General features: G+C 36.0%; 3 protein-coding genes and 1 pseudogene across 3 annotated transcripts; all 4 read right to left on the bottom strand.

Annotated features, from left to right (window-relative positions):
- Positions 1-22,312: 22,312 nt before the first annotated feature.
- Positions 22,313-23,257, bottom strand: LOC143391709 (olfactory receptor 4C15-like). Its single transcript, XM_076844467.2, has one exon. The coding sequence runs from the start codon at positions 23,246-23,248 to the stop codon at positions 22,313-22,315; it is 936 nt and encodes a 311-aa protein (XP_076700582.1). The 5' UTR covers positions 23,249-23,257.
- A 12,889-nt stretch (positions 23,258-36,146) lies between these two features.
- LOC143390440 (olfactory receptor 4C15-like) lies at positions 36,147-37,099 on the bottom strand (annotated as a pseudogene).
- A 17,863-nt stretch (positions 37,100-54,962) lies between these two features.
- Positions 54,963-55,898, bottom strand: LOC143391708 (olfactory receptor 4C15-like). Its single transcript, XM_076844466.1, has one exon. It carries the CDS (start codon positions 55,896-55,898, stop codon positions 54,963-54,965), a length of 936 nt encoding a protein of 311 aa, XP_076700581.1.
- Positions 55,899-70,393: 14,495 nt separating this feature from the next.
- Positions 70,394-71,332, bottom strand: LOC143391707 (olfactory receptor 4C15-like). The gene has a single exon (XM_076844465.2). It carries the CDS (start codon positions 71,330-71,332, stop codon positions 70,394-70,396), a length of 939 nt encoding a protein of 312 aa, XP_076700580.2.
- Positions 71,333-72,089: the final 757 nt, after the last annotated feature.

Here is a 72,089-nt window from a genome sequence, read left to right as displayed (position 1 = left end):
TTGCATCCTACCTAATTTTATGTGTTTTCAAACACCACAAAAAGTGCAATTTAAGTGATTTTTGTGAAATGTTGAGAAATTAAAATCCCATCAGTTATAGTCTATGAATTTAATAACTGAATTCCATAATGTGATATTTGTTGACTGTGTCCATAGTTCCACAGCCACACACTGTAATCAATGAAACAAGAGAGAGGTCAGACAATTTAAAAGCATGAAAACTTCAATTTTGATAATCAGATTCTCCTCCACTAGATTCTGAAACACACAGATGTAACCAGACTGTGGAGTGTGTTATCTCAGTGATCAGCATAGAGTCTGAAGCCACACTGCCTCCTGGCAAACAAGACCCCACTGCCCAACAGGGTTCTGTCATTCAACCAGTCCCTTGATTGTCCCCTCTAGTACATAAATGATTCTAAAAATGAATTTTAAGGGATGCTAGAATGGCTAGATAATTCAATAGGTGCAAAGCATACAGAAGATTGGCTGTGTGCTGTGTGCAATTGAGGTAATTACATTCATTATGATCATTAGCACTGGCTTTGAAAGAGGTAATTTTTATTATTCAAAATATTGACTTCAATTGTTCATGTACTTATAATAGAGATGTCTGTACAACAACTTTAAAACATGAAGTTCCTTAGTTGAATGACGTATTGGTACCATAGAGCAACCTACATTTTTCACAATGATTAGAAGGTCTGAAGTACAGATCAAAATAACTTTAGTAAATATAAAAAAATAAATTTAAAGTGTATGGAATCTTGAATATTGATATAGATAAAAATAACCTTGTTCATGGATAGGCAGAATTAATATCATTAAAATGGCCATACTACCAAAAGTACTCTATAGGTTTAATGCAATGCCAATCAAAATCCCAATGGCATTCCTCACAGAATTAGAAAAAGCAGCCATGTAATTCATCTGGAGAAATAAAAGCCCAGAATAGCTAAAGCAATCCTAAGCAGGAAGAGTGAAACAGGTGGTATAGTGATACCAGATTTCAAACTATACTATAGAGCAATAGTAACAAAAACAGCATGGTACTGGTACCAAAACAGGCGAGTAGACCAATGGTACAGAATAGAGGACACAGAGACCAATCGACAAAATTATAACTACCTTATATTAGACAAAGGTGCTAAAAGCATGCAATGGAGAAAGGATAGCATCTTCAACAAATGGTGCTGGGAAAATTGGAAATCCATATGCAACAAAATGAAATTGAATCCCTTTCTCTCGCCATGCACAAAAGTTAACTCAAAATGGATCAAATAGCTATGAAGCAAACCAGAGACTCTTCATATAATAGAAGAAAAAGTTGGCCCTAATCTCCATCTTGTGGGATTGGCTTCAAATTCCTTAATAGGACACCTATAGCACAAGAGTTAAAACCAAAAATCAACAAATGGGACATATTCAAACCAAAAAGTTTTTTCTCAGCAAGAGAAATAATAAGTGAGGTAAATAGGGAGCCTGCATCCTGGGAACAAAATTTTACCCCTCACACTTCAGATAGAGCACTAATCTCCAGAGTATACAAAGAACTCAACAAGTTAAACAACAAAAAAACAAATAACCCAATCAACAAATGGGCTAAAGATCTAAACAGACACTTCACAGAGGAGTATATACAATCAATCAACAAGTACACAAAAAAATGCTCACCATCTCTAACTATCAGAGAAAAAATGCTAATTAAAACCACTCCAAGATAGCACCTCACTCCAGTAAGAAAGGCAGCCATTATGAAGTCAAACAATAACAAGTGCTGGCAAGGATGTGGAGAAAAAGGTACACTTGTACATTGCTGGTGGGACTGCAAACTGGTCCAGCCAATTTGGAAAGCAGTATGGAGAATCCTTAGAAAGCTGGGAATGGAACCACCGTTTGACTCAGCTATTCCTCTTCTTGGACTATATCCAAAAGACCTAAAAAGAGCATACTACAGGGACACAGCTACATTAGTGTTCATAGCAGCAAAATTCACAATAGCTAGACTGTGGAACCAATCCAGATGCCCTTCAACAGATGAATGGATTTAAAAAAATGTGGCATTTATACACAATGGAATATTACTCAGCATTAAAAAAAATCATGGCATTTTCAGGGAAATGGATGGTACTAGAGCAAATTATGCTAAGCAAAGTTAGCCAATCCCTAAAAAACAAATGCCGAATGTCTTCTCTGATATAAGGGAGGTGACTCAAAACAGAGTAGGAAGGAAGAGCATGAGAAGAAGATTACCAAGAAATAAGGAAAAGAGGAGGGAGGGAAAGGGAGTGAGAAGGGGAAATGCACGGAAGACAGAAGGAGACCCTCATGGGTTCACAAAATACATATACAATGGTGTGAGAGGGAAGGGAAGGGGGAAAAAGAGAGAGAGAGTTAAGTGTCACAGTAGAATGAGTAGACAATAGGGATTGGAGAGGAGGGGAGGGGAGGGGGGATAGGGAGGGCAGCAGAATAAAACTGACACTAAGATTCCTGTATGTATAAACATGGATGTATAGCAATGTGATCCTGCAATCTGTACACGTGGAAAAATGAGAATTCATACCCTATTTGAATCAAATGTATGATATGTCAAGATCATTGTATTGTCTTGAACAACTAATAAAAAAAAATAAAATAAATTTTAAAAAGATGTGAATGGTGTGGAATACTTTGTGTATAACCAGTGTCTTTAAAAATTGTGCTCTAATATGTAATATGAAATGAATTGCATTCTGCCATCGTATGTATAACAAATCAGAATAAATAAAGTAATATCTTGAATAAAATAAAATAAAATAAAATAGGTCTTTGGTTGTAGAAAATTCAGGTATCTAGAGATATAAAAATCTGAGGAGTGAGGACATTTGGGATGAGATAAATGAAACCAAGCTATAAAGAAAATGAGAAGAAAAACTCTTTTGGGGGGGCAAAAGGTTCAACGTGAAATTTTCAGCTAGCCAGATTCCAATGTCACAGTCAAAAAAACATAAAAACAAAAAATAACAAAACCTGGAAAAAAGTTGTCCCAGTAGTCAATGAAAGCAAGATTATGCATAAATTTTCATTAAGCAAGTATAAAATTTGGAGCCATAATACATGACAACAAATTTTTAAGATCAAGTTAGCACCAAAGAACAAATGCCACTCAGAATTATTTAATTGAATTTTAACTTTTTTTACAACTCTTTTTTAAAATATACAATTGGACCTAGAAATCATCATAATGAAGACTCTATCCCTTTTCAGATATTAGACACCCACTGAAGACATCCATCTTTCTGCTCCCTGCATTGAGTAACTCAATCCAAAATATTTAAGCTGACTCATTGTGGTCCCCATAAAATAAAGACTGGCATGCAGAACTTCTCAAGTACCATCAATCAGGGGTTTGGGACTTGCCAATTTGTTTCTCATTGAAGGCTCAGAACAGCTTACTCTCAAATATCACCTGTGGGTATATAAAAACAAACAACAACAAAAACCTAAACATCTTTACCCCGGTTTAAGAGGATCATTTTATATTATCAAACATAGCAAACACATTTTGCACAGTATTTGTTACTCATAATTTCTATATAAAATATTGCACATAATTTAATGGCAGAGAAAAATCTCTCTCCCTTTGGGTGACATACTCTTGATTTTCATTATGAAAATATTTGGTACTTACAGACCAAATATTCAGGCTGACATTTCATAAGACCCAGTATGATAATGGTCAATCCTAGAATCCTTGAAATAAATCTTCACAAGTTTTATTGAGATGCTTGTTTCATTTCTTTAAAGAAGGAAAACATTCAGGTATTAACAATTCTCCTCACTGATTCCAACCACTCCCAGCTTTTGACTTCCTTTCTGTCACTTGAAAAGTAAAAGAGGGTAATTGAAGTATGATTCATAAACACAATGAAATAATCACTGCAGTTTTCAGATGCACTGGTTGAAATGCTCAGCATGGCTTACAAAGATGCATGTAACCAAATCTTCCTTTCCACTTGTCCTCCTAGGCTTGATCTCATCCATGTTCCAGGCTAACAACTGATGTCCCTCTGGAATACATTCCCTGATCACTGCCCAGATCACACTGTCAACCTTTCCTCTGTTCTCACCTCCACTGTCCATTTATTCTGTGGACACAGCACCACTTTAACTACCAGTTCTTCAGAGAAGCCTTCCCAGATTGCACCAGGCAAGTAACATATTTGATAAAGTTTTCCACTATCAAAATGTGTGTGTATGAAATGAGTCATATAATCTCTAAAGGCATCATTCATTCATTTTTGCTATAATAACTTTTATTAATAAAATTTTATAATATATTATAACTGCCTGCCCAGCTCAAGCTAAAATGGGTGATATAGTTCTGTAGAGAAATATCAGAGATCCAGGATGAGAACCTGAGAATTCAAACTCCATGAAATGACTCTCTAACACACCACCCTACATGCCACACAAAGCCCCACACTCCAACCAACCAGGTAGAGCCAACATAAATCCAAGAAACCATTGACAATTGAGATAGGAAACTGCTAACATGTTCACAAAATTTTTTGACTAATAAATATGGATGCAACCTTCAGGATGACTCAAAGTGAATCTCAGTTTGTATGCATGTTTGAGAAGTGATAGTGAGGAAAATATTTAAATGTTTAGCGCATAAGGAAAGAAGTCAGAGCCAGAGAGAAAATAATGGCATTTTAACTAAGAACCACAGAAGAAAGATAATCTGGGAATCAGTCCCATAGTACAAGAGTGAGCAATGATTCATGGGTAGTTTGGGAAGGAGAAAAATTGCAAGATGTTGAACAACGTGTCTGACTTATGATTTCAAAAGATGTCATTTCTGAATAATTTTAAAATTAAAATCTTGTTCTTTGTTTTCTTCTTTCAGATAGTCAGACACATTTTTCTAATATTCAGACTTTTTACATTAACAAATTGTATTTCTGAAAACTGTTTAAGTAACTACAGAAAGTGTTATAAGTAGAATATGAAATTAATAAATCCCCAAGACACTATGTGACCTGGGAGGAGGAAGGAAGAGAGAAAACAAAACATTTTTGGGGGGGTGGGGATTAATGAGTTACTGAACTCAGAGGCATTCAACCACTGGGCCACATCCCCAGCTCTATTTTGTATTTTATTTAAAGACAGAATCTCATCAAGTTGCTTAGCACCTTGCTATTGCTGAGACTAGCTTTGAACTCGTAATCTTCCTGCCTCAGCCTCCCAAACTGCTGAGATTACAGGCACCAGGCCTAGCTGAAAAGACAAAACTTTGATTCTTCCCATCAATTATCTCCCAGTAACAGAACAAGCCTTGGAAGGGAAACAACTATCAATCCAAGAGAGTCCCTGGGAGGAGGGCTCCTTTCCCAAATAAATTTACTCCCAGTAACAGTGAAACTTCACATGGGTCTTGTCCCCATGTAAATACAGTGACCCTGAGAGGTCAGATGAGCACTGGGCTCTGGACCCTGAACCCTTGATCTCTTCCCTGCAAAAACACTGTCTAATTGATATATTTAGTGAAAACCATGCACAATAATAACCTGTTCCAGATATTTGCAGCCTTTTGCCCACATCTTGTTAAAGTTTTCAAGGACTAAGGCACTCCCAAAGTAACATATATAAACCCGTACCTCCCCTGCAATCAGGGCCATTTACCACCCAGAAAGAGAGCCATCCTATGCCTGACTCTGAGGCTGAATAAAAGTTTGCTGAATTTGTGAGTTCTGCTCCCATCCTGGTTTGTACTTTCATTATGGTGCCAAAACTATTTTGGTTATTTTTGCTTACAAGGTAAAATTACTATTACAGCAACAGTTACATTGCCTAAAAGCTAAAAACATTGAAATGTGCTTCATCATGCCTAAGCTAATCTGCAGAGAAAACAAAATAGAAAGTTAAAACCATAGTCATTTTTAAGAGAATTTTTATTTATTCTGTTCATCGACCAGTGGGAACCACAGCTGCTGGGTAGATGCCTTTCACACTTGTTTATTCCTCTGCTGAATGCTGGTGGATTTTTTCCTTGTATATAACTACAGAGTCTGCAGTGGAATGTTGGGCATTAAAATAATAAAACATGTTTGAATTTGAGTGTATGATGCAGCAGTCATGAATTGGTGTTGGTTAGTGCAATCTGGCCAGAATAGTGTTTTACTTTATAGCTTCATTTCAAAACTTGGCTTCTCAGGTTCATAAAGCAATGGAGCCAATCTATCAGATCCACACTTCTTGAGCTAGTTCTTAGGGATAAATGAACTGAAATACCGAAATAAGAGGACCTTGGAAGGCAGAGGACATGAAGACCCTATCCCTGTTTTGAGGATAGGAAGATATTGAGGAAAGGAAAACACATGTCTGAGCCTTGTCACAATCTTTATCTGCTGTTTACACACATAGTCCAGCTGATACTGTAGACTCACAATTTAATCTTCCATGGACCTTATCAGGGGTGATTCATGAAGTTTCATGTATCTTTTGCATGTGTGTTGTGAGAAAGAAAACTAATATCATATACTCTTCCACTTTGGATGTATCCTAAGATTAAAAAGAGGGGAAAACATTTGCCCCAAATACTCAACTGGATGTCATCAGCGTTGATTTGCCAAGGGAAACATTCATAATTTTATTGTAAATAAATTGATTCCCCATGACATTTTACAACCTGAGACTAACAAAACATAAAAATGACCATCAAATATGTTTCTAAATTTGAATGATCTCTTTATTTGCACTTAGGTACTAGAAGACAGGAAAATGAAAATCACCAAGTAAGCTGTAATTAATGCTCTTCAGAAAATCTGCCATTGCGTCAATCTTCTGGATTCTGTTGCCTGTGTGGGAGCATGGGAAAAGTGTGCTAACAACACCTGAAGTTTTGACTTGGGTTTGCTACTAGTGTGTTGTCTCAGGAGCTGCCTTTGTTTGTCCTTGAATAAGAGATTCTCATTAGTGATTTCTCTGTGGAATCGCCCCACCTACTCTCCCATAGCTGATTGATATAAGGTGGACACTTGACCCCAGGGGAGCGCTCCATAGGCAGAATTGGACCATTCAGGTTCTCTCTCTCAAAATTCAAGAAATAACTCAGATTATAATAGACCCTAATGAACCCACCTTTAAGATGAAGTGGAAAGATACAGGGAACTTGAAAGCTCTTCTCTTTGCTATTCCTAAGTCTTGATGTTTTACATCAAAATCAATGATACTAGTATTAGAAAATTGTATCTTCTCACATCAAATCTTATGTTCCTTTTCCTGATTTCTAGTATTTTCTTTAACAAGAGCTTTCTTTTTTTCAAAGCTTTATATGAATGAAAGTCATTTTTTAATTTTCATTTTTTTTTAGTTATAGATGGACACAATACCTTTATTTATTTATTTTATGTGATGCTGAGGATCAAACCCAGTGCTTCACATGTGCAAGGCAAGTACTCTAGCACTGAGCCACAAACCAGACCCTGGAAGTCATTCTTATGGGTTAAATCCATTCTATTTTTTAAAATAAATTTCAGGAAGTAAAAAATTGAACTATCTTTACATGTCACAATAGTGAGGTGTCAGCTCTGAGGAAAGGGGTGATCTCACATTGAAAAGAGAAACTCTAACTTCCCCGCACATTAATATCTTCTCCTTAGAATTATTATATCTCTTTCTATGGATAAATGTTTATCTAAATAAATGCTAACTTTTTTTACTCCTTACATTATACATTTGATTCTATAATATTTTATTATCCCTTAAAACCACCACCAATCTCTTTGACACTTTCCTCATGGAATTTCTCACTTCTTTATTCCTCAAAATATAAATCAAAAAATTAAGCAAGGGGGTTAGCATGGTGTAAAATATTTCAGCTTCTTTGTCAAAGAGAAAGGAAAGATGAAAAAGGTTGTGCATATATAATATTCACGGGACAAATAACAAAACCAAAACAGTAATGTGAGATCCACAGGTGGACAGAGCTTTCCTTTGCCCTTCAGCACTGTGTATTCTCAGGGAGAACAAGATGACCCGATAGGAGACCAGAAACAAGCAGAAGTTGCTGATGCAGATTAACCCACTGTTGGCGATCACCAGAGATCACCAGAAGGCCAATGATGTGAGTGTCAGTGCAGGGCAGCTTCATTAATGGATGCATCTCATACATGAAATGATCAATGACATTTGGCCCACAGAAGGGCAGCTGGAAAGTAAAGAACTTGTATGATGGAATGCAAGAAACCCCATGTCCAGGACACCCCCACCAGAATGGCACAGAGCCTCCAATTCATGATGGCAGAGTAGTGCAAGGGCTTGGAAATGGCCACATAGTGGTCATACACCATGGCTATGAGGATAATCATCTCTGTTCCACCGAGGAAGTGTCCAGCAAAATTGAATCATGCATCTTTTAAAAGAGATGGCTTTCCTCTCACACAGGGAGTCTGCAATCATTTTTGATGTAATGACAGAGTAGGTGCAGGCATCCACAGATGATAAGACTGCCAAGAAGAAGTACCTGGGGGAAGTCCAGCAATGCAGGGCTACAGAGGATGGTCACTACAATCCATATGTTGCCTACAATAGTTGCAATATAGACCAACAAAAACACAACAAATACTATTTTCTCACCAGTAGGAGTCTGTGAAAGTCCCACAAAGACAAATTCAGTTCTGAAGCTCTAGTTTTGAATGATTTCCAAGGAAAAGGATGAAAGTACAGCAGTGATCATATAAATCTTCTCATATGATAAAAAGCTATTTGCTTCAGATCAGTTCATAATATTGCAATCACCAACAAGTTGATGGCTCCAATGAAAGTTGTATTGTTTACTATGAGTGCTACTTATGCAGTTATTTATTTAAAAACACAACATTAGACATGTTTGAAAGTAGTAGTCAGAGTTTTTAAAAATAAAGATTGGAATGAGCTAGTGAATACTTCAAAATGTCAGCATTTTAATAAGGGAAAGAAAAGCATTCACGGGTATTAAACAAGAGTAGTTTTTATAACAAGTGCCATCTTAATCATTTCAGAGTGACGTCCAGATGAGTTATTGAGAACCATTCTGAAACTGAAGCCAAGATATGAGAGAAGGAGGACTGTGATTTATTAACTATTCTTGTCCTTGTCATACAACAGTGGTTACTACCAGGTCATCCATTATCTGGAAACACTCTCATCTATAAAAAGAAGTGAAAAACATGCATTTAAAGAAACTTCAAAAATAATGACTACTTCTCCAATTTTTCTTAAAAAATCTGAAGTGAATTTTCCTTTCAATAAATTTCATTCTTTTATTTTTTTTTTTTGAGAGGAGGATTCATGGGAAAGTAATCACTTCCATAATAACCATGGAACAAGTATAGGTTTTGTTGAATTTTTTTAATTCATCATTTAAAAATAAGAATAGAAGTTCATGCAAATAATGATGCCTACCACTGGGCATCATCAATGTCCCTAAATGATATATTCAAGGCCAGTCATGGCTTAGGGTTCAATATCTAGGTTCAAGTCTTTTTTAGGTGTCATCATCCCTAATTTACTAATGGGAAACCCAAGCTTAACAACCTATTTTCAAGCAAATAACACATGCTTAATAGGGAATGTGACACACAGCACTCTGTCCCCACACCCAAGTCCAACAGGACAAGGATGGGGATTTTTCTTTTCCATCAAGGACTTCAGTACAGGTTAACCTTCCCAGAATTTCTGTTTCCATGTAAAGTGTAAAGCCTCTGATTCTTTGTTCATGTTTGAATGAGGCATCATGATGAAGGAAATCCAACAAATGAGAATCTATGGCCAATTCCCTCAACATGCATCTCAGCAACAACCACATAGATAAGGAAGAGAACATGTTAGTTGAGAGGCTTAATCATTTGTTAATCTTACTAAGACATGATTCACTCTGATCTGATAAAACTCAAGATAAATATTTCAAATCGGTGAAACTTTCTTATCAGGCAAAAATATTCATTTATAGCTTACCTGCTCATCTCCCAGGTTTATAATGAGGGTCAAATATGAAAGTGTGGAAATGTTGGTTATGATGATGAACCTTACCAATGATAATTATCATATGCTCACTTAACAAAATCAGCAGCCTTGCCTGCAGAAAACTCCTCCACAAAGCAGCCAGAAAAATTACTTGAAATCTTGACATCACAATTCACAGTCACACACAGCTTCAAGAGAATGATGTGTCTTCACCTGTATGTTAAATCAAATGATTAGTGAAACAGCATATGTGTGTGTCCATATAAATTTTATGACATATATGTGTTTATATATACATATATATGCAATTTTATTGGTTCTTTTTACTGATACATGATAGTAAAATTCATTTTGCTAGAATTACACAAGCATAGAATATGTCTTATACTAATTATGACCCCATTCTTATGAGAGTACATGATGGTAGAATTCATTATGATGTATTCATATAAGAATATAGGAAAATTAATTAGGTTTCATTCCACTCTGTGTGTATGTATGTGTATGAACTGAAAAATCACTAAATAACGGGTTTCATGTGGGTATAAAAATATACTGAGTTTCATGACTTCCATTTACAATAAGCAGAAACAACTTAAAACTTTTATTATTAAGTAATATATATTTCTGTAAATTAATATTTATTTGTTCACCTACCTTGAAATAATCATTTATAATTTGTTCACAGGTTATTTCTGGCCAATGTCTGTACTTTGAACTCCAAAGCCATTTACAAGAAAACACATTAATATTAAAGAAACTCTGAAAGCTCATTGGATCAGTTGGAAACTGCTGATTACAGAATAAAAAGTAGCAATACATCATCCAGCAGTGTTCACCATAGCCTAGGACCAAAGCAGGAAATAAAAACAAAGGAAATGAGTGAGAACATAAACACCAGACTTGTGTAGAACTGGGTTCAAATCCTCATCTCTCTATTTGTTCTGTAAAAAGGATTGGGTTACTTAAAATCCTTAAAATTCTGTAAACCTCAGGTTATATTTCTGCTGAATGTTAAATAAGAATGTCTATCAATAGGTTTCTCATGGAAATCCTATGGGTCATAAACATAAATATACTGATGATCATCACCAGTGAATAAATAGTACTTTTAAATGTACTTCAGTTTTGAATGTTCTAGCAACTCCTGAATAAGTATCATGGACTCAGACCCACCTGCACCAGTGCCTTCACTAGATTGCTTCATTGTGAATCAAATGGAGTGGGAAGTTGAAGACGGGGTCCTAAATTAATCTAATAATTACATAAATATTATCTCTCCACTTCCTTTTTCTGGGTGATCTAAAAGCAATATTATTGCATAATTATAATGTTGTTGGATATAAACAATATGGATTCCTTCTTTTCCTGAGGACAGTAATTCCAAAAAGTAGTATTAAAACTGACAAAGGAGACTATGTTGTGCCCCATGAATTATGATCACAATGTTTAGAATTTTAAAACATTTAACTCATGTTATCTTAAATAAGAGTTGTCATGGATTGAATCCTACTACATCAAAGGGAAAATAGTAGCAAAAGTAGTGAAATATGAATAAAATCTGGTGTTTACTTAGAATAATATAGCTGTGTTCATTTTATGCATTGACAAATGTGCCCATAATAAGGTAAGGTTCTAATATCAAGGGAAATTGACTATTCTCCATGTATTTTCTATATTTATGCCACTTTTTGGTTAAACTAAAATTACTCCAAATAAATATTTAAACAGAAAGAAAAATAATGATCAATCTCTGCTACCAGAGATCTACAATTCTAGGCTCATTGTGTGATACTGATGAACCAATAAACATAGCCCTGTGCTGTGCCAACCTGCCTGACCATAGAGTCAAACAGAAGGCAATATTTCATGCTGTGCACAGTGGGGTTAAAATGAAATATAAGAAATTTTGATGCCACTGTTTATAAGGAGCAGGTACAGACACAAGGTGAAGTTAAAGTTTGCGTCACAAGAATGTCTTTTGAAGTTATGCTATTTTTTTTAAAGTTCTAGCCCTACTAAAATTGTAATAAAACAACTTCATTAATGCCATCATTTTAAAAACATATTGGTAGATACATCCAGAATCATAACTATGTTTATATCCTTTCTACTAATTATGCAACATCTAAAAATGTATTATGAAGGTGAAATGACATGGGGACATTTTATAATGGAAAATGTTGCAGTATCAGATGAAACAGAAACCTACCTAAAATTTTCAATGAGAAATACTACTCTGTAAATCAGAACATTGCACTTATATCCTATGATATAATGGATGAAACAATACTCAATGATATAAGGAAATTGGTAGTGAAACATTTTGCAATAAGTCAAGGGTGAAACAGGAAATGTTTACTAGTACCTCCCCCCATTTATGTTGACATTTAAAATATATTTTTACCCTCCAGAAGAGAAAATTTTTAAAAGACTTTAATTTATAAAATAAATATCTGCTTACTATTGTGAGGATATTTATAATTGAACATAATTTACAAACAGCTCAATACACTCCATAAACTGAACAATTCAGAGAGAGGATATAAGAATTAAGGAACATTCATTTGCAAAGGTGGACACAAAACACTAGCATAATAGGAATCTTAAATTAAAATTGTGACCCACTGTAACAATTTCATTAATGCCCCTACTATAGGCCAACCCTCCCCACCCTTTATTCATTTACTGATATCAGTTTTATATTAACATTCTCCTACAGGTAAGTTTAATGTGTCTGTATTTGTCCTAGAACATTCTGTGTCCTTCCCTTTGTAGTTACCATATCCTCAAATATGATAAAGCTGTAACTGAGATTGTTCAGGCCCACTCACAGCATGAATTGGGAGCATGGGACCATGTCCTGGGATGGTGACCTTGAGGAATTTGCTTCCCTTTAAGCAACTATGCACACTGACCTCTTTATACTTCCTATTAATTTTGTTGCATAATTTTAGCACCATTGTAAAAAGATATAGTTTCTTGGTTAACTTTCAAACATAAACAAAAATTTCAAACCTAAATAAGGGCTTAGAAGTAGGCTCTCAGTATTTTATGATCATATCTCAGGCAGTAACATTCAGATATATTTGTATGCACCTATATGTGCATATCAGTCACATCAATTATATTTGCGTACATTGTTTCTAAATATTGTTATTGCAAATTAAAACAATAAAGTTCTATTTAATTTACTTTCTCTGTACTTATTTAAATTAACTATTTTTGATTCAGACCAATTTTCAGCAATAAATTCCCTCAGATTTCATATATTTTTTGAAACCTTGATATTTCTCTGATGCTTTTGCTAAATGTCTAATTTTACATATGTATAAAATATATTTCAGAAAGATATCTACATATACAAATATGTGTGTATACACACACACACACACACACACACAATATGCTTCTAGAATTTAAGAAAATATTTTCTGAGTTTTCACTGGTGTGCTCCTAATGAATACCTGAGACTTCTTTTCTATTGTATTAATGGTTTAGCTCAATTTAAGGTACAAAGCCTACAACAGCAAATATTAAAGCAGTTCAAAGCTTAGCCACTTATATTTTTCTGAACAAATATGAGACAAGAAGCTTATGCTATTTATGATATCAAATGCACATAGGAACAATTAAACAGAGATAAAATACAAAGACTCAATTCTGTGGCTTAGTCATTCTTTTTTTAGCTTTAATGCTTTTCCCTGTGCTTTTTAGTAATGTGTTTTTGTGGAAATAGTGCATGGTATATTCTATATCAATGAATCTGTGAATGGTCCTGCAAAACTTAGACATTTACCACATTAATATATTGGTATTATTTCTAAAGCATTTGATAAAACCACTTTAATCTAAAACATTAGAGTGGTGCAAACATTAGCAAGCAAATGATAAGTGAGAATAATCTTAGAAAAACATACTGTCTGAGAGTTAATATAATAATATGCACTTGAAATAAGTCACATAGAAAGATGTCAATTACACACAGAAGCTAATAAAGTAGGTCTCAAAGAAACAGTGTAAAATTGTGGTTCTTAGAGGTTGGGGAAAGTGGAGTGGGAAGACAGATAGGGCATGGTTAATTGGTAGAGTGGTGCCTGTGTCACTGGATAGGAAGAGAAACTATTGCATTATAACTATTTTTATGATTAATTACACTCCACAAAATGTGTAAAATTTAAGTGATTCATGAGAAAAGCTGAGTCCCTAGAGGACCATCACTTCCATAGTCTATGGACTTAAGAGAAGGTTATTTTCTCTTAATTAAAAATTTACATGTGTTGTCTGACAGAAGAATCACCTGACATTCAGCAATTAAACTCTATCAGTATGTTCTGCAATCCTGGTTCTCATTTAATACCATTCTTAGCAACTTCTTACCCTCCATCCTGATTTGTTTAATCTTTCATTATTATTTATTTGCTTCTGTTAGAGAAAATGTGCAATAACATGTAAGTAATATTGTGCAGATGAAGTAGAACCTTTAAAATAACTAAACTGTTATTTTGCAAATGTGAAAACAAGGCAGTGATTTCCCATCAAATATGAATCAGGAATTAGAAAAAGAGAGACAGAGGGAGTCTTAGCCAAGGAGATGTAAGGTACTGGGAGAGGAACTAGCAATTTAGCTTTCCAGAATTTTACCAACAATGTACAAGTTCCCACTGGTCAAAAATCCCATCTTCATCATTGTTAAATCTCAGAACTTCTGGCAAGTTTCCAAAGAGATAGTATTATGGTTTAGGTATGAGTTGTACCTCAAAAGTTCATTGGTGAGACAACGCAAGAATTTTCAGACATAAAGTCATTAGATCATGAGAGATGAAAACTAACCAGCAGATTAGTTCTCTGATAGATTAACCTGGTGGAAACTATAGGTGTGATTGGAGGAAATAGGTCACTGGAAATGACTTGGGGTTTGTAATTTATCTCTGTTGAGTTCTTCTTCCTGGTTGCCATGTCCTGAGTGAGCTGCTTTCCTCTGCCATGTTCCTACACCATGATATTCTGCTTCATCTCAGGCTTATAGAATAAACCTCTGTAACCATGAGCCAGAACAAACGTCTTCTCTTCTAAGTTGTCCTGTTAGGTCTTTTGGTCACAGTGACAGAATCAAACTAAACATGTGACCTCCTGGGCAATTTCTTTCTATATTCTGAATACCCTATTACTTTATTCAGTTTATAGTAAAACTTCATAAACCAAATTTTTATGTAGGTTTTGATACAAGAGATCTAGACCTCTATTTGTATTCACACATGTTTTAATAAGGCTGCTATTTAAATAGAGGCTAATATCTAAAGGTTGGAGATGGCTTATCAATCTTTGTGAACACTTGATTCTATTTGTAGGAGAAATACTGAAATATTAATTCATCAAAAATTATCTTTCAAATCAGTGGCTCATCTATAGCCAGTCAGTCACAGGTAGCCTGTTTATACAGTCAGGTTGTTTGAAAGACTCCATACCAGGGGCAGGAGTCATCTTTTGCTCTTCTTTTTAGAGTTTTTTCATGTTGACGGGATGTCTCTAATAAGGCAGGATCTATTTTCCTATGATCCGACATTATTTTTCTAGCTGCCTATGTTCACTGACTTCTGATGACTCTCTCAAAAATACTTAAAAATTGTTACAGACACAAACAAATCTGATGACTAAAGAATACAAGAAAATGTAAACAATGATTTCTTTCAGCATTATGTTAAATTGTCTGGAGTTTTATAGCACAAATAGAGAGGAATGCATCTTCTAACTGTGTCTTCCATCGAAATTGGCCATAATTACTGCACTCGTGAAATGTGAAGTCCTTTGACATTGTCCACTTCCCTGCTCTCCAAACACTGCTAACATCAGGGAGGATAGATGGTCCAATGAAGGACATAAGTGATGTAAATCAATGAAATATAATGAAAGAGATTCATATTCCAATCTTCATTCTTCGAAATGTAAAAGAATCCAGAGTTAGACCCTTGTGAGAGACCAGTGCATAGTGGGAGGCCACACTGCCTAGTCTCAAACCCCACGCACTGTCCAACAGTGGTAAGAAATTAACATATCCCTTGATATTCACATGTGAAACAAAAATAATAAAAATTCTACTGTTTTAGGGTTCCTTTAAATGTTATATAGTTCAATACCAACAAAAATACAGATGATTTAGTTATGTGTATGAGAAAATGAGATGATTGCTTTCATTATGTTGTTTAGTATTAGCTTTCCATGAGACTCTTTTCATTGTTGAAAATCCATTTTTTAATTTACCTACAGTAAAGCTGCATAAATGCTTTAAAATATGAAGTTCCTTTGTGAGTAACTGAAATTATATAAGCACTACAGACCCACTGGTGTTTTATGGTGAAAAAGAATCTATATATGAACACTCCCTATAATTTTAATAAATGTAAAAATTAAAATACACATTGTCTTTAATACATGTGGCCCAGAAGAAGAAAAAACAGGAATAGAATAGATCTTTGCTTTTGAGCAAATTTGTGATTCTGAGATATGAAAATCAGAGGAGTGAGGACATTTGAGATTAGAGAAATAAAATCAAAGATTAATGGAAATGAGAAAGAAAATGCTTTCTGAGACAAACTGAAGATCAATATAAATAACTTATTAGCCAAATTTCAATGTCACTGTAGAAAAGCTTGGAAAAACAAGTTTTCCTCCTAGCCAGAGGCCATAAAACACAACTTATAAGATTGGGATATGTTGTTGTTGGCAAAGTTCACTCTTCTTTTCCCTTTTCCATTCTCTCTTTCTTCTGTCCTTCTTCCACATTAAAAGGAAGATGGGGCCAGACATGGTGGTGCATGCCTACAATACCAGCAGCTAGGGAGGCTGAAGCAGGAGGGTTTATAAAACAAAGCCAACCTCAGCAAAAGTGAGTAGCTAAGCCAGTCAGTGAGACTTGTCTCTAAATAAAATGTAAAATAGGGCTGGGAAATTTACTGTGTGCCTTTGGGTTCACTTCCCAGAACTCACCTCCCCACAAAATAAACATATATTGAATTACCAACTCGGAGTAGATGACTGATGTGAAGGTGAACATACCATCTCTGACCCCAAGAATATTGCAGTTTCTATAGAATTGATATTTCACTTCACATATAATTAGCAGCCTATAATGTTTGGGTCTAATATCATTTTTATTTCTTTACTTTTTATAATTTTTTGTAAAGTCTAATATTTTATATTTCATTGGAAACCATTACCAATATATTTCCCACTTTTCTCATTGCATTTTTCACTTCTTTATTCCTCAAAATGTAAATCAAAATATTTAGCAAGGATGTGAGCATGATGTAAAATATCACCAGTTTTGTTCAAAGGGGGAGGCAGAAGGAGGTCTTGCATATGTAAATATGCATTGGACAAAGAACAAAACTACAACAGCAATGTGAGATCCATAGGTGGACAGAATTATCTGCCACCCTTCAGAACCGATGTGATTCTGCAATCTTTGTAATGTTTTGAATAACCAATAAAAAAAAAAAGAAATGATGGTACTCATAGAGTGCAAGATGACAGCATGAGAGACAAGAAATAAAGAGAAAATTGTCATGCAGAGATTCACTGTTGGCAATCACCAAAAGTCCAATGATATGTGTCAGTGCAGGCCAGTTCCAGTAGTGGATACATGTCATATAAAATGATCAATAATATTGGGGCCACATAAAGGCAGCTGGAAAGTAAAGAGAATCTGTATCATGGAATGCAAGAAGCCCCCTCTCCAGTCCACACTCACTAGAATGCCACAGAGCCTCCAGTTCATGATGGAAGAGTAGTGCAAGGGCTTGCAAATGGCCACATAGCAGTCATAGGCCATGGCCATGAGGATAATCAACTCCACCCCAGGAAAGATGATTTCAGCAAACACTTCCATCATGCATTCTTTATAAAAAGATGGTTTTCCTCTCATACAGTAAATGCACAACCATTTTTATTATGACAGCTGAAGAGCAGCATGCATCCAGGAAGGACATGACTGCCAAGAAGTACATTGAGGAGCTCTGTAGTGCAGGGATACAGAGGATGGTCACAACAATCAGCATATTGCCCCAATAGTTGCAATCTAGACCAACAAAAACACAACAGTAGAATTCTGTGAAAGCCCCAAAAGAATGAGTCCTGCTATGAAAATTTGATTTTTCATCATTTTCAAGAGAGTGGTAAAATGAACATTTATTGAAATTGCCTATTAACATTTGCAATTATGTGAAAGAAAGTTTTGCTTCATATCAGATTATCAGATCAAACCACTAGCATTTTCACAAAGTTTCTTGACTAAGAAGAAAAACATGCAATCTCTAGAATGGCTCAACACTGTACATGTATAGTTGAAAAATAATAATGAGGAAAATATTTAAATGATTAAATGATAGGGGAGGAGTCAGAGGCAAAGGAAAAACAATAGCATGTTTCCTAAGAGGCAGGAAGAAAGGTAATCTGGGAATCAGACATGGTGAAGCTCACAGTGTAAAAGGGAGCAATGTGCCATGGTAGAGACAGAGTAGTTTGGGAACGAGGACTATTGTAAGATGGTGAACAAAGACAAGAACATATCTGAGTTGTAATTCCACAAAATGTTATTTCTGAATCATTTTTAAAGTTGCAGTCTTCTTCTGTATTGTCATCTTTGAGATATCTAGAGATATTTTACTCCTTTCACACTTTTTATATTAACATAATATTTCTGAAAGCTCTTTGAATAACTACAAAAACTGTAACACATGAACTTAGTATAGCACAACAGTTATATTGCATAAAAGCTAAAAACATCATCATGTCTAAACTAATCTACATAGAAAAGAAAATGAAAAGTTAAAGGAACAGTGCTTTTTGGCATAACATTGAATAATTCTGTTTTCCAAATTAGTGGGAATGACAAATGTTGGGTATATGCCTTTCATAATTGTTCATTCCTCTACTGAACAAGTGGTATTTCTTTTTTCTTTTATTTGTTTTTATTTTTAGTTGATTTTATTTTTTAAATACCTTATAGTGGAATGGATTACAATTCTTATTATACATATAGAGAACAATTTTTCATATCTCTGTATATTAAAGTATGTTCACACCAATTCATGTCTTCATACATGTACTTTGGATAATGATGTCCACCACATTCCACCATCATTGCTAACTCCCTGCCCCTTCTCTTCCCCTCCTACCCTCTGCCCTCTCTAGAGTTCATCTATTCCTCCTATGCTCCCCCTCCCTACCCCACTATGAGTCAGTCACCTTATATCAGAGAAAACATTTGGCATTTGTCTTTTAGGGATTGGCTAATTTCACTTAGTATTATCTTATCCAACTCCATCCATTTACCTGCAAATGCCATGATTTTTCTCTTTTATTGCTGAGTGATATTCCATTATGTATATATGCCACATTGTTTTAATCCATTCCTCTGCTCAAGGAATCTAGGTTGGTTCCACAGTTTAGCTATTGTGAATTGGGCTGCTATAAACATTGATGTGGATGTGTCCCTGCAGTATGCTGTTTTTAAGTCCTTTGGGTATAGACCAAGGAGAAGGATAGCTGGGTCAAATGGTGGTTCCATTCCCAGTTTTCCAAGGAATCTCCATACTCCTTTCCATATTGGCTGCACCAATTTTCAGTCCCACCAGCAGTGTATCAGTGGACCTTTTCCCCCACATCCTCATCAACACTTGTTGTTGTTTGTCTTCCTAATAGCTGCCATTCTAACTGGAGTGAGATGAAATCTTAGAGTGGTTTTGATTTGCTTTTCTCTAATTGTTAGTGATGATGAATATTTTTTCATATATTTGTTGATTGATTGTTTATCCTCTTCTGAGAAGTGTCTGTTCAGGTCCTTGAGCCATTTATTAATTGGGTTATTTGTTTTTTAGTTGCTTAGCTTTTTCAGTACTTTATATACCCTAGAGATTAGTGCTCTATCTGATGTGTGAGGGGTAAAGATTTTCTCCCAAGATGTAGTTTCTCTATTTACCTCACAGATTGTTTATTTTGCTGAGAAGAAACTTTTTTAGTTTGAGTCCATCTCATTTATTTATTCTTGGTTTTAAATCTTGCACTATAGGAATCTTATTAAGGAAATTGGGGCCTAATCCCACATGATGGAGATTAGGTCCTACTTTTTCTTTTAATAAATGCAGAGTCTCTGGTTTAATTCCTAGGTCCTTGATTCACTTTGAGTTGAGTTTTGTGCATGGTGAGAGAAAGGGATTTAATTTCATTTTGTTGCATATGGATTTCCAGTTTTCCCAACACCCTTTGTTGAAGAAGCTATCTTTTCTCCAAGGCATGTTTTTGGTGCCTCTATCTAATATAAGATAATTATAATTTTGTGGGTTAGTCTCTGTGTCCTCTATTCTGTACCATTGATCTTTTTTGGTGCCAATATCATGCTGTTTTTGTTACTATTGCTCTGTAGTATAGTTTAACATCTGGTATAGTGATGCTACCTTCTTCACTCTTTCTGGTAAAGATTGATTTAGCTGTTCTGGGTCTCCTTTTATATCTAGACAGTCCACAATGAAAAAAAAAGTTAATTAAAATAAATTAAATTAAAATGGATTAGGTTAAATTACCAAAAAAAAAAAAAGGTTTGAATTTGTGAATCTGACGTGTCAGACATGAACTGGAGTTGATCCGGCCAGAATACTGTTTTATTTGTAGCTCCATTTCCAATCTTGGCTTCACAAGTTCATAAAGCAATGAAAGTGATCTAGAACATCCACACTCCATGACCTATTGCTTAGGGATAAATGAACTATATACAAGGACCTTGGAATAGTCAACTAGCATGTCATCTGTGTTGATTTTCCAAGGGAAACTTTAATATTTTACTAAAGGTAAATTTATCCCCCATGACATTTGACAACCTGTGACTAACAAAACTTAGAAATGACCCCCAAATGGGTTCCTAAATTTGAATGATCTCTTTATTAATAAACACACAAATTAATTATTTGCACTCAGTTACCCTAAGCCAAACAAACAAAAATCATTAAGTAAAGTACAATTAATGCTGTTTAAAAAATTTGTTACCCTGGTTTCTCTGGGTTCTATTCCTTATGTTGGAGTTTGGGGAAAGTGGGCTCACTAGGCACCTATAGCTCCTACCTAAAATTGCTAATCTTGTGGTATGTCGGGAGCTACATTTGTTTGAACTACAATAAGAGACTCCCATTGCTGAACCACCCTGGAATTGCCCCACCTACTTTCCCAGAGCTGATTGATATAAAGTGGTCACCTGACCCGTGGGGACCACCCTGATAGGCAGGATTGGACCAATCAGATTCTAGCTCTCAAAAGTCAAGAAATAACTCAAATTATAACAGACTTGAATGTACCCACCTTTAAGATGAAGTGGAAAGGTGCAGGTGCTAGAAAACTCTTCACTCTGATTTTCCTAAGTCTTGACATTTTACTTCAAATCATTGATTCTAGTATTAGAAAATTGTATCTTTCCACATCAAAACTTATGTTTCTTTTATTGATTTCTAATATTTTCTTCTACTATGTTTTCCAATGCTTTATATGAGTGGAAATCATTCTGATGGGGTAAATCCCTTTCAGTTTTTAAAATACATTTCAAAAAGTATAAATTTGAATTACCTTCAGTTTACATGTAATAAGAGTATGGAGTTGCCAACTGAGAGGGAAGGGGTGCTCTCAAATTGCAAATATTAATTTTAACTCCCAGCACATGAATCCCTTCTCCTTAAAATTATGTAATGTCCTTCCATAGAGGGACATATGATCAATTTTTTTTTGTCTAAATAAATAGTAACTGTTTTACTCTTTACATTATACTTTTGCTACTGCACCATGATCTGCAGAGCATGAACAAATGATTCTTCAGTAGGGGTAATTGGAGTTGAAGAAAAACACAGAGACAAAGAAGAAACAGAGATATCATCACGAAAAGCTGGGGCCAGGTGGGATGCTGTGCTCTGATGGAGGTACAGTGATCCAGAACTAGTTCCTTAAGTTCACTATACAGGGTCTCAGAATCAGGAGGTTAAACTATAGGGACATTGTAAATTGTTCCAGGCTTATAAATTGTCAGAGGCTTTTTTGTACACTAAAAGTTAGAGAGCTATAAAAATTCTTTGCAGAGCTAAAAACATTCTGCTATGATCCTGCAGTTCCAAAGACACCCATTGTTCTGGGATATCTGATAACTGTTAGTGACAGAGCCAAAGAGTCAAAATTGATAACATTCTTACCTTTGACAAAGAATGTTTCCCTGGCTTGACTTTTCACTGACATTGCAGGGTCAGCTGATCACCAGGGGCTCATCTGCTTTCCATAGTTCTGTATTTTATTTTCCCTTAAAACCCACCACCAATCTCTTCCGTACTTTCTTAATGGCATTTTTCACTTCCTTATTCCTCAATGTATAAACCAAAGGATTGAGCAAGGGAGTCAGAATGGTGTAAACTATCTCTACTTCTTTGTCAAAGGGAAAGGAAGATGAAGGTCGTGCATATATAAATATGCATGGGACAAATAACAAAACCACAACAGTAATGTGAGATCCACAGGTGGACAGAGCTTTCCTCCGCCCCTCAGCACTGTGTTTTCTCAGGGAGAACAAGATGACACCATAGGAGACCAGCAACAAGCAAAAGTTGATGATGCAGATTAACCCACTATTGGTGATCACCAAAAGGTCAAAAATGTAAGTATCAGTACAGGCCAGCTTCAACAGTGGGTACAACTCACACATGAAATGATCAATGATATTAGGCCCACAGAAGGGCAGCTGGAAAGTAAAGAGAATCTGTATGATGGAATGCAAGAAGCCCCCTGCCCAGGACACCCCTACCAGAATGCCACAGAGCCTCCAGTTCATGATGGCAGAGTAGTGCAAGGGCTTGCAAATGGCCACATAGCGGTCATAGGCCATGGCTGTGAGGATAATCATCTCTGCCCCACCAAATAAGTGTGCAGCAAAAAGTTGAATCATGCATCCTTTATAAGAAATGGTTTTCTGCTTATATAGGGAGTCTGCAATCATTTTTGGTGTGATGGAAGAGGAGAAGCATGCATCCTGTAATGATAGGACAGCCAAGAAGAAGTACATGGGGCAGCCCAGCAATGAAGGGCTACAGAGGATGGTCACTACAATCAGCATGTTGCCTGCAACAGTTGCAAGGTAGACCAACAAAAACACAACAAAGACTATTTTCTGAACAGTAGGATTCTGTGAAAGCCCGGCAAAGACGAATTCAGTTACAAAGCTTTGGTTTTGCATGATTTCCAAGGAAAGGGTGAAAGTACAACAGTGATTATGTGAATCTACAAGTATGATAGAAACAATTTGCTTCAGATCAGTTCATAATATTATAATTACCAACAATTTGATGGCACCCATGAATATTGTATTGTTATAATGAGTTCTAATTTTTGAGCTCTTATTTTCAAAAAGACAAATGAGATATGTTTGAAGGTAATAGATATTGGAATAAATAAAGATTGGGATGAACTAGTGAATTATTCAAAATGTCCTGGGTTAATAAGGGGAAAGGAAAGCATCCACAGATGTTAAAGTGGAAGAATTTTTATAACAAGTGACATCTTGATCATTTAATAGTGATTTTCAGGGTGAATTACTGAGAGCCATTATGAAACCAAACCCAATATATGAGGAAGGAAGAATGTGATTTATTAACTATGCTTGTCCTGGTCATACAACACTGGTTACTACCAGGTCATCCATTATCTGGAAACAGTCTCATTTATAAAAAGAAGGAGAAAAATATGCATTTTAAGCAGGTCTCAAAAATAATGACTACTCCTCCAATATTTATTTAAAAATCTGAAGTGAATTGGCCTTTAAGTGAATTATTTCTATTTTTTATGGAAGGAGAATTCATGGGAAAGTGTCCAGCTCTATAATACATGTAAGAAATTAATGATACCTATACTTGAGTGTCCTCCTAATCCGTAAATGATGTATTCAAAGATAGCCACAGCTGAGAGGTCACTGTCTAAGTACCAGTCTTTGTTAGGTGTTATCGTCCAAATTTTACTAATGGGAAACCCAAGATTAACAACCTTATGTTCAAGCAAACAACAGATGCATGATATGGAATGTCACACCGAACACCTCTGTCCCCACGCCCAAGTCCTTTTGTCTGGGTCAACAGGAAAAAAATGGGGATTTTTCTTTTCCAGCAAGGACTTCAGGGCAGGCTGCTTCTTTTAGAATTTCTCTTCAATTGTCAACCTTGAAGCCTCTGATTTTTTGTTCCTGTTTGAATGAGGTATCTTGATGAAGGAAACCCAACAAATGATGAGGAATGAGAATGTATAGTCAATTCCCTAAACATGCAAACCAGCAAAAACCACCTAGGTAAGGAAGAGAACATGTTAGCTGTCAGCCTAGTCTAGAGGCTTAGTTAATCATTTGCCAATGCTTACCACAACAAGACCCACTCTGATCAGGTATATCTCAAGATAAAGTTTTCAAATTGATGAGGCTTTCTTGTCAGGCAAGGATGTTCATTTATAGCTTACCTACTATCTTCCAGGATTATTGTAAGGTCAAATTCAAAATGTGGAAATATTGTTTAGGATGACAGGCTCTTACCAATTGTAGTTATTATGTTCTCACTTAAGGAAACCAGCCTGAAGAAACCTCATCCATGATTCATACAGATAATACTTGAACCCTTGGATCACAATTCACAGACAGACATAGCTTCAGAGAATGATGGTCCTTGCTTGTATGTAAAGCCAAATGATTACTAAAATAGCATATGTATGTGTCCATATAAATTTTTCCACATACATATGTACATACATATGTATGTATGTGTGTATACATATATATTTAATTTTATTGGGTTTTTTATACTGATACAATAGAATTCCTTTTGATAGAATTATGCAAGCGTGGAATATGTCTTATTATAATTAGTACCTCATTATTGTGGATGTACATGATGGTGTGATTCATTATGATATATACATATAAGAACATAGAAAAATTAATTTGGATTTATATCACTCGGTGTGTGTGTTTTTTAATTTATAAAAAAGGATGAATTGAAAATTCAATGATTGATGAGTTTTATATAAGAATAAAAAAATAAACTATTTCATGACTCCCATTTTCAGTAAGGAAAACAATTTTAAATTTTTACAGTTAACTAAAATATTTCTGTAAGTTAATATTTATTTTTTCACTTACCTTTAAATGATCATTTCCAATTTGTTCACAGGATATTCATAACCAACATCTGTACTTTGAACTCCTGAGCCATTTATAAGAAACATTAATACAAGACAAACTCTGAAAGCTCATTGGATCAGTCGAAAACCACTGATTACAGAATAAAGAATAGCAATATATCATCCAGCAAAGTTCATTTTACCCTAGAACTAAAGCAGGAAAGAGAAATAAAGGAAATTATTTAGAACATAAACACCAGACTTGTTTAGACCTGGTTTCAAATCCAGATCCCTCTATTTTTTCTATGTCATGGATTATGTTACTTAAAATGCTTAAAATTCTATAAACCTCAGGTTATACTTCTGCTAATGGTTTAATAACAATTTCTGTCAATAGGTTTCTTTTGGATATCAGATGGGTCATAAATATAAAAATACTGATATCATTAGCAGTGAATAAATAGTATTTTAAAATGCACTACACTTTTGAATGTCCTAGAATATGTTATTGTGGTCTCAGACCCACCTGTACCCATGCCTTCTTCAAATTGCTTCATAATGAAGCAAATGGAGCGGGAAGTTGAAGACAGGGTCCAAATTAATCTAATAATTACATAAATCTTATCTCTCTGCTTCCTTTTTCAGGATGGTCTAAAAGCAATATCATTGCATAATTGAAGTGTTTTGGGTGTCAAAAAATCAATCCCTTCTTTTTCTGATGATATTGATCCCAAATAGTAATATTAAAATTGACAATGGAGATTATGTGGTGCCTCACAGATTGTGATCACATGTGTAGAATTTTAAAATTTATGACTTGTTATTTTAAAAAAAGAGTCATTGTCATGAATTGAATCCTACAATATCAAAGGAACAACAGTGGCAAACATAGTGAAATATGAATAAAATCTGGTGTTTACTTAGAATAATGTATCTATGTTCATTTCATACATTGACAGATGTATCCATAATAATGTATGATAATAATATTAATTAAAAATTGGTCTATTCTACATATTTTTTCTGTATTTATTCCACTTTTTGGTTAATCTAAAATTACTCCAAATAAAAATTTAAACGGAAAGAAAAATAATGATCAATTTCTGCTACCAGAAATCTACAACTCTAGCCTTATTGTTTGATACTGATGGATGAATAAACTAAGCCCTGTGCCTCAAGCTGCCTGACCATAGGGTCAAACAGAAAGCAATATGACATGATGTGAGCAGTGTTGGTAAAAAAATATATAAAGAATTATGATGCCATTGTTTTTAAGAGCAAGTACACACAAAGTGAATTTTGCATCATAAAAATGTCTTTTGAAGACATGTTATTTTCTAAAGTTCTAGCTCTACTAAAATTGTAATAAAACAACTTCATTTATGCCATCCTTTAAAAAACATATTGGTAGGTATTTCCAGAATCAAAACCATGTTTGTATTCTTTCTACTAATTACCCAAACCCTAAACATTTATTATGAAGTGAAATGGCATGGTATATTTTACAATGGAAAATGCTGTGGTATCACATGAAACAGAAACACACCTAAAATATTCAGTGAGAAAGATTACTCTATAAATCAGATCACTGCAATAATATCACATGATATAGTGAATAGAGCAATAATTAATGATATAAGCTAATAATCAAACATTTTGCAATATATTAAGTTAGAAACAGAAAATTGTTATTAATAATCCCACCATTTATATTGATATTTTGAATATAGTTTTATCATTCAGAAGAGAAAATTTTTAAAATGATTGAGATTTTAATGTGCAACAAATCCCTATTTACTATTGTGAAAATATTTATAATAGAGAATAATTAACTAACACAGAACAAGTCTCTCCATCATGAGAACAGTTAAGAAAAAATATGTGAGGTCTGAGGAACATTCCTTGAAAAGGTGGAAGGAAAACACTTTCATAACAGGAAAACTTAATTAAAATTGTAACCTATTTTAAATTTTTCTCCCCGTACTTTATACATTTATTGATATCAGTTTTAAATTCACATTCTCCTACACATAGAAGTTTAATGTGTCTGCATTTGTCCTAGAACATTCTGTGGTCTTCCCTTTCTCAGTAACCATATTCTCAAGTATGCTAGAGCTGCACCTGAGATTGTTCAGACCAAAACAGCATGAACTGTAGGCACTGGGCCATGTCCTGGGGTGGTGACTTGAAGAAGTTTGCTTCCCTTTGCACAACTATGCAACCTGTCCACTTTTTTCTTCCTACTATTTTTATCAGCACAAATAATTTTGGCACCATTGTGAAAGAAATACAAATTTTTTTTTTATTAACTTTCAAACATATAGATAACATTCAAACCTAAAAGAGGGATTAGAAGTAAGGCTGTCAAAATAAATAGTGTTTGGGAATCTTGTCTCAAGCAGTAATTTTCAGATGTATTGATGTGAACATATATGTGCATATCAGTCACGTTTGCATGACTGTTTCTAAATATTGTTAGTGCAAATTTAAACAATAAAATTCTATTTGTATTACCTTCCCTGTAATTACTTTAAAGTCAACTATACTTTTAATTTAGTATTATTACTCAGCATATATTATGTTAGATTTTTGATACTTTTTTTGAATATAAATGTTGCTCTGATGTTTTTCCCAAATGTCTGATCTTATACATGTAAAACATTTCATAAGGATGTTTACATATATGTACATACACACAATATGCATCTAGAATTTGAGAAAAAAAATTTGTTTTCACTCATGCACTTCCAGATGTATACCTGAGCCTTCTTTTCCATTCTCTCAATGGTTTTAGCTCATTTCAAGATACAGACAAAGCCATAATAACAAGCAATAAAGCAGTTCAGAGCTTAACCACTTGAATTTTTCTGAACAATTCTGAGGCAACAACTCAGTGCTACTTATGGCATCAAATGCACATAGGAACAATTAAACAATTACAACTAAAGACACCATTCTGTGGCTTAGTCAATCTTTTTTAGGCTTAATGTTTTTCCCTGTGCTTTTTAGGAGTGTGTTGTTGTGGAAATAGTGAATGTTATATTCTATCTCAATGAATCTGTGACTCATCCTGCTAGATTTGTGTCTACTTTAGTAATATGTCAATGTTCTTTCTACAGCATCTGAAAATATCACTTTAGTCTAAAACACAGAGTGGTGCAAATATTAGCAAACAAATGATAAACGAGAATATTCTTAGCAAGACAAACTGTCCAAGAGCTAGCACAATAATATGCACTTGAAATAATTAGGGCAAGAAAAGACAGTTGCCACCTATTGTCACTTATATGTGGAAGTTACAAGTGCAGGTCTCAAAGAAGGAGAGAGTAGAAGCAGGGTACCTAGAATCTGGGAAAAGTAGAGTGGAGTGGGAAGGTGGATAGGGCAAGGTTAATTGACAGAGTGCAAAGTGGTGCCGCTGCATAGGAAGAACAGCTTAGGTTCGGTGACCAGGGTTGAAACCAATTCATTACATATTTCTAAAGTTGGTAGAGATGATTTTTAATTTTCCAAGTTAAATAAAAGACAAATATTTGCAGTGACATTTATGCCAATTACCTTGATCTGATCAGGTGGTCCCATAAATATGTACATGTGTCCACTAAGAATTGATAATGAAAAAATAAAGAAGTATGAATAATCATCTACATATTTGGAATAATATTCCATGTTCATTGTTTGGAGTACATTATAAATTCTCCCTTTTCCTCACACAAACATATAAATATGCATTTGATGTGTTTCTAAGTGTTTAAATTTACCTTGAAGATAAAAAGTTGAAAATGAGCTTTATTTCGTTAGACTTGATTTTCTCATTTCACCAAATCTCTACCACCAAAAAAGATGCACTCTAAGACCTGCTGCTCATAGAACACTTATTTTGTGTCAGCTACGAACTATGTTGTCCACATGAATTATTTCATTTAATTCCACATCTCTTGACCTTGCTGATGTTATAATCCTCATTAAACATGAGAAGTCACAAGTCATAAAGATTATGCAGTTATACCAAGTGCATGGTTGCTGACAGAGGCACCCTTGTGCATTGAACTTGGCACCACCACAACACCCATAATTTTAAGCACTGCATCACAATAAAAAAAAAAATCCATGAAAATCCAAAAAGTTAAACTATAAATCTCACCATGTATCAGTTCCATGAAAATTCTTGTGATGGCCATCTCCTGTTCTCCATGGAGAAAAATTGACTCAGTTGACCCCAAACTGTAATATCTATGTCCAATCTTTGCTCAAAATCTAAGAGAAAAAGAAAAAGCCCCTTTGAGAGTCAAGGTAGAAAACATCCTCACTCATGGTCAAGAGTTATCTTCACCATGGTCTCAGAAATACAAGAAAAGAGAGAAGCAATAATTTCCTCCTGTATTTTTATCTGGACTTTAAAGAGGCTTCCTTACTGCTTCTTTTTCCCCAGAGCTTGGAAATTTTCCATCAGCATGATGTGCCAAGGTACAATTTGATGTGGTTTTTAACTTGCTCAGCTATTTGAAAAACTTTTGTCCCAAGCAATTTGAAAAACGTTTGTCCCAAGCAATTATAGTTTTTTTTTTTTTTTTCCTGTTTTCTCCTCTTACTGCTCTTGGATTTCTATCTGAAGATGCTTTTCCCATCATTCTTAGGAATAGAGCACTGAGTATTTGGCTGTAGAATATACTGTTTCTTTCAGGATTCAGGCCAAATACTTGTGCATCTAGTAAATATAAAAACAGAGTTCTGTGATAAACCATCCACTCACCAGTTCATGCGGAAACCATGTACTACTCTCAGATGACAGTAGCAAGTAGTACTTATTAAAGAAAAATATTTTATATAAAATATGTGATGAAATATACATTATTTGAAATGTTACTTTTTTCCTTTCAGAAACTGATCTTATAAACCATAAATTTTATATACAAAAAATAAATTAAGAGAAGATATAGAAATATCTTTTTTCTCTTATTTGAAAAATGGTATGGCAGATATAATTAATGTAAAGACACATAGCATTTAAAATGAAGTTTTGGGAAAAATTTGGACATAGCTCCTCAAGCCCCTTCAGGAGGTTCCTCACCAATAATTTTCTACTTTTTCACTATTGAAACATTGAATGCTATCTAATTTTATGTTTATTAAGAATCCACAAAATGTGTAAAATTTAAGTGATTTATGAGAAAAGTTGAGACCCCCAAAGACCATCACTTCCACAACCTATGGACTTAAGAGAAGGTAATTTTCTGTTAATTAAAAATTTACATGTGTCACCTGACACAAAATAATCACTTGACATGATAGTTTAAAAATATTATTCAGCAATTAAGCTCTATCAGTATGTTCTGCAATCCTGGTTCTCATTTAATACCATTCTTAGCAACTTCTTATTCTCTTTCCTGATTTGTTTACTCTTTCATTTTTATTTATTTGATTCTGTTGGAGAAAGTGTGCAATAATATGTAAGTAATATTGTACAGATGAAGTAGAAGAGTTAACATAACTAAACTATTATTTTGCACAATGTGAGAACAATGAGGTGATTTCCCATTATATTTGAATTAGGAATTAGTGAAAGAGAGACAGAAGGAGTCTTAGCCAAGATGATGAAAGGTACCAGAAAGGAACTAGCAATTTAGCTTTCCAGAATTTTACCAACAATCTACCGGTTCCCACTGATCAAAAGTCCCATCTTCATTATTGTTAAATCTCAGAACTTCTAGTAAGTTTCCAAAGAGAGAGTGTTATGGTTTAGATCTGAGTGGTCCCCCAAAAGTTCGTGGGTGAGACAATGCTAGCACTTTCAGACATAAAACCATTAGATCATGAGAGATAAAAACTAATCAGCGGATTAGTTCACTGATGGATTAACCTGGTGAAAACTATAGGCAGGTAGGTGTGACTTGAGGAAATACATCACTGGAAATATAACTGTGGGGTTTCTAATTTGTCCTGTTGAGTTCTCTCTTTCTGCTTCTTGATTGCTACATCCTGAGCTGCTTTCCTCTGCCATGCTCCTCCACCATGATATTCTGCTTCATCCCAGGCTTATAGAATAAACCTCTGGGGCTGGGGATATAACTCAGTTAGTAGAGTTCTTGCCTCACATACACAAGGCCCTGGGTTCAATCCCCAGCACCACCAAAAAATAAATAAATAAATAAATAAATAAATAAATAAAATAAAATAGAATAAACTTCTGTAACCAGAACAAATGTCTTCTCTAAATTGTCTTATCAGGTATTTTGTTCAGAGTGACAGAATCAAACTAAATATGTGACCTCCTGGGCAATTTTTTTTCTGTGTTCTAAATACCCTATTACTTAATTCAGTTTATTGCAAAACTTTATAAACTAAAGCTTTAATGTAGGTTTTGATAACAAGAGATCTCTCATCTTCATTTGTACTCACACATTTTTTAACAAGGCTGCTATTCAAATACAGGCAAATATCTATATGAATATGGAGCTAGCTTACCAATCTTTGTGAAAACTTGATTGTCTTTGTGGGAGAAGTACTGAAATATTAATTCATCAAAAATTATCTCTCAAGTAAGTGGCTCATCTATAGCCAGTCATTCACAATTATGAAAATTTTTCATGATTTTTTTACAATTTTCATATTTCATATTTTCAAATTATCTCTCAAGTCATTGGCTCATCTATAGCCAGTCAGTCACAGGTAGCCTATTTATATAGTCAGGTTGTTCAATAGACTACATACAAGGTACAGGAGTCATCTTTTACTGTTCTTTGTAGAGCTTGTTCATGTTGACATGATGTCTCTGATAATTCAGGATCTATTTACTCATCAATCAGCGTTACTTATTTAGCTGCATATATTCACTGACTTCTGATGATTCTCTCAAAGATACTTAATAACAGTTACAGACACAAACAAATCTGATAATGACTAGAGTACAAAAGAAAATGGGAGCAATGATTCCTTTCAGCATTATGTTAAATTGATTGGAGATTTATAGCACAAACATATAGCAATGTTTCTTCTGTTTCTTCCATTGGAATTAGCCATAATTACTGCACTCCTGAAATGTGAAGTCCTTTGACATTGTCCACTTCTCTGCTCTACAAACACTGCTAACATCAGAGAGGATCAATGGTCTGATAAAGAATATAAAACGGTGCAAATCAATGAGAGATGGATCAATACACACACATGCACACTGATCAAATCATGTAATATTTTAAATATATCCTTCTTCATTATTGCTTCAAAATCTTTCATTAACTAGATTTTGCCATATCTTAGGCAATGAAAGACATCTACCCAACATTTTTCATATATATTTTCATACCTTTAATTTTATATGTATATATATTTTTGGTGCCAGAGATTGAACCAAAGGGCACTTAACCACTGAGCCAAATACCCAATATTTCAAAATCTTTTATTTTCAGAAAGGGTCTCACTAAATTACTGAGGTTGGCTTTGAGCCATGATCCTCCTGACTGAGCTTCTCAAGCTTCTGAGATTACAGGCATGCACCACAATGCCTGGTTGAGGGACTCTTTAAATCCTCTTTTGTTTTATTACTTGTTTTTAAAAAAATTGTTCTTTTTAGATTTATATGACACTAGAGTATATTTTGACATACACATAAATGGAGTTTAACTTGTACATTATCTTTTGCTGATCATGTATTCATAAATGAACACAGAAAAGTTATGCCTAATTTATTCCATTGGCTTTCCTGTTTCCTGCTTAATTTCCCTTAATTCACTTTTTTCTAATCCAGTGAACTTCTGTTCTTCCCTCCACCATCTTTATTGTGTGTTGTCATCCACATATCCAAAGGAACATTCAGGGGCACTGGATTATTTCACTTAGCATGATAGACTCCAATTCCCTTCATTTACCAGCCAAAGCCATATTTTCATTCTTCTTTATGGGTGAGCAATATTTCATTTTGTTTACATACCACATTTCTTCATCCATCATCTGTAAAGGACACTTAGGTTGATTGCATAGTTTTGCTACTGTGAATGAGCTACTATAAACATTAATGCCTCCTGCATCTGTTTTCTTTCACTTTTCAGTAGCTCCCTCCCTAGCATGAGTGGCAGCTCTGTGAAACCTGCCCCTTTGTCCACCACATAATCCACAGTCCTCTCGGAGAAGCACAACATGTCCAGATGAAAGAGAACCTTGGCTCCAAGTGTTGCCTAGGCTATGGTCCAGCTGCCAACTAGTAGGTGGCCTTTGGTGGCCTTTCCTCACAGCCATCTCAGTGCATACTTTGTTCAGAGAGCTCATATTTTAGTCATCTTTTGCAGATAAGAACAACTTATAGGATGAAGAATTCATTTGGAGAAGAGAGTTTCAAAGCTCTCAGTCCACAGATGGCCAGTGACCTTCATCAGGGCCCAGGTGAGGCAGCACATCATGTGGCAAAGGCCTAATAGAGAAAAACTCTTCCTCTCATGGCAGCAAGAAAACTAAGAGCATCGGAGAAGGACCCAAGGGGAGATGCAAACTTCCAAGGAACACCCCAGTGACCCAACTCCTCTAGGTCTACCCCACATGCCTACAACTACCACCCAGTCATTCAGACCAGGATGAATTGTTTCAGCTCTCACAATCCAATCATTTCTCATTTCTGAATTAATCACAAGAGCTTTGGGTGTGGACATCTCGCATCCACATTATAACAGCTTGCTTCAATGGCATTCATCCAGTGCCATACTGTGCCACAAAGTAGATGCTGGCTGGAACAGTATAGAATAGTTTCCTGTAATCTCCAGGGAAAAGTGAAGATTTAGGGATTTTATGTTTTCAAAAGCAGCAAGCTCAGACATGACCCCACAAGTTGGCTTCCCACAGCAGCTCTCCATTTGAAGTGCACTTGTTACACACCTGCCTGCTATCCAGCTCCCAGATCACCTAAGTTCAGACTGACTTGCTGTCCTGCAAGTGTTTCTATACAAATATTGTTCTCTGTGTCTTTTTCTCTTTCCCTTTTTGTCACCATGCTCCTTTATATGGTTTCAGATCTTCCAGGACAGGATTGGTGCCGGTGTGTCTTTTCTCACTCTGTTCAAATAACCAAACATTATCTCCCTAATCTTGTTAGGGAGCAGGAGAGGAGAGAGCAGGAAAAAAAAAAAAAACTTAAAAAAAAATTATGCCTTAGAGCAATGAGGGCTACATTCAGAAGGTGAAGGTACCACAGTTACAATCAGACTTGTGAGAATAAAAAACTGCCAAGTAGATATCTTTCAGTATTTGTTTATTTTTTGACTGAATATTGTGTTTTCTTTACTCTTGAGTATCATTACCCAAGGATACAGTAGGAGTTTAGGAGTTAAAAAAAAAATGTGTTTGTATTAAAGTGCAGTGTGAATCAGATATGAATCTGTAGTGGTCACTATGATCTGTCTTGAATAAGGTTTTATTTTGCGTTATTTCAAATGTTGAATTTACAGATCCATAAATTAATTGACCCAATGATATCAGTTCCTTGTTTTTCAAGCTGGATCCTAGAGATACATGAAGTACTTAATGAAGAGAACTGTGTGAAAGGAAAGGGCAGGAAGACACACCTGCTATGAGAGGAGACAACTGATGGAGAAGAAAGGGAACAGTGAAGGACAGGTGCACTGGCTTGCCTAAGCCTTTGTGACACACCAATGATACCAGTTAATGGAAGAATATATGAAGGATTTCATTGCTCTTTGGGGTAAGCTATCTTGGCATTAAGATTTGGTCTAAAACACCAAGGGCAGATAGCAGATTAGTAATCTACATGGCATGATATTTTAAGGTATGGAGTAAATTCAAATCTCAACATCAGAATTTCTGAGGTGCCGCTGAGGTGTCATTGAGGGTTGTTGTCTGGTCAAGGAGAGCCAGGCATCAGTGAGTTCAGAGCATGGGTAGGAATTCCAAATAAGTTTAGAAATCTCAGTAATTGATAGTAGAGTAGAAATTAACTTTTCATGACTTTGTAATGAGATGGCTCCCAATCTTAAAATAAAATTAGGCTGGGCTCATCAGGAATAACAAATAAGATGTGTCTTATTTGAGTAATATCTTTATTTATAATTGCTTAGATACAATTATTTTCAAATGGCAGCACAAACTCACAAGATTTCAAATCATCAAGTAAATTGAGATATAATTTTTAAAACTTCCTTTTACTTTCTGGTGCCTCTAGATTTATACCTTCTTTGGAAGTGGGAGAAATCAACTCTTCTTATCTGCCCCTGCTCTTGGCTTTGCTGATAATGTGACATCTCAATAATTCCCTTTGATTGTGCTGGAATAGGAGATACTCATGGCTGACTTCCCCATGGAATCTGTGTCCTCTCCTCTTGAACCTGATTGTTGCCTAGGAGGACCTCCCAGTAAGCAGCATTGGGCCACTCAGACTTTATCTGTCAAGAAATCCCAGAGGCTACACCAATTCTATAGAAATGGTAATTAACCCAACTTCAATGATGGAGTCCTGTGATGCAGAACCTGCAGCAGAAATTCTGTTATTGCTGTTCTCTTTTGCTGATCATGTATTCATAAATGAATTCATAAATTCCTGAATTCAACTTGTTTTTATTCCAAATCACTGAGGTCACCCTCCTAAATCTTTTTTTTTTTTTTTTTTTTCACTTCAAGTAATTTGAGAGAGCTTCAGCTACTTATGTCAAGGATGTGTTTCTTTTGCCTCCCCAAGTTTTGTAAAGCATAAAGTTAATGTCTAATATTCTGAAAAGTGATTTTGCTCTATTTATTATTATTATTATTATTATTATTATTATTATTACTACTACTACTGCTACTACTACTACTACTATATTGGAGGTAAAAATAAGAATCAATCCACTTTAATTTGCATATCAGGACACTGACTTGCCAACTCAGAGTAGATACCTGTTATAAAAATGAAAACATCATTTCTGAGAGACAAAATGTATTTCTTTTTCTACAGAAGTGTGTTACCTCTTAACAGGTACTGAGAATCCCATAAAGATTGCTTAACTCTCTATACTATTTTTGAGTCTAATATCTTGCTTTTCATCAGAAACTAATACCAATCTCTTCCACATTTTCCTTAATGCATTTTTTTACTTCTTCGTTTCTAAAAGTATAAATCAAAGGATTGAGCAAGGGGGTTAACATGGTATAAAACGTTTCCACCAGTTTGTCAAAGGGAAAGACAGAGGAGGCCAGGCATTTATAAATATGCATGGGACAAAGAACAAAACCATAACAGCAATGTGAGATCCACAGGTGGACAGAGCTTTCCTCCACCCCTCAGCACTGTGTGTTCTCAGGGAGAACAAAATGACACCATAGGAAACCAGCAACAAGCAGAAGATTATAATGCACATAAATCCACTAGTGCCAATCATCAAAAGGCCTAGGATGTGCGTGTCAGTGCAGGCCAGCTTCAGTAATGGGTACAAGTTGCACATGAAATGATCAATGACATTAGGGCCACAAAAGGGCAGCTGGAAAGTAAAGAGAATCACTATAATGGAATGCAAGAAGCCCCCTGTCCAGGACACCCCTACCAGAATGCCACAGAGCCTCCAGTTCATGATGGAAGAGTAGAGCAGAGGCTTGCAAATGACCACATAGTGGTCATAGGCCATAGATGTGGGGACAATCATCTCTACTCCACCAAAGAAGTGCTCAGCAAAAAGTTGAATCATGCATCCTTTATAAGAGATGGTTTTCCTCTCATACAGGGAGTCTGCAAACATTTTTGGTGTGATAGCAGAGGATAAACAGGCCTCTAAGAAGGACAGAAATGCCAAGAAGAAGTACATGGGGGACCCCAGCAGAGCAGGACTACAGAGGATGGTCAATATTATCAGCATGTTTCCTACAATAGTTGCAAGGTAGACCAACAAAAACACAGCAAATACTGTTTTCTGAACAGTAGGATTCTGTGAAATTCAGTTATAAAACTTTGGTTTTGCATAATTTCCAAGAAAAGAACAAACATGTAACTGTTACTATTGAAGTTTGCAATTATGATAGAGATCTGCTTCAGACCAGTTTATAGTTTTAGAGTCACAAATTATTTCAGTGCATACAAATACACTATGTCTTTAAAGCTTCTTTTTTTTCACTACAAACACAAATTTTAACATTTATTGATGATAGGAGCTCATGATTAGGAGAACTAAGGTGAGGATAGAATATTCACCACTTTTGAATTGTTAGAGGTTCTATAAAGATGAATGGACCCATCCACTTATGGTAGAGAAGAAGGATAGTTTTTAATTTCAAAAGACAGCTTTGATGATTTACTTGTAATTTCTCTCAGTGAATCATTGGGAAGTATTCTTTACCTCACCCCCATTGAAGCCTGATTTAAAGATAAGTAGTTAGTGTAGCTAGGTAAATGGGTCTGATATGGGGTCTAATAGAGATAATGGATTCAAATCTAATAAAGAAAATGGTGTCCAATTTGAATCCAGGGAGATTGAAATGTTAATGTTCCAAAGTCCTGGCCCACCCTAAAAAAATGTTAATGAAGCAACTCCCAGCAAATAGGGAAATACTAATTAATGAACCCAAGGCCCCTTCTTGCCTTCATAAGCCCACCAATTTCCCACCTTTTGACCTTCCCACCTGGATACCCCTTCACAAGCAGGATATAGGAAAATAAGCAAGATATAAAGAACAGGAATGTAGAAGGATAAAGAAAACATTGGATATAAAAGGAATGGGACTTCCTCATCCCAAGGATTCCACCTTTCAGGTTCCCTTCTTCCTCAGGGTGAAGTCTATTCTACTATCCTTTTACAAAGCCTCTCTCTGCTCCACACTTGGCCTCAGTGTGCTTCTCTGGTGTAAGACTTCAGCATTTAGGGAAGTAGGACTCCTCAAGGTAACCAGCAGTGTCACCATCATGAGGAGATGAGGACTGTAGCTGTATTATTCCTTTCTGCTGTTGACATGGCTAATAAGCCATCTCTAATCTGGAGATCCTCATGCCTACAAGAAAAAATAATATGCAATGTAAGCGGTAGTTTTAAAGCATGGCCACCCTTATAAAGTTTTTTTTTTTTTTTTTTTTTAACAATCTAAACTGAATTTGGTCTTTTCATGATTCATTTTCTTCTTCATCAAAATGAAGGATCTATGAAAAAGTACAAAGTGACAGCACATCACACCACTGCACTAAATGTTTAGGTTTCTCCTTTTTAATTACCTCATTTAGACATTCGGAGAGAATTTCACGAAAACAATAACATCTACTTTCAAATATTGCAATAGCAACTAAGTGAAATAGGCACAGGAGAGCGATCACACAGACTCACTGCCCAGGGAACACTCTAGGCTTTGTATCCTTATTTCCTTGTGTTTTAGTCAGCTTTTTCACTGCTGTGACTAAGACATCTGACCAGCTCAAGTATAGAGGAGGAAAAGTTTATTTGAGGGTCCTTGGTTTCAGAGGTCTTATTACCTGGAAGGGAGGCTCCATTTCTCAGGGCTCAAGGTGAGGCTGAACATCATGGCAGAAGAGTGTGATGGAGGGGAGCAGCTTACATCATGATGATCAGAAAATAGAGAGTCCACTTTCCAGACACAAATATATACACCAAAGCCATGCCCCAATTCCTACCTCCTCCAGCCACACCCCACCCCTTCAGTTACCACTCAGTTAATCCCTATCTGCCACTGTCTGGCTGGGCACAAGATCACGAGCCACTCAAACAGGAACAAACTTTATTTGAAAGAACCGCCAATAACACGTCCGCCCGGGAAGCTTCCCGATCCACCCACGCGGCGTTCTGCTGCTCCTTTCCAGAACTCCAGCGCAAGCGCCTCCCCGGAATTCCCTCCTACTGTACTTTCCCAACCAATGGGAACTCTCCAGGAGTCCCGCAGCAGGAGTCCGGTATCCATATGAATGTAATTTTTAACATAATCATATCATCTCAATGGCTAGCTGGCATCACCTTTCAATCAAAAATGCCATGCATCATATTAATTGGCTGTGGCTCCCAGCATCTCCCCCCTTCTGTTTAATTAAGAAGCAAGTAATGTGGCTAGGGACCGTGCCTGTTAGGTTTGTCCAATTCAACATATGGTTCTTACCCGTCATTGGAAAACTGACCTTTAGGCGTCAGCCTCCTGTCTTAGGTTGATACCATTGCAATTGGATCATACCCGTCACTGACTACCGGTCCAGCAAATAGCCATAATTGTGGATAGGCCTATGCACCAGTGGGGGGGTGAGGTTCTTTGCCTCACCTCTGTTGGCCCCCAGATTTGGCCTTGGTGCCAGTGGGGGGGTGAGGTTCTTTGCCTCACCTCTGTTGGCCCCCAAAATTAGACCATCACTAGTAGAAGGGAGGAGGATACAGAAATGCCACAACACCACATCAATTGACGACTCCTAGGGAAAATTGCATCACTGGTGACACATCAGCAAAGATACGCCAGCATTACCATAATTTGTTGTATCAACGGATAGATCACAGTGCATACAAGTGATACATAGTCCAGGCAAGTTTTGTAAGCAGTTCAAAGTGGAGGAATCTATCAATATGTCCATTTTCTCCCAAGATCATTGATATATCAGTTTATACAGTTTGTTGTGATAATTATCGAAGAAGTTGTAGTTTGGTTTCATCTTTGTCTTCACCGGCACTGGGATGAAAAATAAGAATTCTGACAATGATGTTAAAGAGAAAAAGAAAAAAAAATGTAACATTTTAACAGGTACTAAGAAAACATTTTTTTTTTTTTTTTTTTTTTTTTTTTAGAACAATTTACATTATCTTGAACAGAATTATTAAATATAATGAAAAGGAAAGATGAAAATAAACAAACAGATTTGTTAACCTGCTTATTTGTACACATATTAAAATAATTTTTAACAGCTGTTTACCCAATTTAAATTAAACCATTAAAATGACGTGAATAATAAAAAGTACTTGGATCCATTTTTTTTTTTTTTTTTTTTTTTTTTTTTTTTTTAGAGCACTCCTCATATATGATCTATGGACATACGCACATATAGACACATAACACAAAACAGAAGTGTGCACATATAACATACAACACATAAGACAATAGTAAAGGCCTTGTAGTTTCACCTAGGTGAAATCTCCATTGCAATGTTAAAAACTCCACAGTTAAAAAATAAAACTGATCAGAAAAACATCAACCTAGGTCTGTATGAGCTCAAAAATAAAATAGAACCTATGATATGGAAAAATGCAATAATAAAATAGATATTGAAAAAAGCATCCTGGTTAATCAGTCGCAGATGTAAGAATGGCCAAGCTGGAGTTCTGGATATCAGCTGTTATGGATTTGAGTCAAATTATCTTCTTTTTGATCTGTAGAAATCGTTTTAGTTAGTCTTTCTGGAATCCAAATCGGCTGCTGTTCTCCCTGTGGAAACACGCAAACAGAGCCCCGACTCCAGACAATTACTGGGTCAGGACCTTTCCATTGTCCTGTTAGAATATCTTTCCAAAGAACTTTAGGCTTATGCACATTTTTTGGATACATATGCCTTTCCGCAGCACTAAGTCCTGATGAATCCAAATTTAAAAAGTTTAGAGTAAAGAGGGTTATTTTAAGTTTATCTTTGGGGGATATATACCCCTTTCCAATTCCCTCCTTTTGTTTTAATAAGTACATTTTAATAGTTTGATGAGCTCTTTCAACTATGCCTTGTCCCTGTGGATTGTATGGAATTCCTGTTATGTGAGTAATGCCAAATGATGAGCAGAATTGTTTAAAAGAGGTAGAAGCATAACCGGGACCGTTATCTGTTTTTAACTGTTTTGGAACGCCCACAGTGGCAAAATTTTGTAAGCAATGAGCTATAACATCTTTAGTTTTTTCTCCGGCATGAAGGGAGCCCATCAAAAATCCAGAAGAAGTATCAACTGTAACATGCAAATATTTTAATTTTCCAAATTTTGGCAAGTGTGTGACGTCCATCTGCCAAATATGGTTAGGTATCAGTCCTCTAGGATTGACTCCAAGATTAACTTGTGGTAAAAATGTCACACAATTTTGACATTGTTTTATTATATGTCTGGCTTGTTCTTTAGTTATTTTAAAACGTTTTTGTAAAGTATTAGCATTGACATGAAACCTTTTATGAAAATTTATAGCTTCTTCTATTGTGGAGAAAATATGTATGTCATGTGTAGATTTATCTGCTAATTTATTGCCTAAACTAAGGGCTCCAGGCAATCCTGTATGTGCCCTGATATGTCCTATAAAGAATGGATCTTTTTTGTCCCAGATTAGACTTTGTATAGTGGAAAACAAAGAGAAAACAGTAGAAGAAGGGGAAATCCTACCTGCATCTTCAAGGGATACTATAGCATTAACTACATATTGACTATCAGAAAATAAATTAAATACAGAATCTTTAAACATCATAAAAGCTTGTAATACTGCATTAAGCTCTACCTTTTGAGCTGATTGTTTGGGTACTAAAAATGTAAAAGTTTGATCAGGGGTAACTACTGCTGCTGTACCATTATTTGACCCATCAGTGAATATATTTGGAGCATTCATGATAGGGGTCTTTCTTGTCATTTTTGGAAAAACTACAGGATGCTTAGACCAAAAAGACAACAAAGGATTAGATGGCAAGTGATTATCAAATGAAACATTAGATTTACACATGATTATTGCCCAAGTATTTAACTCATTGGCTAACTCATCAATTTGATCCATAGTATATGGAGTAATAATTTTATTGGGAGAAATCCCAAACACTCCCTTTGCTGCTTTTATTCCTTTGAGTATTAATTGTCCTACAGCCTCAGGATATCTAGTAAGAATAGTATTAGGAGAATAAGATAAATGTATCCACAATAATGGACCTTCTTGCCAAAATACTCCTGTAGGAATATTTTTTGTTGGTAGTACAATAAATAATAAAGGCAAACTTATATCAATTCTATCCAAGTGCATATTTTCCATATATGTTTCAATGATTTTTAATGCCTTTCTTGCTTCAGGCGTTAGCATGCGGGGTGAATTTGGATCTGATGGACCTTTTAGGATATCAAATAAAGGTCCTAGCTCTCCTGTTGGTATGCCTAGATAAGGCCTTATCCAATTTATGTCTCCCAATAACTTTTGAAAGTCATTAAGTGATTTGAGTTGATCTACTCGTATTTGAATTTTTGGTGGACGGACCATGGTTGAGGATAACAGGACTCCTAGATAATTAATTGGAAGATTTAATTGTACTTTATCTATTGCTATCTCTAGATTATAATTTTTTAATAAGTTTGTAAGTGTGGCATAACATTCCAGCAATATGTTTTTATCTTTATGTGCCAATAATACATCATCCATATAGTGAAATATTTGTAGTTCAGGATTTTGATTTCTAAGTGGTTGGATTGCTTTGTTAACATAAATTTGACACATAGTTGGACTATTAGCCATCCCCTGAGGGAGTACTTTCCATTCATATCTCTGATCAGGACCTTCATGATTTAGTGCAGGGATAGTAAATGCAAAATGTGGACTATCCTCAGGATGAATAGGAATTGAAAAAAAACAATCTTTAATATCTATAGCTAAAACATACCAGGTTTTTGGTAAAGCAGACAATTGGGGAATCCCTGATTGAGCAGGTCCCATAATAACCATCTCATTATTAATGGCTCTTAAATCTTGTAATAATCTCCATTTACCAGATTTCTTTTTAATAACAAAAATGGGAGTATTATGGGGAGATATGGAAGGTTGTATATGTCCTTTCGCTAATTGTTGTTTAACCAGATCATGGGCTACTTGTATCTTTTCTTTAGTCAGGGGCCACTGAGGAACCCACACTGGTCTTTCTGATTTCCAAGTAATTTTTATTATCTCAGTGGCCCTTTCTGAAAATCCAACCCATGTCTGTCTGTTCCTTGATCTATTTGAATTGGTGCTGCTATATTTTGTCCTTGTTTTCCTGATCTTTTTTCTTTTTTAAAACCTTGTTTAGCCCTAGTAGTGGGCGCATTAGGATTGATGTTATTTGTTAACGTTAAACCTAATTGATCTAGGACATCTCGTCCCCATAAATTTATAGGAAGATGATCCAATACATATGGCTGTATAGTTCCCTCACATCCTTCAGGATCCTTCCAATCTAATACCATTGCACTTCTATGGGGATTAGTAGCCACTCCTAGGCCTCGAAGCGTTTGAGTGGCTTGTTGTAATGGCCAATGTTTTGGCCATTCCTGACTAGATATGATGCTAAGGTCTGCACCTGTGTCCAGTAGCCCATTAAAGTCGTATCCTTGAATATTTAGTTTTAGCATGGGGCGAGAATCTAAATTTAAAGACAGCATAGCCCAATCTACACCTGTGGAGCCCAATCCCCTGGTACCTCTTTCTACAGTACGACTAGAAAATTTATCATGTAGGCTGGGTATTATTAGTAACTGTGCTATTCTATCCCCTGGTGAGATAACTGATATGCCTCTTGGAGAACTAGCTATAATTTTTATTTCACCTTCATAATCGGGATCAATTACCCCGGGACTTATCATAAGTCCTTTTAGTGTGGAAGAACTGCGTCCCAATAATAAGCCTACCGTTCCTTGGGGAAGAGGTCCTTTTACTCCTGTGGGAATAATTTGAATTCCCATCTCTGGAGTTAGTACTGCTCTTGCGGAGGCGCAGATGTCCAGCCCTGCGCTCCCTCTAGTTTGTCTGATGAGGGATTTAATGGATAATGTGTCCTGGGCACTACCTTGATGGTGCTGTTGGGTTCCTCCATTGCCCCGTATATTTGTGGTTTTGGGCCCCGGAGCATTGGGCCCTCCAGTCCGTTTTTTGGCAATGGAGCCTGATGCCTTTCTCCACGATATCGTGGGTAAACACTTGATCCTTGTCCGTTTTTTGATAACGGAGTGCCCTCTATGGTAGTTTGAGAACGGCATTCATTAGCCCAATGTCTCCCTCTACGGCATCGTGGGCAAATACCTGGTATTCTATTTCTTTGATACCTAGCTTTGTTAAACCCTCCTCCTATGGGACAATTCCTTTTAAAATGTCCTGTCTGATCACAATTGTAGCATGTTTTTGGCCTGGCATCTAAAGCCTGTTGTACTGCTGCTAAGACTTGTCCTTGTTCATTAATGTCTCTACATAATTTAATATATGTGTTTAAATCTTCATGTTTCCATGGTCTAATGACCTCTCTGCAGCAACGATTTGCTTGGTCATAAGCCAGTTGTTTTATAAATGGCATTGCTTGTTCTACATCTCCAAATATCCTAGAAGCTGTCTGAATAAGCCTATCTACAAATTCAGCGTAAGGTTCGTTAGTTCCTTGTATTACCTTAGATAACTGTCCTTGTAAATCTCCATGCCCCTGTAAAGTTTTCCATGCCCTAACTGCATCTGCAGCAATTTGTGCGTATACACCAGGATCATATTCAATTTGTTGCCGTTGACCCTCATAAGGTCCCTTTCCTAACAACATCTCCAGATTTCTTTGAGGGTAACCGGCTGCTGTATTTCGCCTAGCTGTCTCCATGCAGAATTCCTCATTGGCAACCTTCCATAACAAATATTGTCCTCCATTTAGCACAGATCGACACATGTTAGCCCAATCTGCTGGTGTCATGTCTAAGTTGGTAATAGATTCAACCATGCTTATGGTGAAGGGTGCTTGCGGGCCATAGGTTGTTACAGCCTCTTTTAATTGCTTTACTGTTTTGAAATCTAGAGCGCGATGAATTCGTTGCCCTCCTGCCTGCTCAAGTACAGGGCATGCTAGTCTTTGGGATCTTGCCTTAGGATTTTGTGCATTAACTACAGGAATTGAGGGCCGCTCAGCTCTTACGCCCTCTGGTGATAGAACGGAGTTAGTAGCAGCCTCCTGTTGTAACTCCCCAACTGATGGTCGTTTTTCCTCTAAGCTTTCTTTCTTCAAATTTTCCTCTGTCTGACTAGCTGGAGAGACCTTCTCTTTTGTTTGACCTGACATGTTTTCTACCACAGTTTGGACCTCTAACAATTTACTTAACAGTTTTTCGGTTTGTTTTTTACTAGTTTCTAATCTACTATAAAGGTAACGCAACCCAGTTAGGTAGCATAAAACAAACCCGAAACAGAATGAAACAAAAACGGAGCAAAGAATAGTTGTATCAATTTTCTCTTTCTCCGGGCCAAACAACTTCAAGCCTTGAGCCAACCATTTTTCCCAGTTTGCCTGAGAAAATTCTAGGGATAGGCAGCTTGAAACAAAAACAAAATAAATCAAAAGAAGAACACATTGTTTTTTGAAATGGTCACCCATTCTGTCGCCTTCCCTCAGGGGCGAGCAATTTTACTCACCTCCAAGCTTCAGGCGCTCCCCGTACAGGGCCACCAGTTGCCACTGTCTGGCTGGGCACAAGATCACGAGCCACTCAAACAGGAACAAACTTTATTTGAAAGAACCGCCAATAACACGTCCGCCCGGGAAGCTTCCCGATCCACCCACGCGGCGTTCTGCTGCTCCTTTCCAGAACTCCAGCGCAAGCGCCTCCCCGGAATTCCCTCCTACTGTACTTTCCCAACCAATGGGAACTCTCCAGGAGTCCCGCAGCAGGAGTCCGGTATCCATATGAATGTAATTTTTAACATAATCATATCATCTCAATGGCTAGCTGGCATCACCTTTCAATCAAAAATGCCATGCATCATATTAATTGGCTGTGGCTCCCAGCACCTATCAGGTGATTGGGTCATTGATTAGGTTAAGGCTCTAACAACCCAATCATTTCTTCTCTGATCCTACTTGCCTTGTCTCTAAACCTGTCTTCTAAACCAGGACACCTAGACAGGAAATGCATGCTTCAGGAAATGAAGTTCAAGCATGTTACAAAGAATTTCTATCTGAACAACCAAGCCCTTTCCACTGGATCACTCTGGAAAGGAGTAGGGATTTGCTTTTTCTATTAAGGACTTTAGGACTGGATTAACCTTTCTAAAGTTCCCACCCACCTGAACCAGTAAAGCCTCTGTTTCTTTGTTCATTAATGAATGGAAATCTTAATGTAAGAAACAGAAAATAGTGAGGAATCAGAAGGTGATGGCTAATCACTTACATATGCAAATAGGCAACCAGTATTGTCCAGTGTCTTCAGACTCTATTAATCATGGGTCTAAGCAATGAAACTCTCCAATATATTCATATATTGCTTACACCATCTCCCAAGTTCATGCTGGCAGTCATATTTGGAAACTTGAAAGTCTTCCTTATGATAATAAGCTCTTACTAACTATAGCTATTATGTACTCCATGCGTTATACTTGAATTCATGACCCCCAAAAGACCACCAGAGACCAAGATCGATGTAAGCAGCAAAGAGGTGTTTATTGCAAGCTAGCTCGGTTCTCCTTGTGCACACAGCAACTGGTGATGCTGAGAGGCCCAGAGCCCAGGGCTTGCAGCAATTTTATACACTCTTTGGGGAAGGCAGGGACTTTACGTACAACATAGCATCTCTTAGCAAATCATCACACACCACGGGAAAATCATAAAACAACTCTAAAACATAATTAGCACATTCACTGGAGGGAACAAATTGGGTAAGGGTGACTGGTTAGTACAGGAGGGGGATTCCTTTGAACTGATTGGTTTAAACCACGAGGGGTGTACATGCTGAACTACATGTTCCCAACATGTTATCAACCACCATAAACTACTGGGAGGGTCATCTGGTGTCCCAGGTATTTTCCCTGTCTCATGCTGATTGGTGGTTGCTAGGGGGCTGCTATGGATCCCCACCTAGCCTGCCTGAGTCAGGAACACCCAGCGCAGCAGATCTCTCCTGTTATTTGTAGATAAACAACTCAGCAGGGTGGGGATGTGCCTAGGAGTGCTCTGTGGGTCTTTCCAAGGACAAGGGTCACACCCCCTTCCTTGAACAGGCTTTGCTCTGAGGTAGAGACTGGTTTTTCACATGAATAGCCAATTGCTTTTTCTACTGAAGGCATTTCCATGAATCACCCAGACAATTACTCCAAAAAGTTACTTAAAATTCTGTAATCATCAGGTCACACTTCCATGTGAGTTTAGTTAGAATGTCTATCAATAGAACTCTTGTGAGGAAAAGATTAGACCCTACAGGTAAAACATTAACGCAGTCAAGTGCACAGGGGAAGGTGGTGTGTGGTGAGAACAAGCTGTCACAGCCCCTGACCCAGAGCAGAAATGATAGCATGCTTACTTCCTAATGTCTGCCTCAGGATGACTAAGGTTGATAAGTGTGTTACTCATCTTCAAATGTATTTAAAAATGAAAAAAAAATATTCTTTGTCAAGTAGCAGAGAAGAAATAGCCTATTGAACTGTATTAGACATTTACTGTATTTGGTAGACATTGAATACATCACTGTGGCCGTCAGCCCCACACACATCCATTCCTGTTTCAGATACACTCATTGTGCAAAGGAAACCAAGTGGAGCAGGAGGTTAAAAGGAAGACAGACCCTATGTTAATTTAGTAAATAAATAAATGTTGTCCTTTCACTTTCTTTTTTAAGGATGTTTTTAAAATAATGCAATTTTATTTTTTACATACTCGTTAAATATAAAACACCCAACTTCTTATTTTATCAAATAAAGGAATTTCCTAAATTATTGTCAGAACATTGATTGTGGAGAACAAAGTGTGCTAATGGTTTGGAACAGAAGGTTTTTCATTTTAATTTTTTTGAAAGGTAATGCTCTTAGAGGCAATAGTTTAAATGGTTTGAATCCTAGGACAGAAATAAACACAGTATTATAAAAATTAGTCAAATACAGTCTACTGTTTAGTAAAGAGTAAGTTTGAGAAACTGATGTGACTCCATTTTTGAGAAACCAGTCTCTACCTCAGGGCAAGGCCTGTCCAAGGAAGGGGGCAGCATGACCCTTGTCCTTGGAAAAACCCATGGAGCCTTTCTAGGCACATGCCCACCCTGCTGAGTTGTTTGTCTGTAAATAACAGGAGAGATCTGTGAGTCAGTGTCCCTGACTCAGTCAGGCTAGGTGAGGACCCATAGCAACCCCCTAGCAACCACCAATCAGCATGAGTCAGGGAAAATACCTGGGATGCCAGATGACCCTCCCAGTAGTTTATGGTGGTTGATAACATGTTGGGAAACCATGTAGTTCAGCAAGTACTCCCCTCATGGCTTAAACCAATCAGTTCAAAGGAATCCCCCTCTTGTACTAACCAATCACCCTTACCCAACTTGTTCCCGCCAGTGAATGTGCTATTCAATGTTCAGAGTTGTTTTATGATTTTCCCTCAGTATGGAATGATTTGCTAAGAGATGCTGTGTTGTATGTAAAGTCCCTGCCTTCCCCAAAGAGTGTATAAAACAGCTGCAAACCCTGGGCTTGGGGCCTCTCAGCATCACCAGTTGCTATGTGCACATGGAGGACCAAGCTAGCTTGCAATAAACACCTCTTTGCTGCTTACATAAACCTTGGTCTCTGGTGGTCTTTTGGGGGTCCCAAACTGGAGCATAACAAATGGTGCAAACATTAGCAAATAAATGACCTGTGGTCACTTATATGTGGAAGTTAAATGAACAGATCTTAAAGAAGTAGGAAGTAGAATCATGGTTCTGAGAGGCTGGGAAAAGTAGGGTTAGGGGACAGAGAATATGCTGACCCTGACCTGAGTGGGCCACGTCGTTCCTGTGAATTTGCAGGAGCACCAAATAAAACACAGAAACAAATTACTTTTACAACAAGCTTCAGGATGGTTTCTCTGATCTCAGCCTCAGGCTTCCCAAAAGGGAGAGCAAGAGAAAGTCACAGGAGGCTGGTGAGAGAGAGCAAGCACATTCCGAAGTGAGTTTTTACTGGGGGGACTCTTGTTCTTTAGAAAATTCTACTCAAAAAAAGGCCAGAAGGGGCAGGGTTACAAGGAAGAAGTGAGTGTAACTCAATGCCAGGAGTGACACCTACATTGGAAGATGTGCCTTTACTAGAGCTGGACAACACCCAAGTCACTCATAAACAATTTTCTAATTTTTCAATATCTAAATTCTGCATCATGTCTAATTTTATGTCTATTCACACTCAACAAAAAGTTTCAAATTTATGTGATTCATTGAGACACTAAAGGGCCCTCACATCAAGAGCCTATGGACTTAATCACTGAATTAAATAATGTGATATTTGTTGACTGGGCCCATAGTCCCGCAGTCACAAGCTCTAATCAGAAGGAGGAGAGAGTGATCAGACAATTTAAAACCACACAAACTTCAATTCAGATAATCAAGTTCTCAACTAGATTCTGAAACACAGATGTAACCAGACTGTGAAGTGCATTATTTCAGTGATCAGCATAGAGCCTGAACCCACGGTGCCTCCTGTCAAACCACACTCCATTGCCCACCAGGGATCTGATATTCATCCAGACCCTTGATCCTTCCCTGGAGAACATAAATGATCCTAAAACTTATCTTTAAGCGATGTTAGAAAGGCTAGATAATTCAATATGCACAAAGTATACTGTTCATATACCTATAATACAGATGCCTGTTATAACTACTTCAAAACAAAGATTTCCCTTGCTGAGTGACATAAGTTATTGGTACCATAAATTGTCCTAGTTTTTTTTTTTTTTCACATAGATGAGAAGGTATGAATGACAGATAAAAAATCTTTAGTAAATATTAAAAAAACAAAATGAATTAAAAGTGCATGCCATATTAAATAATGATATAAATAAAATAACAATAACAATAAAATATGTCTTTGTTTGTGAAAAGGCTCATAACTAGAGATATGAAAAATCAGAGAAGGGAGGACATTTGGGATGAGAAAAATGAAACCAAGCTATAATGGAAATAAGAAGGAAAATGCTTTTGGGGACAATAAGATGAATGTGAAATTTTAAGTTAGCCAGATTCCAATGTCATAGTCAAATAACAACAACAACAATAAAATAACAAAAACTGAAACCAAGTTATCCAGATAGGCCATGAAAGTAAGGTTATGAAATTTGGATAAACTTTTCACTAAGCAGTTATAAAATTTGGAGGCATAAAAATATGATAGCAGCTTTTGAAGATTAAGTCAGCACCAAAGAACAAACCTGGCTCAGAATTATTTAATTGAATTTTAATCTCTCTCTCTTTTTACCTAGATTACATAAGATTGAACTTAGAAATTATCCATAATGAAAATCCTACCCCTTTTCAGATTCTAGACACCCACTGAAAACACCCATCTTTCTGTTCCCTGCTTTTAGTAACTCAGGGCAAAATATACAAGCTGACTCATGGTGGTCCCCGTACAATAAAGACTGGAGTGAGGACTTTTCAAGTACAATGTTTCAGTGGTTTTGGATTTGCCCATTTGTTTCTCATTCATGACTCAGAAGAGCTTAATATTTAGTGTTATCTGTGGGTTTAGAAACACTAAACATGTTTTTCAGGTTCAAGGGGATCATTTCATATTATCAGACTTAGGAAAGAAGATGTGCACAGTATTTGTTTCTCATATATTATATAAAATCTTTCACACAGTTTAATGGCAGACAAAAATCTCCCTCACTTTGAGTGAGATACTCTTGGTTTTCATGTGAAAATGATTGGAGCTTACAGAACGAAAATTCAGGCTGAGATGTCATAAATTCCAGTGTGATGATGGCCAACCCTACAATCCTTCAAATAGATCCTCACAGGCTTTTATTGAGATGCTTATTTTATTTCTGTAGAGAATGAGAAAAGTCAGGTAATACCAATTCTCATAGCTTTTTCCAACTACTTCCAGCTTTTTACTTCCTTTCTATCACTTGAAAAGTAAAAGAGGGCAGTTAAAATATGATTCCTAAACATAATCAAATAATTACTACAGATTTCAGATGCACTGTTTGAGATGTTCACCATGACTTTCAAAGCTGCCTGTACCACCATTTGCCTTTCCAATTGTTCTCCTGAGCTTGAGCTCATCCATGTTTCAGGCAAACAACTGCAGTCCCTCATGAATACAGTCCCTGATCACTCCCTGTCTCACACCATCAACCCTTCCTCTGCTCTCACCTCCACTGTCCATTTCTACTGTGGACACAGCACCAGTTTAAATACCAGCTTCTCAGAAATGCCTTCCCTGATTGCACCATGCAAGTAACTTACCTGATAAAGTCTTCCACTGTTCAAGTGTGTGTGTGTGTGTGTGTGTGTGTGTGTGTGTATGTGTGTGTGAGAGAGAGAGAGAAATAAATGATATAATCTCTAAATGTATTATTACATCATTTTTGCTTTAACAACTTTTATTTATAACATTTAAAAATATACCTGCTCTGTCAAGTCAGTCTAAACTAGGTGATGAGAGTTTTGTATGGAGAAGTCAGAGGTCCAGGGTGAGAACCTGAGTTTTCAAACTTCATGAAATGACTCTACTACACCACCTCTAATGCCACACTAAGCCCCAAAGTCCAACCATAATTCAAGACAGAGCCAACATAAATTCAAGAAACCATAGGCAATTCAGAGAGGAAACTACTAACATGCTCATGAAATTTCTTGACTAATAAAAATAGATGCAACCTTCAGGATGGCTCAAAGACGATATACATATTTAAAAAATAATAGTGAACAAAATATTTAAATGTTTAAAAAATAAGGTGAGGAGTCAGATCCAAAAGGAAAATAATGGCATTTTTCCTTAGAGCCACAAAAGAAAGATAATCTGGGAATCAGACAAGGTAATACCTATAATACAAGAGTGAGCCAGGATCCACGGTAAAGACAGAGTAGTTTGGGAAGGAGAACGATTGCAAGATTGTGAACAAGGAAGTCAAGAGCATATCTGACTTATGATTTCACAAAATGACCTTTCTGAATAATTTTTAAAATTAGATCTTGTTCTATATTTTCTTCATTCAGATATCCAAACATTTTTTCTAGATTCACACTTTTTACATTAACATACTGTGTTGCTGAAAACTCTTTGAATAGCTACAGAAATTGTAACAGATCAACTTAGTGTTGTTACAACAGTTACATTGCCTAAAAGGTAAAAACATTGGAATGTGCTTCATCATGACTAAATTAATCTACATAGAAAACAAAATGGAGAGTTAAAGGAATATTCATTTTTAAGAAAATTTTTATTAATTCTGTTCATCAAACTGGTGGGAATGACAAAATTTGAGTAGATGCCTTTCATAGATATTTATTCCTCTACTGAATGTTAGTGGATTTTCACCTTGTATATAACTACAGAGTCCACAATGAAATGTTGAGCATTAAAGTACTATAAACACGTTTGAGTTTAAGTGTATGATACATCAGGCAAGAATTGGTGTAAACACGTTTGAGTTTAAGTGTATGATGCATCAGGCAAGAATGGTGTTGGCAACCTGGTCAGTACAGTGTTATACTTTATAGCTTCATTTCAAATCTTGGCTTCTCATAAAGCAGTGCAGTCAATGTTCATAAAGCTATGCAGCCAAACTAGCAGATCCATTCTTCTTGAGCTAGTTCTTAGGAATAAATGGACTTAATTAACAGGACCTTGCAAGGCAGAGGACATGAAGAAGGTACCCTGTTTTAAGGACAGGCTGATGTGAAGCAAGGGAAACACATGTCTAAGCCTTTCACAGTCTTGGTCTGTTCGCCACCCACATAGTCCAAGTGACGTTTTAGATCACAATTCAATCTTTCATGGACTTTTTCAGTCCATGAAATTACATAATAATGAAAACAAATAGCATATAGCCTTCTACTTTGGGGGTGGTAAGATTAAAGAGAGGAAACAAACAAACAAACAAAAAGATGATTTGCCCACAATACTCAGCGGGGATGTCATCAGTGTTGATTTGTCACAGGAAGCTTTAATATTTTACCGTAAATAAATTTATCCCCCAGGACACATGACAGCCTGAGATGAACAACATATAGAAATGACCATATATTGTTTCTAAATTTGAATGATCTTGTTATTGATAAATATTCAAGAGAATTAGTTGCACTTAGGTACACTAAGTCAGGAAACTAAAAATTATCAAGTAAACTGTCATTGTTAGACTTTAGAATATCTGCTTTTATAGCTGGTTCCCCTGAGTTCTACTCCTTCTGTGGGGCATGGGGAACGTGTGCTCACTACAACTGAAGCTTTGACCTGGGGTTGCTGGTAGTAGATCATCTCAGTAGTTGCCTTGGTTTCTACTAAAATAAGAGACTCTCATCTCCAACCCCCTGTGGAATTGCCCCAATTACTCTCTTAGAGAAAATGGATCTAAGGTAGTCATTGACCCAAGGAGATCATCCCCAAGGCAGGATTGGACCAATCTGATTCTATCTCTCAAAATTGAAGAAATAACCCAAATTCTAACATTAATGGACTGACCTTTAAGATGAAGTGAAAAGATGCAGGTGACTTCAAAGGTCTTCTCTCTGATTTTCTGAAGTCTTGATGTTTTACACCAGCATCACTGATACTAGTATTAGAAAATTGTATCTATCCTCATAAAATCTGTTTCTTTTCCTGATTTCTAATATTTTTTAACAGTCTTGGTGTTTTTCCCTCCAAAGGTTTATAGGAATGGAAATCATTCTGATGAGTTAAATACCTTCCATTTTTTGACATAAATTTCAGAAAGTATAAAATTGAACTCTTTCACTTATATATAACAGTATTGAGTTGTCAACTCAGAAGGAAGTGTTGATCTAAAATTGAAAACATCAATTGTAACTCCTGACACATTAATACCTTCTCTTTAGAATTGTGTAATCTCTTTTTTTAGAAAGACATCTGATAAACAGTTTGTCTAAATAAATATTGTTTTACTATTTACATCATATGTTTGGTACAGTGCTTTGACCCCAGAGCATCAACATGGAATTCTCAAGGAGGGGCAATGAAGAAAAACACAGAGGCCAAGAAGACACAGACATATTTTCACTAAGAGCTGGGGCCTGGTGGGAAATTGCACTCTAATGAAGGAACAGTACCTAAGAACTAGCTCTACAAATTTGTTTTATGGAGTCTTGTAGGAGTTCTGTGTTTGGGATTGAGGTCAAACTTCGTGATTGTGACATGCTTGCTAACTAGGAAGTTTCTGTACAAAGACACAGAACACACAGTAATGTCCTCGGGGAAGGGGGCTCTGTGCTTGTACTAACCTGGACCTTATCTCAGCTGGCACTCAGGGTTAAATGAATTCTAGTTAGAATGTAGTTATGCTAATGGGTAATATGTAACCTTTTGGGTTTTTTTATGTTTATTTTTTAGTTGTAGTTGGACACAATACCTTTATTTCACTTATTTATTTTTATGTGGTGCTGAGAATCGAACCCAGGGTCTAGCACGTGTGAGGTGAGCTCTCTACCGCTGGGCCACAACCCCAGCTCCCTTTGGGGAGTTAATAAACGCAGCAGCATAGAGGAGCAGCTACTTATTTTGTCTGCCACCTTTGTCTATCTGCATGTACCCCCATGTGTGTTTCTGTCCTTTGTTTACCTCTCCACAGATTTTCTCCACAGATATTCTTTACAGGGTCTCATAATGGTAAGCTAAACTATAGGGACATTGTCAATTGTTCAAGGCTTGTGAGTTGTCAGAGGCTTCTTTGTGCACTAAGAAGATACAGAGCTAGAAACATTTTTTTTTTTTTTTTTGCAGTTATCCCACTGTTGCATGGTATTAAGAACATTCTGCGATTATCCTGTGGTACCAAGGAAACCCATTATCCTGAGACATCAGATAACTTTTAGAACCAGAGCACAGAGTCAAGGTTGATCAGGTCCTTACCTTTGGCACAGAATGTTTCCCAGGCTTGGATTTTGCCTACACCTCAGGATTAGCAGATGATTGGGGCTCATCTGCTCTCCAAAGTACTGTATTTATTTTCCCTTAAAAACCACCACCAATCTCTTCCACATTTTTCTCATGGCATTTTTCACTTCCTTGTTTCTTAAAGTATAAACTAAAGGATTGAGCAAGGGAGTTAGGATGGTGTAAACTATTTCTACTTCTTTGTCAAAGGGAAAGGAAGATGAAGGCCGTGCATATATAAAGATGCATGGGACAAATAACAAAACCACAACAGTAATGTGAGATCCACAGGTGGACAGAGCTTTCCTCCGCCCCTCAGCACTGTGTGTTCTCAGGAAGAACAAGATGATACCATAGGAGACAAGCAACAAGGAGAAGTTGATGATGCAGATTAATCCACTGTTGGCAAACACCAAAAGGTTAAAGATGTGAGTGTCAGTGCAGGCCAGCTTCAATAGTGGGTACAAGTTACACATGAAATGATCGATGACATTAGGCCCACAAAAGGGCAAATTGAAGGTAAAGAGAATCTGTATGATGGAATGCAAGAAGCCCCCTGTCCAGGTCACCCCCACCAAAATGCAACAGAGCCTCCAGTTCATGATGGCAGAGTAGTGCAAGGGCTTGCAAATGGCCACATAGCGGTCATAGGCCATGGCCGTGAGCGTAATCATCTCTGCCCCACCAAAGAAGTGTCCAGCAAAGAGTTGAATCATGCATCCTTTAAAAGAGATGGTTTTCTGCTTATACAGGGAGTCTGCAATCATTTTTGGTGTGATGGCAGAGGAGAAACCTGCATCCTGCAAGGACAGGAATGCCAAGAAGAAGTACATGGGGGAGCCCAGCAGTGCAGGGCTACAGAGGATGGTCACTACAATCAGCATGTTGCCTACCATAGTCGCAATGTAGACCAACAAAAACACAACGAATACTATTCTCTCAATAGTAGGATTCTGTGAAAGCCCCACGAAGACAAATTCAGTTATGAAGCTTTGGTTTTGCATGGTTTCTAAGGAAAGGGTGAAATTACAACATTGTTCATGTAAATCTGAAAAATGTGATAAAAAATTGCTGCAGATCAGTTCATAACATAATAATTACCTAGAAGCTGAGGGCTTGTTATTTTGAGGGCTGCTTATTGAGGTATTAACTTTTAAATCACAAAAATAGATATGTTTGAAGGTAGTAGTCAGAGATCTAAAAACATAAAGACTGGGATGAACTAGTGAATACTTCAAGATGCCAGAGGTTTAATAAGGGGAGAGAGCAAAGCATCCATAGTTGTTAAAGAAGAGTAGTTTATATAAAAAGCGCCATCTCAATCATTTAATAGTAACTTTCTGGGTGAATTAGTGATAGCCATTCTGAAACTGAACCCAAGATATGAGAGAAGGAGGACTGTGATTTACTAACTATGCTTCTCCTGGTCATACTACAGTGGTTACTACCAGGTCATCCATTATCTGGAAACAGTCTCATCTATAAAAGGAAGGAGAAAAACATAAACTTTAAGTGGGTGTCAGAAATAATGACTTATTCTCCAAAAATATTTCTTTAAAAATCTAAAGTGAATTGGCTTTTGAATGAATTAACTTCTCCTTCTTCTTCTTCTTTTTCATAGAAGGAAACTCATGGGAAAGTGTCCAGCTCCATCATACACATAACAAGTTAATCATGCATAATCCTGAGTGTCCTCCTGATCCCGAAGTGATGTATTCAAGGCCATCCACAGCTGAGGGCTCACTGTCTAGAAGCCAGTCTTTGTTAGATGTTATCATACCAATTTTAGTAATGGGAAATGCAAGATTAACAAACTTATGTTAAAGCAAATGAAAGATGCTTGATATGGCATGTCACACAGCACCTCTGTCCCCACACATAAGTCCTTTCCCTTGAATCAACAGAAAAGGAATGGGGGTTTTTCTTTTCCAGCAAGCATTTCAGCACAGGCTAACTTCCATAGTTTCTCTTCATTTGTCAACCTTGAAGACTCCGATTCTTTGTTGATGTTTGAATGAGGCATCTAAATGAAGGAAACCCAACAAATAATGTGAAATGAGAATGGATAGCCAATCCCCTAAACATGCAAACCAGCAACAGCCACCTAGGTAAGAAAGAGAACATGTCAGCTGTCAGCCACAGTCTAGAGCTTAGTTAATCATTTGCCAATGCTTACTACAACAAGACCCACTCTGATCAGGTATCTCAAGATAAAGGTTTCAAATTGATGAGTCTTTCTTGTCAGGCAGAGATGTTCATTTATAGTTTACCTACTCATCTTCCAGGATAATCATGAGGGTCAAATTCAAAAGTTTGGAAATGTTGCTTATGATGACAAACCCTTACAATTGTAGTTATTATGTGCTCACTTAAAGAAGCCAGCTGCCTTGTTTGCGGAAAGTTCCTCCACAAAGCATTCAGATACCTGCTTCAACTCTTGAATCAGAATTCACAGACATATTTTCATAGAATGATATGTCCTCACCTGTACATATAACTGAAATATATCAGTGAAATAGGATGTGTGTCTATATAAATTTTTCCATGTATATATGCACATATATATGTATATATACCTATAAATATATAATTTTATTCTTTTTTTCTACTGTTACATAATAGTAAAATTCATTTTGATATAATTATACAAGCATGGAATATGTCTTGTACTAATTAGAACCCCATTGTTAAGGATGTATATGATGGTGGCGTTTATTATGATGTATATATACAAGAATGCAGGAAAATTGATTCTGATTCATTCCTTTGTGTGTATGTGTACATGTATGTGTATGTGTGTATCTATAAATGAGGATATATTGAACACTCAATGAATGATGAGTTTTATGTAAGAATAAATAATGAACAATTTCACAATACTGATTAAGAGTAAGAAATAATCTAATTTTTTTATAATTAACTAATATATATTTCTGAAAATTAATATTTATTTGTTCACTTACCTTAAAATAATCATTTCCAATTTATTCACTGTTTATTCTGATGAACATCTGTACTTTGAACTCCATAGTCATTTACAACAAAACACTAATATTAAAGAAACTCTGAAAGCTCATTGAATCAGTTGGAAACCACTGATTACAGAATAAAGAATAAATTAAAGCAGCGTTCACCATAGCCTAGGACCAAAGCAAGAAAGACAAACAAAGGAAATGAGTGAGAACATCAACGCAAGATTTGTGTAGACTTGGGTTCAAATCCTGTCCCTCTATTTATTCTATGACATAGATTGTATTACTTAAAATTCTTAAAATTCTGTAAGCCTCAGATTTTACTTTTGCTTATGGTTTAGTAAGAAAGTCTATCAATAAATTTCTTTTGGATATCAGATGGTTTATAAACATAAAAATGCCAATGGTCATTAGACGTGAATAAGTAATATTTTTAAATGTACTACACTTTTGAATCTCCCTAGTAGCCCCTGAATATGTTATCGTGGACTCACATGCACCTGTGTCTGTGCCTTCTTCAGATTGCTTAACTGTGAAAGAAAACCAAATGGAGTGGGAAAGTGAAGACAGGGTCCTAAATTAATCTAATAACCACACAAATCTATCTCTCCACTTCATTTTTTTGGGTGGTCTAAAAGCAGTATCATTGCATAATTAAAATGTTGTTGGATATAAACAATATCAAACCCTTCTTTTCCTGATGACAGTAATTCCAAATGTTAGTATTAAAACTGACAAAGGAGACTATGTTGTGCTCCTGGATTATGAGCACAGTGTTTAGAATTTTAAAACTTTAAATCATGTTATCTTAAATAAGATTTGTTGTCATGGATTGAATCCTACAATATCAAAGGGAAAATTGTAGCGAAAATAATGAAATATGATTAAAATCTGGTGTTTACTTAGAATAAAGTATCTATGTTAATATTATATATTGACAAATGTACCCATAATAATGTCTGGTACTCATATTAAGGGGAATTGACTATTCTACATCTATTTTATGTATTTATGTCACTTTTTGGTTAATCTAAAGTACTCCAAATAAGCATTTAAACAGAAAAATAGTGATCACTTTCTACTATCAGAAATCTATAATTCTAGCCTCATTGTGTGATACGGATGGACTAATAAACATAGCCCTATGCTGTGCCTCAGGCTGCCTGACCATAGGGTCAATCAGAAAGCAGTATTTCATGCTGTGCACAGTGGAGTTAAAATGCAGTATAAGAAATTCCGAGGCCACTGTTTGTAAGGAGTAGGTACAGACACAAAGTGAAGTTAAAGTTTGCATCACAGGAATGTCTTTTGAAGTCAGGCTAGTTTTTAAAGTTCTAACCCGACTAAAATTGTAACAAAACAACTTTATTCATACCATCCTTTTAGAAACATATTTGTTGATATTTACAGAACTTCAAAGTGTCTGTATCCCTTCTACTAATTAATCTAACCCTAAATATTGAAATGATATGATTCATTTTATAATGGAAAACGCTGCAGTATCTCATGAAACAGAAACATAGCTAAAATACTCAGTTAAGAAAGAGAACTATGTAAAAGACCATTGCATTAATATCATATGATATAATGAATAGAACAATAATTAATGATATAAGCAAATAATGAAACATAACATATTGTGTTAGAAACAGAAAATAATTACTAATAATCCTGCCATTTATATTGATTTTTGAAATATAGTTTTACCATCCAGAAGAAAATATTTTAAAATGATTGAGATTTTAATTTGCAATAAATACCTGATTACTATTGTAAGAACATTTATAATTGAAAATAATTAACAAACACAGAACAAGTCTCTCCATCATGAGAACAGTTAAGAAACAGGATGTGAGAATTGAGGAACAGTCAATTGAAAGGGTGAAAGCAATGCATTACTAAAATAGAAAAATCTTAAATTAAAATTTTTAACCTATTATAAGCTTTAATCTCTTCCCTTTATGCATTTACTGATATCAGTTTTAAATTCACATTCTTCTATAGGTAGAAGTTTAATGTGTCTGTATGTACCCTAGAACATTCTGTGGTCTTCCCTTTCTCAGTAACCATATCCTCAAATATGCTAGAGCTGCATCTGAAATTGTTCAGACCCAAAACAGCATGAACTGTGGGCACAGGGCCATGTCCTGGGGTGGTGACTTGGAGAAGTTTGCTTACTTTGGTACAACTATGCACAATTTCCACTGCTTTCTTCATACTAATTTTATCAGTACAAATAATTTTAGCACCATTGTGAAATAAATATAATTTCTTCATTAACATTCAACATATACATAGCATTCCACACTAAAAGAGACATTAGAAGTGAGCCTGTCAAAAAAGATAGTGTTTTGAAATTATATCTCAAGCAGTAACTTTCAGATGCATTTATGTGTACATATATGGGCACATCACTCACATTTGCATGCATTGTTTCTAAATATTGTTATTGCAAATTAAAAAAATAAGATTCTATTTGTATTAACTTCTTTAAATCAACTATATTTTTGATTCAGGACTTTCATCATAAGAAATAATCTCAAAATCAGATAATTTTTTGAATGTCAATACTGCTATGATGCTTTTCTTAAATGGTTGATGTTATACATATAAGCCTTATATTTCTGAAAAAATCTACATATATGTACATATATAAATTTACACACATATAATATGCATCTAGAATTTTAGAAAAAAATTCTTAGTTTCCACTGGTGCACTTCCAGATGAATACCTGAGCCTAATTTTCCGTTGTCTCAATGGTTTAGCTAATTTCAAGGTAAGACAAAGCCTTAACAGCAAGCATTAAAGCAGTTCACAGCTTAGCCACTTAGATTTTTCTGAACAATTCTGAGGCAAGAACCCAATGCTACTTATGACATCAAATGCACATAGGAACAATTAAACAATTACAACTAAAGACACCATTCTGTGGCTTAGTCACACTTTTTTAGGCCTAATGTTTTTCCCTGTGCTTCTTAGTAGTGTGTTGCTGTGGGAATAGTGAATGTTACATTCTATTTTCATGAATCTGTGACTTGTCCTGCAAGACTTTTGTCTACCATGATAATATGTCAGTGTTCTTTCTATAGCATCTGAAAAGACCACTTGAATCTAAAACAGAGTGGTGCAAACATTAGCAAACAAATGATAAATGAGAATATTCTTATCAAAAGAAACTGTCCACGAGCTAGCACAATAATATGCACTTGAAATAAGTAAGACACAGTAATGTCGTTATATGTCACATGTTGTCACTTAGATGTGGAGGTTAAAAGTGCAGGTCTCAAAAGAGAGGGTAGAATCATGGTTCCTAGAGGCTGGAAAAGTGGAGTGGGAAGGTGGATAGAGCAAGGTTAATTGGTGGAGTGGTGCTGCATAGAAAGAATAGCACAGTGGGGTGACCAGGGTTGAAATAAATTCTTGGTATATTTCTAAAAATCTGGTAGAGTTGATTTTTAATTTTCCAACTGAAAGAAAAGATAAATGTTTGAGGTGACACATAATGCCAATTGCCTTAATCTGATCAAACTGTTACAACAATATGTACATGTATCCATTAAAAATTGATAATGAAAAAATTAAGAGTATGAATAATGATCCACAAATTTGGAATAATATCCCTTGTTCATTGTTTAGAGTACCCCATGTATTATAAATTCTCCCCTCTCCTTACACACACATACAAATATGCATTTATGTGTTTCTAAGTGTTTGGATTTACCTTGAAGATAAAAAGTTGAGAATGGGTCTTATTTCCTTAGACTTGATGTTATCATTGCACTAAATCTCTACCACCAAAAAAAGATGTACTCTAAGACCTGTTTACTCATGGGACACTTATTTTGTGCCAACTATGTACTATGTTGTCCACATGTATTATTTCATTCAATTCCACATCCCTTGACCTTGTTAATGTTATGATTCTCATTAAACATGGGAAGTCAAAGGTTGTGAAGTTCATGCAGTGATACCAAGTACATGGTTGCTGACAGAGGCATCCTATGCTCTGAACTTGGCACTACCACAACACCCACAATTTTAAACACTGTATCACAATTTAAAATCATCCAGGAAGATCCAAAATTCTAAACCATATATCTCACCATGTGTCAGTTCCTTGAAAATTCTAGTTATGGCCATTTCCTTTTCTCCATGGAGAAAACTTGACTCAGTTGACCCCGAAGTGTAATATCTATATCCAATCTTTGCTCTTCATCTAAGAGAAAGAGGCAAAACCCCTCTGACAGTCAAGGTAGAAAATATCCTCACTGCTGCTCAAGAGTTGTCTTCATCATCTCAGAAACAGAAAAAGTGAAAATCCTCCTGGATTTTCACTTGTACTTTAAAGAGGCTTCCTTCTTAGGTTGTGACCCTATAGAATTACTGCTTGGTTTTCCCCAGGGCTTGGAAATTTTCCATCAGCATGATGTGCCAAAGTACAATTTGTGTGGTTTTTCAATTGCTCACATATTTGAAAAACTTTTGTCCCAAACAATTAGATTTTTTTTTCCTTTTCTCGTCTTATTGCTCTTGGATTTATATCTGAAGATGTTTTATTTCCTATCATACTCAGGAATAGAACACTGGGTATTTGGGTATGGAATACACTGTTTCTTGCAGAATTCAAGCTAAATGCTTGTGCATCTAGAAAATATGAAAACAGAGTTCTGTGATAAACTATCCATTCACCAGTTCATATGGAAATCTCAGATGGCAGTAGCAAGAAATACTTATTAAAGAAAACTATTTCACATATTACTTTTTCTTTTCAGAAGTTTATAAAGCATAAATTCTAAAAACAAAACAAAATTTAGAGATGATATTGAATAAACTTTTTATTTATTTGGAAAATGATATGGCAAATATGATTAATATAAAGGTACATAGCACTTAAAATGATATTTTGGGGAAAACTTGGACATAGCTCCTCAAGCCCCTTCAGGAGGATCCTCACCAACAAATTTTTACTTTTTACTACTGAAATACTGCATCCTATCTATTTTTATGTTTATTCACACTCCACAAAATGCTTAAAATTTAAGTGATTTATGAGTAAAGTTGAGACTTCAAAGGATCATAATTTCCATAGCCTATGGACTTAAGAGAAGGTTATTTCCTGTTAATTAAAAATTTACATGTGTCTCCTGACACAGAATAATCACCTGATATGATAGTTTTAAAATACCATTCAGCAATTACACTCTATCAATATGTTCTACAATTCTAGTTCTCATTTAATACCATTCTTAGCAACCTCTTATTCTTCATCCTGCCTTGTTTAATCTTTCATTATTATTTATTTGTTTCTGTTGGAGAAAGTGTGCAATAACAAGTAAGTAATATTGTGAACATGAAGCACAACATTTAATATAACTAAAATATTATTTTGCACAATGTGAAATCATTGGGGGTGATTTTCCCCTCGAATTTGAATCAGAAATTAGAAAAAGAGAGGCAGAGGGACTCTTAGCCAAGGAGATGTAAGGTACTGAGAGAGGAATGAGCAATTTAGCTTTCCAGAATTTGCCCAACAATCTACAGGTTCCCACTGATCAAAAGTTCCATCTTCATCGTTGTTAAATCTCAGAACTTCTAGCAAGTTTCCAAAGAGATAGTGTCATGGTTTAGATATGAGTGGTCCCCCAAAAGTTCATGGGTGAGATAATGCAATAATTTTCAGACATAAAATCATTAGATCATGAGAGATGGAAACTAATCAGTGGATTAGTTTACTGAGTGATTAACCTGGTGGAAACTATAGGTAGGTAAATGTGACAGTATGAAATAGGTCACTGGAAATGTGACTTTAGGATTTCTGATATGTCACTGTTGAGTAGAGTTCTCTTTTTCTTCTTCCGGGTCATCATGCCCTGAGTTGCATTCCTTTGCCATGCTCTTCCATCATGATATTCTGCCTCATCTCAGGCTTATAGAACAAACATCTGTCACCTTGAACTAGAACAAATGTCTTCTCCTCCAACTTGTCTTGTCAGGTCTTTTGGTCACAGAGACAAAAGCAAATTAAACACATGGCCTCCTGAGCAATTTTTTCTGTGTCTACCTGTGTAAAGCCAGTCATGGGTAACTTGCTGATACAGTCAGGTTGTTTAGTAGACTACATACCAGGTCCAGGAGCCATCTTTTACTGTTGTCTGTAGAGCTTCGTCATGTGGACGTGATTTCTCTGACAATGCAGGATCTATTTACTCATCAATCAGCATTATTTATCTAGCTACATATGTTTACAGATATCTGATGACTGTCTCAAAGATCCTTAATAATTGTTACAGACACAAACAAATCTGATGACTAGAGTACACAAGAAAATGAAAGCAATGATTCTTTTCAGCATTTTGTTAAATTGACTGGAGCTGTAGAGCACAAATATAGAACAGGTCATCTTCTAACTGGGTCTTCCATTGAAATTGGCCATAATTACTAAACTCCTGAAATGTGAAGTCCTTTCACATTGTCGACTTCCCTGCTCTCCAAACACTGCTAATATCAGGGAGGATAGATTGTCCAATGAAGAATATAAATGAGGTATATCAATGAAGTGTAATAAAAGAGATTCAGATTCCAATCCTGGTTCTTAGAAATGTAAATGAATTCAGAGTTAGACCCTTGTGAGAGACCAATGCATAGTGTGAGGCCAAGTTGCTGTGTCTCAAACCCAACCCACTACCCAATAGTGGTCAGATACTTAACAAGTTCCTTGATATTCACACATGAAACTGAAATAATAAAAATTCTACCCTTTTAGTGTTACAGAATTCAGTACCAGCAAAACATACAGATGATTTAGGTATATGTATGAGCAAATGAAGTGATTGCTTTCATTAAGTTATTTAGTGTTGGCTTTCCATGAGGCTCTTTTTATTGTTTAAAAATACTAATTCCATTGTTTTATTTATTTATTGTACATCTTTATAAATGTTTTAAAACATGAAGTTCCTTTGCTGAGTAACTGTAATTATATAAACACTATGGATCACACTGGTGTTTTGTAGTGAATAAGAATCTAGATATGACCACTCCCAAGAATTTTAATAAATGCAAAAATTAAATTAATAAAAATACATACCATCTTTAATACATATGACCCATTGGTTTTGAACAAACTTGTGGTCCTCAAATATAAAAATCAGAGGAGTTAGGACATTTCAGAAATCAAATCAAAGATTAATGGAAATGAGAAAGAAAATATTTTCTGAGACAAACTGAAGAGCAATATAAATAACTGGTTAGTTAAATTTCAAAATCACAGCAGAAAAGCTTGGAAAAGTAAGTTTTCCTCCTAGCCAGAGGTCAAAAAAATCATAAACTTGAAATATATTTTTATTAGCAAAGTTCACTCTTCACTTTTCATTCTTTCTTTTTTCCTCCTATTACATTAAAAGGAAAGTGGGGGTGGACAGGGTGGCACATGCCTGTGATCCCTGTGGCTTGGGAGGCTGAGGCAGGATGATCACCAGTTTAAACCGAGACTCAGAAAAAAAAAAAAAAAATGAGGGGTTAAGCAACTCAGTGAGACCTTGTCTCTAAATAAAATACCAAATAGGATGGGGGATTTGGCTCAGTGGCTGAGTGCCCTGGGTTCAATCCCTGGTATATATGTATATAGAAAGTGGGAAATTTAAAAATATTATGATTTATAAATATACTATATTGATTACTCCGGTTGTTGAGATATTCACCAAGGCCTTCAAAGCCTCTAATCTCATGCTACCATCTTGCTTTCCACCTGTCCTCCTTGGTTAAGGTCACACCCAACACATTCTGTTCCTCATCAACACACCTGGAAAGTCTCATTCTCCAATGTTCCTTATCTCACAGTGTCTAATAACTTTTCTTTTGTTGTGATCTTTTGACAAAATCTCCACTTGCCATTTTTAAATATATACAATAAGTAAAGTAGCAACAAGCAGAAAGTATAGCTATAAGTAAAAAAGTAGCATTGCCTCAGAAAATGTTGCTAATTACCCCAGTCAAAAAATGATCTTGCTGAAAAATTTCCACAGTTAAATGTGTGTGCATTTGTGTATACAGATAGAATCATGTAATCTTCTAATTATATCCTTCTTCATTATTGCATCAAAATTTTTCATTCATTTGATTTTATGATTTCTTCTCAGGCAAGTTGATGTTGTTTTACTTCTGTCCTTCAAGCTAAAATGGGGGATACAGTTTAGCAGAGAGCTATAAGAAAAAAAAAAAAACAGAACAAATCTCAGCAGAACAGAACACCAGAATGTATACTCCACGGAAATCTCTAACACTCCACCCAACACACACTGTGTTTTGCATCAGTCTTTGACTGATAGATGGAGCCAACATAAACCCAAGAAAAATAGGTGATAAAGGAAACAACTCATATGCCAAGAATATGTCCTGACATCCAAATGGATGCACTCTCCCGGATCATTCAAATAGACCATAACTTTATGTGTAAATTTGAAAATAATAGGAGGAAGAAATAGGAATGTTAAAGAATGATGGGAGAATCCACAGCCAAAGAAAAATGGTAATTTTGAGTAAAAACAAGAGAAGAAAGGATCACCAGGGGATGAGAGAAGGAAAAGCCCACTGTGCAAGGAAGGGCAAAAGTGCATGAGAAGATTCTGTGGGAGAATCATTGTATGACTTTGGGAAAAATCATAATTTTATCTAAATTATGATGTGATATGATCTAATTCCTGAATCATTTATTTATTTAATTTCTAAATGAACTTCCTGTTGTTTTCTTTCAAATACACAGATATGTTTTTTTCAATTTCCAATTTTTATATTGGTGTTGTTTATCTACCATGTCTTAGAATAACTGAAGTAAATACAGTAAGTCCACATATAATTAGCACAAAAGTTACAATGCCTAAATTATAGGGATAAATTTAGGCTAAATTTCACCATGTCTAAGCAAGATCAACATAGAAAACAGAAAGTAAAGCTAAGACAACTGTTGAGAGAATTCTGATAAATTCCATTCATTATAGTTGTAAGGATGAACATTTGGTGATAGATATCTTTCAGTATCTCTTTTTCCTGTGTGTGTGTGTGTGTGTGTGTGTGTGTGTGTGTGTGTGTGTTATACTAGAAACTGAATCCAGGGGCACTTAACCACTGAGCCACATCTTTAGTTCTATCTCTCTCTTTTTTTTTTTTTTTCATTTTTTAAAAAATTTTGAGACAGGTTCTCTCTAAATTGTTGGGGGTGGCTTTGAACTTGCAATCCTCCTGCCTCAGCCATCCAAGCTGCTGTGATTACAGGAATGAGGCACCATGCCAGGCTCAGTGTTTCCTCAATTCTCTGCTGAATATTATGTTCTCTTTACAAATGTTAGTGGTTCAAGTGGAAAGAGAGAGAAAGAGAGAGGGGGTTAGGAATGATCTCATTATGGGAATAAAAAGTGAAAAGTCAGGAGAAAAAATGATAAAATGTGTTTGAATTCAAGTTACTGTAGGATCAGACATAAATCTGTAATTTATCTGTAGTGATCACCATAATATGTGCAGATTAATATTTCATTTATAGTATTTCAAATCTTGGATTCATAGAAATGCCACACTAATGCCACAGTCAAGAAGCAATTGAGCCAGTGATAATAGATGTTCATTTCTCAAACTATTTCTTAGAACTGTTGGTGTATTAGAATCCCTAGATGAAATGAAAAGACATGAAGAAGTTACCCCTACCATGAGGATAAACATGGTGGAGAAGAAAGGGAAAGCATAGGAAAATTCCACTCTCATGAAAATGTGTGTAGTACAATTGCTGTTGGGTTACAATGTATTCACTTTGTCCAGATGATGTTTAAATGCTAATAGAAATCCCTTGTGGGCTTTTCAAAGAGAAACTAATTAATCTTACCTATTTTTTGACATGTCTGTTCTGACAAAAATAACATCTGCTTTCTTCTCCTTGGATTTTACATGGAATTAAGGAAAGAAATGAAAGATTTAGAGTTTTTGTTGACATTACACAACAGACATTTATTACTGCTAATGGGCTAGGGGAAACTGAAACATTTTGCTCATTAATCATATGTATTCCAGAAGTCACATGACAATCGAAGATTAGCTAAACTTAACTGTGTGAGTGACATATAAGATGTGTCTATAGTTGAATGATCTCTTTATTAACAACTGATCAAACAGAATTATTTTCACTTGGGTGCACTTACTTACAAAAACTAAAATCATTGAGTAAATTTAAACATAATCTTTTGAAATAGCCTGTTACTCTCTGGTGCATCTGGACTTACTCCTTTGTGGAGATGGGAGGAGTAAGCTCTCTACATGCACAACTGGTCCTGTTTTTTTTTTTTTTTTTTTTTGTATTGTGGTAACTCAAAAATTTCCTTTGATTGTTCTGAGCAAGAGATACTCATTGCTAACTTCCTCATGGAATCTTCTGCCCCTTCTCTTCCAAAGCCAATGGATGGAAGAAAATCACCTAACCCAAGAGGAGCTCATAGGTAGCACTGGATCAATCAAGTTTATCTATCAAGAAATTCAAGGAGTGACTCAAATTCTGCAGTAAATGGTAATGGACCCATGCTAAATGACAGATTTATGTGATGTAGGAACTCCTACAGTGAAGGGCCTATTATTGCTCTTCTCTATACCCTTCCTGAAATGTTTTTCCCTAGTGTCAATGAGTTCACCACTCTAACTCAAATACTTTTTCATCTGATGGATCAAAGACCTAGGAATTAGACTAGAAACTGCAACAACTAGAAGCTAATGTAGGCCCAATACTCCAACATGTTGATAAAAGATCTGACTTCCTTAACAAGACTTACTAAAGCACAAAAAATAAAACCAAAATCATTAGATCAATGGCATCAAAAATCTCTGAGCAATGAAAGAAAAAAGAGCATGAAGATAGAGCCTACAGAACGGGAGAAGATCTTTGCCACCTGCTCCTCAGATAGGGTATTAATATCCAGAATATAGCAAGATCCCCCAAATCTGGACAGACACCAAAAAGCTACTCATTAAATAAATGGGCCAAGAAACTAACCAGACATTTCTCAAATGAGGAAAGACAACTGGCCAAGAAATATGTTATAAAAAACATATCCACCAATGAGGGAAATGCAAAGCAAAACTGCATTAAGATATCATCTGACTCTAGTCAGAATGACAATTATCAAAGATGCAAATAATAATAAGTGTTGGTAAGAACGTGGCAAAAAAAGTTACAAACATACATTGTGGGTGGAACTGCAAATTAGTTCAACCACTCTGGAAAACAGCATGTAGATTCCTCAAAATCTAGGAATGGAAGCACTGCATGATCCAGCTATCTCATTCCTTGGTATATATTCAAAAGATCTAAAAATCAGTACACTATAGTAATAGAGTCACATCAATGTGACAGCAAAATAGCCAAGCTATAGAATCATTCTAGGTGCTGTTCAACAGATGAATAGATAAAGAAAATGTGTATATATACACAAGGATTGAATATTACTCAGCCATAAAGAAAGACAGAATTATTATGACATTTGATGGTAAATGAATAGAATTTGGAGACTATCATGCTAAGTGAAATAAATCAGACTCATCAAGGCAACGGTTGGATTTTCTCTGATATATGGACACTAGTCCAAAATACAAGCAAAAACAGAGAGGAGGGAGAGGGAAAAGGTTGCAAAGAATTCCATCAAAGTACTGAAGGAGAGGGAGAATGGCTGGGATAAGGGAAGAACAGAGGAATGAGTCTGATCTAACTTTCCTATGTACATAGATGAATATTACACAGTGAGCACCATCATCATAAAATATCCACAAAACACTAACTTGAAAAAAAAATAACTAAAAGTAAATAGGAGAAATACCAGTAAAGAGAAGGAAACAGGGAGAGGAAGGAAGGAAGGAAAAGGGGAAATACTGGGCAATGACTTAGAGCAAATTATATTCCATGGTCTTTCATTTATGTCAAAATGAATCTTACTTTTATGTGTAACTAAAAAGAAAAAACAAATGAAAAACAGAAAAAAAAAAAAAAAGAAAAAGATAGTGGGAAAAAAAGTCCTTGAGCCAGCTGGGCCCGTAATTCACCAGTAGAGTGCTTGACTAGGTTCATTAGGCTGTTGATTTAATCACCAGCTCTGCAGAAAGAAATGATAATAATAAGTATTTAAAAAATCGTTAACTTGAAATAGAGTACATTTATATCCTGAAGATTTAAAGAATTTTGTTGACTTTCCATATACGTTTTTGGGATGGGATCAATGGCCAAGCATCTGATGTGCATTTTTTCTATCTATTTTTTATTTATCAATAGGTTTATATAAGAATAAAATGTATTTCTCTTTAATTCACATATCAAGATATTGTGTTACCGACTCAGAGTAGATGACTGATGTCAAAGTAAAAGTATCATCTCTGACCCCCAAAATATTGTACTTTCTATAGAATTGGTATTTACTTCACAGATAATGAGCAACCCATAATAATGTGGTCTAATGCCATTTTTATTTCTTTAATCTTACACTTTTTTTCTAAAGTCTAATATTTTATTTTTCATTGGAAAACACCACCACTCTCTTCCACACTTTCCTCATGGCATTTTTCACTTCCTTATTCCTCAAAGTATAAATCAAAGGATTGAGAAAGTGAGTTAAGATAGTATAAAATATGGCCACCATTTTGTCAAATGGGAAAGCAGAAGGAGGTCTTGCATATATAAATATGCATGGGACAGAGAACAAAACCACAACTGCAATGTGAGATCCACAGGTGGACAGAGCTTTCCAGTGCCCTTCAGCACTGTGTGTTCTCAGGGAGAACAAGATGACGCCATAGAAGACTAGCAACAAGCAGAAAATTTTCATGCAGATAGATCCACTGTTGGCAATTACCAGAAGTCCAAAGATGTGAGTGTCAGTGCAGGCCAGCTCCAGTAATGGGTACAAGTCACATATGAAATGATCAATGACATTGGGCCCACAAAAGGGCAGCTGGAAAGTAAAGAGAATCTGTATGACGGAATGCAAGAAGCCCCCTGTCCAGGTCACCCCCATTAGAATGCCACAGAGCCTCCAGTTCATGATGGAAGAGTAATGCAAGGGCTTGCAAATGGCCACATAGCGGTCATAGGCCATGACTGCAAGAACAATCAACTCCACCCCAGCAAAGAAATGTTCAGCAAATACTTGCATCATGCATCCTTGATAAGAGATGGTTTTCTTCTCATACAGCGAATCCACAGCCATCTTCGGTGTGATGACTGAGGAGAAGCAGGCATCCAAGAAGAATAAGGATGCCAAGAAGAAGTACATGGGGGACCCCAGCAGTGCAGGGCTACAGAGGATGGTCACTACAATCATCATGTTGCCTCCAATAGTTGCAACGTAGACCAACAAAAACACAACGGATACTATTTTCTGAACAGTAGGATTCTGTGAAAGCTCCCAAAGAACAAATTCAGTTATGAAGCTTTGGTTTTGCATCATTTTCAAGGGAAAGGTGAAAATAAACAGTTATCGAAATTACCCAATTCAAATTTGCAATTATGATTAAGGAAGATTTGCTTCATGTCAGATCATTGCTTTATCATCATCAATATTTCAGTGCACCTAGTTGCACCTTTACCTTTAATGCTTCTTTTGACATTAAGAACACAAGTTTAGACATTTATTGAGGATAGAGGTTGGAGATCAGGCAGAAATGATTTGGAGATAATTTGTTCTGTACTTTATATTTGCTAGAACTTCTATATGGAGAAGGAAGCAGCCTCATGTGGTAGAGAAGATTAATAAAATTAACTCATATGCCACCTTTGAGAATTTACTAGTGTTTTCCTTAAATGGATCATTGGGAGGTGTTCTGAAGTCTCATTCATATAAGAAAATGAGGAAGTGATTTTATTAGTCCTGCTTGTCATTGTAATGAAAGGGGCAGGGATGACTAGCAAGTCGTCTCTTATTTGGAGACTCTCATACCTACAAATAGAAGAAGAAATATCATTCATTTTAGGAGGCATTTAAAAATTCTATCTATACATCAAATGTCTTTACAGTTTATTCTGAATTTGACCTGTCATGGATTAATTCTTCCTTTATAAACGACAAAGACCCCGGGGGTGGGGGTGGGGGTGCATGGGTTGTGGCTCAGTGGTAGAGCACTTGCCCAGCAAGTGGGACAGAGAGGTGGCACAGACCTCACTGCTCTGAACACAAATCACACTGCTCTGAACATTGTGCAATTCAA

The sequence above is a fragment of the Callospermophilus lateralis genome, chromosome 2, assembly GCF_048772815.1.
Source record: "Callospermophilus lateralis isolate mCalLat2 chromosome 2, mCalLat2.hap1, whole genome shotgun sequence".
Lineage (NCBI taxonomy): Eukaryota > Metazoa > Chordata > Mammalia > Rodentia > Sciuridae > Callospermophilus > Callospermophilus lateralis.
This window is presented reverse-complemented; position numbering and strand designations above follow the sequence as displayed.

What these genes read in the sequence shown, in the direction of transcription:
- LOC143391709 (XM_076844467.2), bottom strand. Translation starts at nt 23,248, where the DNA reads ATGCAAAACCAAAGCTTTGTAACTGAATTCGTCTTTGCCGGGCTTTCA.
- LOC143391708 (XM_076844466.1), bottom strand. Translation starts at nt 55,898, where the DNA reads ATGCAAAACCAAAGCTTCATAACTGAATTTGTCTTCGTGGGGCTTTCA.
- LOC143391707 (XM_076844465.2), bottom strand. Translation starts at nt 71,332, where the DNA reads ATGATGCAAAACCAAAGCTTCATAACTGAATTTGTTCTTTGGGAGCTT.